Source organism: Lycium barbarum, chromosome 2 (genome assembly GCF_019175385.1).
Source record: "Lycium barbarum isolate Lr01 chromosome 2, ASM1917538v2, whole genome shotgun sequence".
Classification (NCBI taxonomy): Eukaryota; Viridiplantae; Streptophyta; class Magnoliopsida; order Solanales; family Solanaceae; genus Lycium; species Lycium barbarum.
In genome coordinates, this window is record NC_083338.1 from 20,122,500 (window position 1) to 20,191,006 (window position 68,507).

General features: G+C 36.3%; 11 protein-coding genes and 1 pseudogene across 12 annotated transcripts in view; 7 read left to right on the top strand and 5 right to left on the bottom strand.

The window, feature by feature from the left end:
* The window catches only part of LOC132629382 (double-stranded RNA-binding protein 1-like), a 3,923-nt gene extending 2,783 nt beyond the window's left edge, over positions 1–1,140 (top strand). Inside the window, exons 5-7 of the mRNA XM_060345047.1 lie at positions 5–224; positions 388–532; positions 594–1,140. Of these exons, the coding sequence (XP_060201030.1) occupies positions 5–224; positions 388–532; positions 594–891 (663 nt within the window). The 3' untranslated portion in view covers positions 892–1,140. The remainder of the gene's footprint in view (positions 1–4; positions 225–387; positions 533–593) is intronic.
* Positions 1,141–1,332: 192 nt separating this feature from the next.
* On the bottom strand, positions 1,333–3,223 carry LOC132628442 (inactive protein RESTRICTED TEV MOVEMENT 2-like). Its single transcript, XM_060344221.1, has 2 exons — positions 3,106–3,223; positions 1,333–2,136 (listed from the first exon to the last, which is right to left on the bottom strand). The coding sequence occupies exons 1-2, from the start codon at positions 3,221–3,223 to the stop codon at positions 1,511–1,513; spliced, it is 744 nt and encodes a 247-aa protein (XP_060200204.1). The 3' UTR covers positions 1,333–1,510.
* Positions 3,224–6,872: 3,649 nt separating this feature from the next.
* On the bottom strand, positions 6,873–7,974 carry LOC132629383 (inactive protein RESTRICTED TEV MOVEMENT 2-like). Its single transcript, XM_060345048.1, has 2 exons — positions 7,777–7,974; positions 6,873–7,171 (listed from the first exon to the last, which is right to left on the bottom strand). Exons 1-2 carry the CDS (start codon positions 7,898–7,900, stop codon positions 6,885–6,887), a joined length of 411 nt encoding a protein of 136 aa, XP_060201031.1. The 5' UTR covers positions 7,901–7,974; the 3' UTR covers positions 6,873–6,884.
* Positions 7,975–11,345: 3,371 nt separating this feature from the next.
* LOC132626307 (5-methyltetrahydropteroyltriglutamate--homocysteine methyltransferase-like) lies at positions 11,346–13,554 on the top strand. Its single transcript, XM_060341129.1, has 3 exons — positions 11,346–11,627; positions 11,904–12,105; positions 12,979–13,554. The coding sequence occupies exons 1-3, from the start codon at positions 11,371–11,373 to the stop codon at positions 13,345–13,347; spliced, it is 828 nt and encodes a 275-aa protein (XP_060197112.1). The 5' UTR covers positions 11,346–11,370; the 3' UTR covers positions 13,348–13,554.
* Positions 13,555–14,956: 1,402 nt separating this feature from the next.
* LOC132629384 (double-stranded RNA-binding protein 1-like) lies at positions 14,957–18,861 on the top strand. Its single transcript, XM_060345049.1, has 7 exons — positions 14,957–15,167; positions 16,067–16,162; positions 16,405–16,485; positions 17,046–17,284; positions 17,745–17,964; positions 18,128–18,272; positions 18,334–18,861. The coding sequence occupies exons 1-7, from the start codon at positions 14,957–14,959 to the stop codon at positions 18,704–18,706; spliced, it is 1,365 nt and encodes a 454-aa protein (XP_060201032.1). The 3' UTR covers positions 18,707–18,861.
* A 261-nt stretch (positions 18,862–19,122) lies between these two features.
* On the bottom strand, positions 19,123–22,840 carry LOC132629385 (inactive protein RESTRICTED TEV MOVEMENT 2-like). Its single transcript, XM_060345050.1, has 2 exons — positions 22,638–22,840; positions 19,123–19,919 (listed from the first exon to the last, which is right to left on the bottom strand). The coding sequence occupies exons 1-2, from the start codon at positions 22,759–22,761 to the stop codon at positions 19,294–19,296; spliced, it is 750 nt and encodes a 249-aa protein (XP_060201033.1). The 5' UTR covers positions 22,762–22,840; the 3' UTR covers positions 19,123–19,293.
* A 2,940-nt stretch (positions 22,841–25,780) lies between these two features.
* LOC132626309 (5-methyltetrahydropteroyltriglutamate--homocysteine methyltransferase-like) lies at positions 25,781–27,979 on the top strand. Its single transcript, XM_060341130.1, has 3 exons — positions 25,781–26,052; positions 26,329–26,530; positions 27,404–27,979. Exons 1-3 carry the CDS (start codon positions 25,796–25,798, stop codon positions 27,770–27,772), a joined length of 828 nt encoding a protein of 275 aa, XP_060197113.1. The 5' UTR covers positions 25,781–25,795; the 3' UTR covers positions 27,773–27,979.
* A 1,407-nt stretch (positions 27,980–29,386) lies between these two features.
* On the top strand, positions 29,387–33,292 carry LOC132626310 (double-stranded RNA-binding protein 1-like). Its single transcript, XM_060341131.1, has 7 exons — positions 29,387–29,597; positions 30,497–30,592; positions 30,833–30,913; positions 31,474–31,712; positions 32,173–32,392; positions 32,556–32,700; positions 32,762–33,292. Exons 1-7 carry the CDS (start codon positions 29,387–29,389, stop codon positions 33,132–33,134), a joined length of 1,365 nt encoding a protein of 454 aa, XP_060197114.1. The 3' UTR covers positions 33,135–33,292.
* A 279-nt stretch (positions 33,293–33,571) lies between these two features.
* On the bottom strand, positions 33,572–40,640 carry LOC132626311 (inactive protein RESTRICTED TEV MOVEMENT 2-like). Of its 2 annotated transcripts, none has more exons than XM_060341132.1 (2): positions 40,438–40,640; positions 33,572–34,347 (listed from the first exon to the last, which is right to left on the bottom strand). In XM_060341132.1, exons 1-2 carry the CDS (start codon positions 40,559–40,561, stop codon positions 33,722–33,724), a joined length of 750 nt encoding a protein of 249 aa, XP_060197115.1. In that variant the 5' UTR covers positions 40,562–40,640; the 3' UTR covers positions 33,572–33,721. The 2 variants fall into 2 exon arrangements, with proteins under 2 accessions (XP_060197115.1, XP_060197116.1); XM_060341133.1 differs by lacking the exon at positions 33,572–34,347 and adding an exon at positions 39,035–39,833.
* Positions 40,641–44,023: 3,383 nt separating this feature from the next.
* Positions 44,024–46,221, top strand: LOC132626312 (5-methyltetrahydropteroyltriglutamate--homocysteine methyltransferase-like; annotated as a pseudogene).
* A 1,415-nt stretch (positions 46,222–47,636) lies between these two features.
* Positions 47,637–50,264, top strand: LOC132628443 (double-stranded RNA-binding protein 1-like). Its single transcript, XM_060344222.1, has 5 exons — positions 47,637–47,847; positions 48,562–48,656; positions 49,117–49,336; positions 49,501–49,645; positions 49,707–50,264. Exons 1-5 carry the CDS (start codon positions 47,637–47,639, stop codon positions 50,077–50,079), a joined length of 1,044 nt encoding a protein of 347 aa, XP_060200205.1. The 3' UTR covers positions 50,080–50,264.
* Positions 50,265–50,578: 314 nt separating this feature from the next.
* Positions 50,579–52,096, bottom strand: LOC132629387 (inactive protein RESTRICTED TEV MOVEMENT 2-like). The gene is made up of 2 exons (XM_060345051.1): positions 51,899–52,096; positions 50,579–51,294 (listed from the first exon to the last, which is right to left on the bottom strand). The coding sequence occupies exons 1-2, from the start codon at positions 52,020–52,022 to the stop codon at positions 50,669–50,671; spliced, it is 750 nt and encodes a 249-aa protein (XP_060201034.1). The 5' UTR covers positions 52,023–52,096; the 3' UTR covers positions 50,579–50,668.
* Positions 52,097–68,507: the final 16,411 nt, after the last annotated feature.

The window sequence follows — 68,507 nt, forward strand, 5'->3', positions numbered from 1 at the left end:
CCAGAGTAATGCCAGCAGTTACAAGAGTTTCCTGCAAGAACTGGCACAACATGAAGAAATTTGCTTGCCTGAATATAGAACAACCGGGGTTGGTGAGCCTCACAATTTAACGTTCTTGTCAAGTGTGGAAATTGAAGGAGAAATATTTCGCGGAGATGGTGCAAAGTCCAAGAAACAGGCAGAAGAAAATGCTGCCAAGGTTGCTTATACTGCTTTGACAAAATGCAAGTATTTCTTCTGCCTTCTTTACACTTGAGCCAATCGGACATAAGTGAACTTTGTTCAGGCTAATAGCTGGTTGTCTTGAGATCAACTTAAAAATGACATTTTATTGCAATTGGAAGATTATTGATAATTTTACTTTTCTATATTTTTTTTCAATTTCAGGCAAATCCTTCTTTGCTGGTAATCCTTCAACTGTTTCCTCGGACTTTGAAGGTGAAATTGTCAAAACTGAACCTATCATGGATTCACTGTCCATTTCTATTGATCAAGAAAAATTCAGAGGTTTGTCTCATATTATAAGACTGTTGTAAATTCAGAGGTTTGTCTCATATTATAAGACTGTTGTTAATGTCTTATTATTACTGGAGTTCTGATGCAACTAAAGTATTCATGGCTTTGGCAGATGAAAAGGATATGGTTAATGCATCTTCGATTTCTCGGGACATGCAAGAGCTCAGTGTAAACGAGAAATCATGTTCTTCAGTGGAATCATCACACAATTTTCGTAGTAAAACTATATCATCAGCTGCAATGACACCATCCAAATCATCTACTCTCTCGAATGCAAATTCTAGTGCAAGGACGACTGCAGAAACCAAAAGTTACCTCCTTTCCCCAGGGGTACTATTGTGCTTCCTATTGCTGAAGATAAGTGGGCTGTTGTGAGCTTGGAATTCCCCAACGAGAAGTGTGGCTAATGAGGCATGTTAAGTACTTACGTTTATCGTCCTATTAAACACAGAGGCTTAACTGAATCAAGGATGATTATAGCTAGCATCTATTTAAAGTACTTGTATAAATGTTTTATTTTCTGAAACATTATAAGTGTTTTTGGAAGTTAAATGGTACTATTATGAACTTCTTCATATTCTTCTTTTCTATTTCCCGCCCCTTAGATGTTGTTGTTATTCTGTTTAGTTGTGGTTGCTGTTTTCTGCAGGATCAGGTGAAAAAAGTATAAATTTGTTCATGTCATTAATCTTTACACTCGTACTGCTTGATCATTCCATAATATGCTTGCATATAATCTTGGAATAGAAATCCAATGAAAAATGATAATCAGTAAATAATCTGGTAGGTAGCTGCTCAACCGTGCAAGTAGAGGCCGTTGCAGCCTATAGACAATGCGTTCAAATGATGCGGACCTTTAGTGAGCCATGAGATGAAGACCATTTCACCTCATTAGCACTTCTGATTTATTCAAATGATGGTTTAAGATTCATAACAAATTGACTGAGTACAGTTTAGAAATGAAGGGATAGTTCTTCAGTTATTCTATTCACAATCATAACTGGGGGGACTTCATCACATTGGCGACATAAAGGCTGATTCCAAGAACCAATAGAGCAACAAGACTCATTTTCATCACTTTCTTTGGCTTCTTCAGGTTTGCAGCCAAACAACTGGTATGTCCGGCTGTTTCATCATCTGTCTCGTCATCTGTCGATTCACATTCAGATTCAGTGTAAGAACTACTACTTGAACTACGTTCATGTGCTGGTAATTTTTTTTCTGGAGGACTTTTAGATTCTGTTTGCTCGGTGATTTTGGGACTATTGTTCTTTGGTTCTTCTTTTGCTGGCCTTTTAGCAGCGGTATTTTCAGTATTATCCTGCTTAGCAAATTCATCTCGTAAAGTGGTCTTCTGTCTTTTAGCTGAAGGTTTATTATTAGCTCCTGTGGCTGCTAAATCCTTATCCTTTTTCACTGATGAAGTTATCAGTTCTGGTTGTTTAACCTGAAGAATTCCATTTTCAAACTTTGCAGTGATTTTGCTTTTGTCACAATTTTCTGCAACAGGAAATTCCTTCTGAAACCTCTGCCACTTATTCTGACCAATTGGCCTTTGTCCGCTGATCTTCAGAATTCCTGTTATGGCCAGTTGAACCCTCAGCTGCTCCCTCTTGAAACCTGTGCTTTGTCAATGTTTATTAGTATGTAATTGTTAAAAGTGTGCCATATCGGTTGAGGGAATAAGAAGTTGTATCATTTCATAAGTTAACTTTTCAGGTTGAGTCACTACTAGAAATAGAGGCTTTTCCCACCGACATTCAGTGGGAAATTTGTGCTATAAAACATGATTTTTCCACCTCATTCCCACCAAACCACCTCAATGGAAAAATCCATGGTTGTAAACAGATTCCCATTGAAACACTGGGACCCTTCCTAATTTTTCCGAATGAAAACTCTATTGTTTAGGTTTTTCCCACCAATATTCAGTGGGAAATAGCCACTGGACATTTTTCAGTGGGAAAATAGAAATTTTTTTGGTAGTGAGTTAAGCTCAATATCCATTTTCTTTATAATTAATCGTACATGAAATCAATATGTTCCAGAAGACAGAAGATTATCTTTAAGGTTAGCTATGAAACTTATAAAGAACGTAACAACAATCATGCGTGGTGTGGATACATGACTTGTCAAATATCTCAGGTGACAAAAGGCATGAAAGTATGTAATTTATCATCATGTTGTAAGGTTAACATCACTGGTGGAGAATCCAACACATAACCACTAGTTGCATGTGCGCTAGATGCACTCATACTATATACTATATGTTTTATATAACATTTAAAGATTTTTTTTAAAGGTAAGTATAAATATTAAGAGGTGCGCTCACTGCCTTTTAATTCCTAACATCCAGAAAGAGCAAGTGTATGCATGCACCATTTTGGTTAGATGCAGTGGCGAATCCAAAATTTAGAGTCAGTGGGTTCTGATCTTTATATATGTGCCATTTTTCCTCGCACACGCACATATATAGTCCAAGTTAGATGCAACAGATTCTACCAAATCCGCATTTAGTCTAGATCCGTCACTAGTGGGAGGAGGAGGAGGAGGAGGATAACAGAAAATTAATGACAGGAAGAATAAAAGCACCTGGAAGATTTATGTGAAGGGTGTCAGAGTGTTCTTCCTCATGAACCAACTTTGATGATGGCTCAAAATCTTCATATACTTGAGTTGGTGTAGCAACTACAGCTCCCTTTGAATTCATATTCTGTGTTTCTTTTCTTTCTTTTGCTAATCTGAAATCCTTTCTTTTAGGCTTTCTTCTTGTTGATGGAATAAAGGGTTTAAGTTTGCAGTTTATATACACACCGAAAAATCCTCAAGAGAACTTTCTTGATAGGCTCTCTCTGTTTTCTTTCAAGATACATATTCCTTAACTAATTTCCATTACTTTGTTTATAAACCTTTCCTTTCAGCTATTCAGGGTTTTCTTGTAAATGAGAAGAACTCCTAACTAGGAAACCTGAAGTTCAGGAATAAAGTTTTCAAGAATTGCTAATTGGGGATATGGAAAGTCTATAATTTATAACGAGGGGATATAGGATCGGGGCAAGGAACTCTGTTTATGCTAGTGAATGCTTTCTCATCTGATACCCTCTATGCACGTAACATATAAAAGAAGGGAGAAAATAGAGGAATCCTTTTGAACTGTGATCTTTTTTTTTTTTCCTTCCAAAAAAGACATGAAACTTTAGGAGGGTCCTAACATCCCCATAAATCAGTTGAAAGTAAAATTAATAACCTTTTTATGCTTTTGTGGCATGGTAAATGTGTTTTACACTCCTAAGGAGCGTGGGTAAAAAAAAGACCAAATATTTATATTTTTAGCTTTTCTACTATAAGAAATATTTTCTTATATGTGGTGGGACGTCCTTGACGATGGGTGTATTGGTCGTCTGTCATGATACATCACATGAGCCAGTTATGAGGAGGATGAAGATTTTAGTGTCTAAAGGAACTCCGCACTCACTGTACTTTATGCTTAGTTATACTATGTTTCAGGCGTAAGGGCACATTTGCAGTTTTAATTTTAAGGTTAGATTTTTCATAACAGATCTTCATGATTTGTACCATTATTGCATTATTTTTAAAAAAAGTCTCATTCCAACCTTTTAGTCGGGGTCTATGATGCCCACTGAGTACCTACCATGAACTCAGACTTTACTTTGCTATATTGCCAGTTTACAGCTACAGGCACATTAGACGACGTTGCCATGAGTTTAGTGACTTCCCATTTCCAGTCTACACTTGGTGAGCCAACCACCACTCTAGAGGATTCTATTATACATTGTGGGAGGTTAGCTAGTTCATGAGTTTTTCTATTATTATGCACACATGCGGAGGCAGATCTTGAATTTGAAATTTACGAGTTCTGCTTCTAGCTCTTTTGAGTTACTGGGTACTAAATATTTTGTACTTTATGACAAATATAGGGTTCTTCTTGACCCCTACCTACTTGTGAGGACCCACAGCTGGGCGCTAACCATACTGTGAAACCCTTGGGCCTCGGCCCCATGAACATGCGTACATGACATGACATACTCAGGTATTGTGCGTGAGAGGGTGCTTAGCCAGTTCGATATACGCTGCAGCGGCTGGTATCGAACCCGCGACCTTGCAGTCACCTTTACATTCCCCTGAGGGAATCGACTCTTACCAATTGAGCTGCAGCTCAACTGGGAAGAGGCGCTCCTTCGGGGGACAAAAGTGACTGCAAGGTCGCGGGTTCGAGGCGCTGCAGCGTGTATTCTCGAGCTGGCTAAGCACCCTTTCACATACAATGGCCAAGTAGTCTTCACAGTATGGTTAGTGCCCAACTGTAGATCATATATGAGGGGGCAACCCGCAGCATGTATGGGTAACACCTGCGGATCCTCACAAAAAAGTCGCCTTTTTTTGTGAGGACCCACAGCTGGGCGCTAACCATACTGTGAAACCCCTGGGTATCTGACCCCATGAACATGCGTACATGACATGACATACTCAGGTATTGTGCGTGAGAGGGTGCTTAGCCAGTTCGATATACGCTGCAGCGGCTGGTATCGAACCTGCGACCTTGCAGTCACCTTTACATTCCCCTGAGGGAATCGACTCTTACCAATTGAGAGCTTCGATTCCCTCAGGGGAATGTAAAGGTGACTGCAAGGTCGCGGGTTCGATCCCAGCCGCTGCAGCGTATATCGAACTGGCTAAGCACTCTCTCACGCACAATACCTGAGTATGTCATGACATGTCAGCATGCATGGGCCACCAGGGCCAGGGTCCCACCAGGGGTCCCCACAAAAAAGACGACTTTTTGTCTGCGGATCCTCGACAAAAAGTCGCCTTTTTTGTGAGGACCCACAGCTGGGCGCTAACCATACTGCGAACCCCTGGGTATCTGACCCCATGAACATGCGTACATGACATGACATACTCAGGTATTGTGCGTGAGAGAGTGCTTAGCCAGTTCGATATACGCTGCAGCGGCTGGTATCGAACCCGCGACCTTGCAGTCACCTTTACATTCCCCTGAGGGAATCGACTCTTACCAATTGAGCTGCATTGGTAAGAGTCGATTCCCTCAGGGGAATGTAAAGGTGACTGCAAGGTCGCGGGTTCGATACCAGCCGCTACAGCGTATATCGAACTGGCTAAGCACCCTCTCACGCACAATACCTGAGTATGTCATGTCATGTACGCATGTTCATGGGGTTAGATACCCAGGGGTTTCACAGTATGGTCAGCGCCCAGCTGTGGGTCCTCACACTTCTACTCTACCTCCACCTCTGCACACATGTTGTAAGAATCATACTTTTGAGTGTACAAGATTATGATTTGGCTAATGAGCTACATGATACAGTTATTTCAAACATGAATATTTTCATAACGTTTAACATGCATTTTCATGGGTTAACTATATTAAATTGGTTCATGCAGTCAAAGTTAGAGGCATCGAATGTCGTGTCACGCCTCACCCCAAAATTTGGGGCGTGAAAAAACAATACTCAAGGAGCAATAGAATTTGTAGAACCAGTTTGTCCTTTTTCCAAAGCTTATAATGTAATGTAACTTGGGTTTGACATGGATATCCAGCTGAAATGAACTTTTAGCACCAAGAAATTATCAACATTGCATATGTAAAGTCAGTTGCTTCTTTTGTTTTGAGTTGAGTGTAGCTTGACCTCTCTAATTAATACGGACAGCTACATATGACAAGTATTTTATTCTTATTTGGTTGGTCTAAAGCTTCTGGTTACAGTTCTACATGCCTCAAGTTATTGTCATTACACTCAGGAACTATAGAGCATCGTATTACCATATTCAGGAAGAAGTTTAACTCCTTTATTTGGAAATTAAATGACCAGGAAAGTGATATTAATAAGTACTTAGAATGTTATGGCTTGAATTTGTATAGTAAGTTTGTAGATTCATAACAGATTGATTGATTACAGTTTAAAAATGAAAATGGGATCCTTTGCTAGTTATTCTATCTACAATCATAGCTGGGAGGAAATGCAAACCATCCCAACCAATTTTGTCTACAGAAAGACTATTCTCATTTTTCAGCTTCATTTGCAGACTTCATCACGTTGGCAACATAGAGCCCAATGCCAAGAACTGAAAGAGCAACAAGAGTCATTTTCATCACTTTCCTTGGCTTCTTCAGGCTTGCAGCCAAACAACTAGCATTTCCGATCGTTTCATCATCAATCGATTCGCTTTCAGATTCACTGCAAGAACTACTACTTGAACTACTTTCATCTGCTGGTAATTTTTTTCCTGCAAGATTTTTAGCTTCTGTTTGCTCACTGGTTTTAGTACTACTGTTCTTTAATTCTTCTTTAGCAGGTGTATTAATATCAGCATTTTCCTGCTTACTAAATTCATCTCTTAAAGAGGATCTTCTGTCTTTTAGCTGCAGGGCTATTCTCAGCTTCTGTGGCTGCCAATTCCTTATCTTTTTTCACTGATGAAGTTATCAGTTTTGGTTGTTTAATATAAAGTGTGCCATTTTCAAACTTTGCACTGATTTTGCTTTGGTCACAATTTTCTGCAACTGGAAATTCCTTCTGAAATCTCTGCCATTTATTCTGCCCAATTGGCCTTTGTCCACTGATCTTCAGAATTCCTGTTTTGGTCAGTTGAACCCTCATCTGTTCGTTCTTGAAACCTGTGGAATTTCAATGTACATATGAAATCAATACATTGCTGAAGATAGAAGACAATAATTGAGGTTAAAGTAAGAAAATTATGAAGCGGATACATGACTTGTCAGATATCTTAGGTGACATAAGGCATGAGAATGAGATATTGTGAGATTATGTGACATTCTCATCGGATTATGAACGTTTCATGTTTTTGTTGAATGTTATATAAGTAATAGTTGCACATGCACTAGATGGACTCATACAATGCATATATATGTAATAGCCCGTCCAGCTATCCCACTAGTGATATTGTCCGCTTTGGACCTAGGACTGCACAGCTATAAAGCACGTCACTAGGGACAGCGTCTCTTCTGTATTATGTCCTTGTGGGATTTTTTTTAGAGTGTCACATATTTGCCCTTTATGGACTCCAGCGGGGAAGGGCATATCTCAGGGGTGTATGTGACTCCCATGACGGAATGCAGGCTGATGAGGACGGGTCAAATAGAAGAACTTGGCAGCTAATTCGAGGCTCCCAAGCAAGTTGGAGTCGGCTATATGTATCCCCACTCCGCGTCACTTCAATATTTATATGATATAATCTATTTAATGATGGAAAATGACTTACCTGGAAGAGTAAGGTGAAGAGTGTCAGAATGTTCTTCCTTAACTAGCTTTGAAGATGGCACAAAATCTTCATATATTTGAGTGGGTGTAGCAACTTCAGCTCCCTTTGAATTCATCTTCTGCATTTTTTTCTTCTTTCTTTTGCTAATGTGTAATCTTGTTGCTTCAAGGCTTTTGTTCTTGTTGATGGAAAGGTTTTTAAGTTTGTAGTTTATATAAACACACAAAAATTCTCAAGAGAACTTTCTTGATATGCTTTCTCTGTTTTCTTTCCATATACATATTCCTTAACTAATTCATTACTTTGTTTATTAACCTTTTCTTTACTCTACATGGTTTCTTGTACAACAGAAAACACCTAAGAAGAACCCCTAAATAGGAAACTTGAAGAGTAGGAGCAAAGTTTTGAGGCTCAAATTTTGAAGAATTTCTAATTGGAGATAGAGAAATTTTATAATTTGTTACTCTTTCCGGCTCAATTTATGTGATATAGTTTGACTATGCAGACAGTTTAAGAAAGAACGGCGACTTTTAAACTTGCGGTCTAAAACAAGTCATAGATATTTGTGTGGTGGCAAATCATTTCATTAAGAGTAAAAGAAGAAGTCTCAAGTTAAATTATTTCTAAATATAGAAATGTATCATTCTTTTTGGGACAGATTAAAAAGGAAAATGTATCACATAAGTTGGGACATAGTGAGTACAAGGAAATAAATACACAGATAAGTTTTAGCTTAGAGCTTGGCCCTAGAAGACATTTTTTGACCAATAATGAATAGTTTATTGGTATGGTTATCGATTTAGCATGTTTACAAATTTGTAACCGATAAATCGAATCGATAGCATATAAAATCGAACTGAACTGACCGATTAGAAGTACTATTAGTGAATGCAATCCTTACTCTGATTTCTCCCATGCACATTTCTCCTTTTCCTTGTTCCTGATATTCCATTATTCCTGCTCCTCCTTTAGTATTTTCGAAAATGTAAGCATCAATTTTTCTTTTCAGGATTTCCAGTTTTCTATTGAACAATTTTCCTACAGAAGTTTCTTTGGGTCAATTTCTGTCTACTTAGACAAAGTGGTATTCTTCCTGCATGGAGAGAAGTTGGAATATTTCTCAATGTGGACTTTCTCATTTGTCCATATTTTTCTAAATTGTTCATTCTTTTTATTTTTATTTTTAATAATTCTACTTTATTCATTTTTCTTTATATATATCATCAAAAAGTGCTTTATTGTTGTGACCAAAAAATTAGCATGTGCCTGCGACAAGCATAACTGGCTAACCTGGACCAAACCTTATATTATGAACTATCAATAAAAAATCTTATCTCTTTCTCTGTGCTTTCTTATAGATCTACATCTATTGTTCAAGTTTTGATTATTTCCAATGATCTCGCAGATTTAGCATCTACTTTGATAATCTTGGAATTTTTTTGGAAAGAAAAAAAAAACCTTTTAACTCTCATGATCCGATTTTATATGACACTATTATTATTGTAGAGTCAAATACTTCTTTTACAACTATGTTTCAAAATTAATCCACGAGTGTAGTACTATTATTTTGTTTTTTTTTAATATACAAATTTTTGTTTTGAAAAGTTAGTAGACGATCATATACCCAAAATTATATGCATTTAAACTTCTACTTCAAACTCCACCGTTGCCTTTGGTACATAGGGCGTAATTCTTTTTGGTAGGGCGACACGAGGTAGATAAATTGGAAAAGTCTAGCAACAATCGATCATTAATTTGTACCCATCTAAAATGATATAATTTAAAAAAAAAAAAAATGAAATTACTTGTTTCGGTCCTTGTATTATTGCTTTATTCTGATTTTACTTTTTATGCATTTAACTGAACACTTTTAACCTTCAATTAAGCTAAATATGTAATTTTAATCAAATTATTGACAGAATTTTAACGGAGTTAACTACACCAAAGGATAATATTATGGGTATTTTAACATTCATCATCCTCATTCCTTCCTCTACCTAGTACATTCTACTGGCTGACAACTTGCTCAAAAATTGTAACAAAACAACTGAATAAGTGTATGCTAAATTAAATTGCGTAAGATGTAAAAGATAAAAGAAGTGGATAGCATCGAGCATTGCAAAATTAAATTGATCTACCTACGGGAAATGCCTCGGTCCGGTCTAGGGGGATAAAAACAAAAATGAATTAAGGAAGGAAAAATGATCAAATTTACCCTCCAAGAATGGTTTATAGATTAAATTTATCCTCCGTTAGAGTTAGGGGTCAAATTTGCCCCGTCCATTAATATACTTATTAAAATTGTCCTTATTATGATTGGAAGTATGACTAGGACTCCTGATCAGTCCGCAAAGGCGCCATGTGTGTGAATAGATTTGTTTTTCATTTAAATCTTAGTGTAAAAATCATACAAATTAAATTTTGTCATGTATTTTTATAAAAAAAAATACAATACCTAATATTCTTCTCCATCAAACCACCACTTCCCCTTCTTCTTCTTCTTCTTCTTCTTCTTCTTCTTCTTCTTCTTCTTCTTCTTCTTCTTCTTCTTCTTCTTCTTCTCCGCCACTCTCATCGCTGTCCACCGCCCTCCACCGTCGTCCGCCACCGCCAATTAATTTACTAAAAAATAACCCGTTACTTTCCAACGTTTTTACCCAAATCCCCCCCATTTGTCTCAAAACACCTGAGAAGAGAGCGAGAGAGATAGCCGAATACACACACGCTCACTTCTACACCAAGTCTTATCAACAACGAATTCCTCGAAAAATCGATAGTATTAGACCTGATGTATTATTGTGTTTAGTCTAAAACAAATCTTATATATTTATGTGACTATAAATTATTTTATTAAGGGTAAATGAGAAATTATTTCTAATTATAGAAAAATAACATTTTTTTAAGACAAATTAAAAACGGAAAGGAAAAGGGAGTAATAATTTGTAATATTAAATCCCTTTTTGTTAAAAAAAGAATCTTTCGTCATCTCATCTTCACCCCTTCAAAGTTCAAACCAAACAAACACTACTTCAATATTACAAATTGTGTTATTTTAACATTTCTCTGATCAATCTCTGGTGTCCCTTTCGGACCATCTAATAATAATTGAGGTGTATTTTGATAAATGATTTATTTAACTTAATCACAATCAAACTCTATTACTCCCTCCATCTCCAACAAAATTGTCGTAGTTTAATTTGATACAAAATTTATGAGATAAAGGAGGACTTATGAAGTATAAGTCCTAGATTTTTATATAACCGTAAATAATCTTATAAAGTTTAAGAAAAAATTTAAATATAAAAATGTATTAATTTTTTGAGGTAAAATAATAAAGAAATTAAGACAATCGTTATGCTGACGGAGGGCTATTATTTACGAATATTCAATTTCCCCCAAACATTTCAAGAGAATCTTCGTCATTTCACCTTCATTCCTTCAAACCAAACGGACACTACACTACTTCAAATTATACAAACTGTCAAACATTATTTTACATATTTTCTGATCAACTCATCAATCAAACTGGTGAAAGTTTAATTGTCTGTATGGTTATGCCGAAGAAACCGAGAACCCTAACGTTTCATCATCAAAATGCAGAGAAACGATATGGTTGAATATTTTGGGGAGCAATTATCTGGTTTTGCTTTTACAGCCAATGGATGGGTTCAATCTTATGGATCTCGCTGTGTTAAGCCACCAATAATCTATGGTGATGTCAGTCGCCCAAAACCAATGACTGTCTTCTGGTCTTCACTGGCACAGAGCATGAGCAAGCGCCCAATGAAGGGAATGCTTACCGGCCCTGTTACCATTTTAAACTGGTCTTTTGTTAGAGATGACCAACCGAGGTTAGAACTCTTAAGCTTGAACACAGTAGCATATTTTTCTTTGGGCATTTTTTGGCCCGTCTGCCCAAATTAATTACCGGCTCTAGCCAAGATATACAAAACCTATACACTGATTATGTATATTATATGTACACAATATGTATATTGTATGTATATTTAATACTTAATATAAACCTACACATTTGCTGGCTATTCTCTTGAGCGGTCCAAAAATGTAATTATGCCTTTTTCCTTCTCCACACACATCTGATTTAACTGATTTATTGTTGCTTTTAGATTTGAGACTTGCTACCAAATTGCTTTGGCTATTAAGGATGAGGTAGAAGATCTCGAGAAGGCTGGCATTAATGTCATTCAGATTGATGAAGCTGCTTTAAGAGAGGGTTTGCCTCTTAGAAAGTCCGAGGAAGCGTTCTACTTGAACTGGTCTGTACATTCATTCAGGATAACCAGCTGTGGTGTTCAAGACACTACCCAGGTCTGTATTTGTCTAGTTTTTCTTCTCTATATCAACTGACTATAATCATGTGGCTTATCTACTTCTTCAAAAGTTTCTCTTCCTACATCAATTCTATCTTGGATGGTCTATGTGTTTTTCTAATGAACTAGCTTTTGAAATTCATGCACCGAAACGCTTACAGAAGAGGGAGGGAATGGATAAGAATATAAATTAGAAAAGGTTAACGAACATAATGTATCTCCAACACCTAAGGGTGTGGTCTAGTAGTCAATGAAATGGATTGAGAATCATGAGGTCTCAGGTTCAAATTCCCCCGGAGGCCAAAAACATTAGGTGATTTCTTTTCATCTGTCCAAGTTTTGGTGGATAGATGCACCCTCTACTTGTGTTGGTGGGAGGTTGCAGGTATCCGTGGAATTAGTCGAAGTCGGTGCAAGTTGATTCAGGCACGACGGTTCTTAAAAAAATTATAAAAGTCTCCCCACATATCTGAAGGGAATTAAAGGATTCAGAAGCAACTCCATAGGTGTGAAATTCTTTTGGTAATAACTTCATGTGTGAAATTGGTGCTTTCTTTCTAGTAATTGTCCGGTAAATCTAAGAGCTGGGTAGAATTGGGAGGCATTTTGTGTTATTGGGGAAGTTTTACTTCTTCTTTGCCCTGGGGCTTTGGTTCAGTGGTAAGAGTATAAAACATGAGGTATGGGTTAGGCACACTTCACTAGTTCAGTCTGGATTTAAGCGGAGAAGAGTAGAGGATTATCCGTCGAGTTCCAAATCATCGCGTGCCACCTGGCTCTCAAGGATTTCTTGGTTCTAAAAAAGTACTACAGTAGTTTTTTTTTTCTTCTTTTACATAATTCTAATCATCTTTTCCATTTGTTGTGACAGATTCACACCCACATGTGTTATTCAAACTTCAACGACATCATCCATTCAATCATCGACATGGATGCTGACGTCATCACCATCGAGAACTCCAGGTCCGATGAGAAGCTTCTTTCTGTGTTCCGTGAGGGAGTGAAGTATGGTGCTGGTATTGGCCCTGGTGTATACGACATCCATTCGCCGAGGATTCCGTCAACTGAGGAAATCGCCGACAGAATCAGCAAGATGCTTGCGGTCCTTGACACCAACATCCTCTGGGTCAACCCCGACTGTGGCCTCAAGGCGCGCAAGTATCCTGAAGTTAAGCCTGCACTAAGCAACATGGTGGCAGCTGCTAACCTCCTCCGCGCACAATTGGCCAGCACCAAGTGAGCTTGAGTTACCATAATCGATCCAATGTGAAAATACCCTGGCTTTTTACTCTTATATGCAAGAATTAGGGAGAATACTTTTCTCCAAGAAATAAAATGTAGGTTTCTGAGTTCTGGCAAATTGTATGGTCTTTGAAAAATTGTTTATCAATCTTCTATACGATCCTAAAACTTTACATAAATATATATTTGATCAGTCAGTCAACTATTTCAGAGCTGTTTTTATTGCGGTTCATTTCATACGAACAGTTCAAATTATGGATCTCTAAAACTTGAGGTGAAGACTAACAAGTCTCCCAACCGAATCTCCATTAAATACGAGAGCTAATATAACTAAACCTTAATCTTAAATAACTATATGATCTATATGGACGTTGACTTCTATTTGTTCTTTTCTTATTAAAGTCTATAGGGATCCCAAGAGATTATAGGTACTTTGAGATCAGTTTTTTTCATATGATTTTTGATTTATTTCATTCCTTTTTAATAGTTAATACATTTAATCACAACACAGATTGAAGCACTTGAAGTAATTTGGGCATAAACATAATTGAAAAGGGTAACATACACAAAAAGCTACGACATCTTTGGGGTAGCCTGATGGATGATGATCCAACTTTCAGTTTATTATATCACAGTCGCAAAACAAATTTTTGGTAATGGAAAATAAGTCAACTATTCTTATAAATCAGTATAATGCTAAATCACGTTTTGGAAAACAAATTAGGTTGCCACAAATATAAAATTGTCACGTAGGTATAGTCACATCATCAACTCACCTTATATAATATTCACGTGACATCACTTAAAAACCAAAATTCATATTTTGATAAGTTCTAATATCTGATGTCTTTTACCATGTGGAGCATGAGTTTTATTTAAGTAGGTCGAGAAACGATTTTTTTTTCTCAATTTTATTTTTTGAAGTGTTGCAACGTGAATATTATGTAAGACGGGTATTAAAGTGGCAGCCTATGTGTGTTTTCGAGACAAAATTTGGCATATCACCGGGTTTTTCTTGTGATATATAGGTAGAGTTTAGTTATAGTTTCGTTACAAAAATTAAATTTTATGATTTTGAAACTGTAAATAGAAGTGGATGACAATTATAAAATTAACTCTATCTTCGACATTGACGATGCTCCATAAAACATTATTGACATATTACTTTTTGAGCAATTTCACATAGCTCAATTACTTTAATGCCACAAATAATAATTTTGAACTTTAGTATTACAATGTGTATAATGTAATGACTAGACGAGAAATTAACACATGTTAAAAGTGAAGACGTTGCCAAATGCTACAAGCACAAAGCATCCTAGTACATTCACCATATCAGCTTTGCAATAGTACTTTTTCCTCCTCCTCTGTAGGTAGTACTGAAACATGCAGAAAGGAGGGGGGGGTGTGTGTGTGTGTGTTCAAGACTCTATATACTCAATGCATGAACCATAAAGGAAACTTGTTATTTTGTGTGTGTGGCAGTATTGGGGTGGGGGGGTGGGGATCTTATGACTGTGTAATATAATACTACTATATATATGGAAAGACAGAAAAAATACTTTTGAATCAGAGGAAATAACAGTAGCCAAAAGCAGAGAAACAAAATGTACAAGTCAAAGCTGCAAGAAGTGTGTCAAAACAAGAAGTGGGCACTACCTAAATACTGTTGTATGAAAGATGGAGAAGACCACGACCCAAAATTCAAAGCATCTGTGGTTGTCAATGGCATTAATTTTGACTCTCCAACTTTGTGCAAATCATCTAAGGAAGCCCATAATGAAGCTGCTAAGTTTGCTTTCCTTCACTTTACTTCTGGTATACATGAACTTTATATATCTCTTAATGACCATGTCTTGAAGTGTTTGTTTGATTATGTATGAGTAGTATATAATGATGTTTCACATGTGAGCTCTGATTTTAGACTTCCCCTTGAGTTATTTTCTTGAATTTGTGAACTCAAATACTCAAATCTGGTCTGATGTTTTTTTATTTCAAGTTTGTTATAGACAAATCATTTTTTTGCTCTTTTTACTTTTCCCTCATTTTCACATCTGAAGTTTGTTTATATCCGTGTATGTGCATTTAAGACATAGTAGGTCCGAAGTCCGGATAAAGGAGAGGGGTTATGTTCTCAACATAAAATAATTTAACTATGATGAATCCTTTGAATATTGAATTTATTAGGAGAGCCGAATGAATTTATTTGGTTGCTTGATATTTGACACTTAGCTTGAAGTTTGCTTTGATATGCTCGAATTTCCCCTTCTTGTATTGTTTCAAGAAAATGACGATGCTTTCTTAATGCGTAAAACTAAGTATGAATATCAGGTGTTAGAAATGTCTAGTCCATAAACTAAGAATGAATGATTGGCTCGTTAACATTTCATTCCTTGCGTTTCTTTCTTCGTGCTTGTCTAGGATTATTGACACATTATTGTTAGGAGTTCTAGAATAGATAGCAAGCTTTATGCTTTAAGCTTGTCCAATGTTCAGATAGAAAAATAGCTTCTGCCATTGATTGAACAAAAGAAATTACCAGCATTGTATATGTAAAATATATTACTCGTACTAATTCTTTTTGAAATTAATTGGCCAGAGAAGTGAAATGGAATAAGTAGAATAATATGGCTTGAAGTTGCATAGTAAACTTTTCGCAAGGAGTACCTGAGCAAATTTTAAGCGTAAATCACATGTTTCTCTACTTATATTATTAAGCGGTTCAATTCCAACTACAGAAGCTATTGGACTGACAATAGTTGAGGGAGAATGCCAAAGTCTGCAGGATAAACGTACTTCTGAGGTCAAGCAAGGTGATAAGTTTAAGAAGGTTTTTCTGTTGCATTTGATTATACTTGAGGTTTTCTTTTTTTGGGGGGGAGATTTTGGTGTCATTAGTTATTACCTTTGTGGACACTGTTTATTCATCCAAGATTTTTCTTTATCCTTTTTTGTTTTTTTCCCCTTCTGTTGTAAAACCATGCTGCAAGCAGATTCATGCACCAGATGCTTAACTTGTAATATTTTAAAGTAGATATTTTTCTCTACTTAGTAGGTGGTTCACTTCCAACTGTAGAAGGTAGTGGAATAACGAAAACTGAGGAAGCATGCCAATTTCCTTTTGAGATCAAGCAAGGTGAAGAGTTTAAGATGGTTTGATATTCCATTTGATAAAAAATACACTTCAATTAACTTTTATTTTAGATTTTGGTAATAATCTTTGCTATTGCTTCTTATATTCATCGAATAATCCTTCATTCTAAAGATAATTTTTTTCGTCTGTTGTAATACCTTGCTGCAAGCAGTTGATGCACTAGATGCTTCGGTTGTTATTTTCTGTATTAGCATCAGCAAACAACAAACACTTAAATATCTTGTGGATGCTGTTGCTGCTTGAGCATTTGTTGAATGTATGCAGTTTGATCTTTCTTGTATCCAGAAAGCTTTTTCTACTTTTTGTGATCTCTAGTTACACGACCTTTTTTTTTTTTTTTTCCAACTAAACTAGTTGAAGCACACTTAGGAATATGAGATTCCTAGTTGCTACTTAAACCAAAAGGTTGTACTTTACAAATTCTTTTTTTGAGTAAAACGTTATCCCCCATGTTGTGTATGAAGTAATTTCTGCAACTTTATCTTCTACACCGTGTAGTTCTGCTTCCCCTTGAATGTCTAAATAAGGTTCTTTTGTTACAGAAGATTCTCACTACCAGTACAAGACAAAGCTGCAGATTTATGCAAAAAGAAAAAATCTTGGTGTACCTGTGTACCAAAGCAAATGGAAGAGTTCATCTCGAGATTTTTATTTCGAGGCAACTGTGACACTGGCTGGTGAATTGTTCAAAAGTCCCAGAGTATACAAGTCTGCAGGGGAAGCAGAAGATTCTGTTGCACAGCTTGCATTAATGACACTGGTAACCGTTTCCTTTGAAAAGGTAATAGCCTCTTGTTATCTATCTGAGTTTATGTTCTAAGATGTAAAAAGTATTCACACAATCAGGTCACTGACAAGGTAATTAAAAGTAAATCTCTATGATAAGCATGAAAAGGTAACCAGGTAGAAACGACAAATCTCTATGATAAGTATTACTTAGTAACCTGATGTAAATGGTAAATCTCTATGACAAGCATTACTTGGTCACCTGATAGAACTAGTAATTAACCTACCACAATAGGTTAAACTACACTAATGGTTTAAAATTGTTTCCTCTGTCAGTGTAACTTAAATTCTACCTAAGTAGTCAACCTGTCTTGTTTGCTTCTAGTGTTTTCGGTTTCATTTTGGTGATCGGCAGGGAAACTGACAATTGATAATGTCATTCATGCATCACTCTTATGTTTTCTGTACTGCTAATAAGTGACCTTACTGTTTTTTTAAAATTCTTTTTGGCCCAGAGTAATGCCAGCAGTTACAAGAGTTTCCTGCAAGAACTGGCACAACATGAAGAAATTTGCTTGCCTGAATATAGAACAACCGGGGTTGGTGAGCCTCACAATTTAACGTTCTTGTCAAGTGTGGAAATTGAAGGAGAAATATTTCGCGGAGATGGTGCAAAGTCCAAGAAACAGGCAGAAGAAAATGCTGCCAAGGTTGCTTATACTGCTTTGACAAAATGCAAGTATTTCTTCTGCCTTCTTTACACTTGAGCCAATCGGACATAAGTGAACTTTGTTCAGGCTAATAGCTGGTTGTCTTGAGATCAACTTAAAAATGACATTTTATTGCAGTTGGAAGATTATTGATAATTTTACTTTTCTATATTTTTTTTCAATTTCAGGCAAATCCTTCTTTGCTGGTAATCCTTCAACTGTTTCCTCGGACTTTGAAGGTGAAATTGTCAAAACTGAACCTATCATGGATTCACTGTCCATTTCTATTGATCAAGAAAAATTCAGAGGTTTGTCTCATATTATAAGACTGTTGTAAATTCAGAGGTTTGTCTCATATTATAAGATTGTTGTTAATGTCTTATTATTACTGGAGTTCTGATGCAACTAAAGTATTCATGGCTTTGGCAGATGAAAAGGATATGGTTAATGCATCTTCGATTTCTCGGGACATGCAAGAGCTCAGTGTAAACGAGAAATCATGTTCTTCAGTGGAATCATCACACAATTTTCGTAGTAAAACTATATCATCAGCTGCAATGACACCATCCAAATCATCTTCTCTCTCGAATGCAAATTCTAGTGCAAGGACGACTGCAGAAACCAAAAGTTACCTCCTTTCCAACAGGGTCAGAGTGTACAAATACATTCCAGATGAGGTGTTCCCCAGGGGTACTATTGTGCTTCCTATTGCTGAAGATAAGTGGGCTGTTGTGAGCTTGGAATTCCCCAACGAGAAGTGTGGCTAATGAGGCATGTTAAGTACTTACGTTTATCGTCCTATTAAACACAGAGGCTTAACTGAATCAAGGATGATTACAGCTAGCATCTATTTAAAGTACTTGTATAAATGTTTTATTTCCTGAAACATTATAAGTGTTTGTGGAAGTTAAATGGTACTATTATGAACTTCTTCATATTCTTCTTTTCTATTTCCCACCCCTTAGATGTTGTTGTTATTCTGTTTAGTTGTGGTTGCTGTTTTCTGCAGGATCAGGTGAAAAAAGTATAAATTTGTTCATGTCATTAATCTTTACACTCGTACTGCTTGATCATTCCATAATATGCTTGCATATAATCTTGGAATAGAAATCCAATGAAAAATGATAATCAGTAAATAATCTGGTAGGTAGCTGCTCAACCGTGCAAGTAGAGGCCGTTGCAGCCTATAGACAATGCGTTCAAATGATGCGGACCTTTAGTGAGCCATGAGATGAAGACCATTTCACCTCATTAGCACTTCTGATTTATTCAAATGATGGTTTAAGATTCATAACAAATTGACTGAGTACAGTTTAGAAATGAAGGGATAGTTCTTCAGTTATTCTATTCACAATCATAACTGGGGGGACTTCATCACATTGGCGACATAAAGGCTGATTCCAAGAACCAATAGAGCAACAAGACTCATTTTAATCACTTTCTTTGGCTTCTTCAGGTTTGCAGCCAAACAACTGGTATGTCCGGCTGTTTCATCATCTGTCTCGTCATCTGTCGATTCACATTCAGATTCAGTGTAAGAACTACTACTTGAACTACGTTCATGTGATGGTAATTTTTTTTCTGTAGGACTTTTAGATTCTGTTTGCTCGGTGATTTTGGGACTATTGTTCTTTGGTTCTTCTTTTGCTGGCCTTTTAGCAGCGGTATTTTCAGTATTATCCTGCTTAGCAAATTCATCTCGTAAAGTGGTCTTCTGTCTTTTAGCTGAAGGTTTATTATCAGCTCCTGTGGCTGCTAAATCCTTATCCTTTTTCACTGATGAAGTTATCAGTTCTGGTTGTTTAACATGAAGAATTCCATTTTCAAACTTTGCAGTGATTTTGCTTTTGTCACAATTTTCTGCAACAGGAAATTCCTTCTGAAACCTCTGCCACTTATTCTGACCAATTGGCCTTTGTCCGCTGATCTTCAGAATTCCTGTTATGGCCAGTTGAACCCTCAGCTGCTCCTTCTTGAAACCTGTGCTTTGTCAATGTTTATTAGTATGTAATTGTTAAGAGTGTGCCATATCGGTTGAGGGAATAAGAAGTTGTATCATTTCATAAGTTAACTTTTTAGGTTGAGTCACTACTAGAAATAGAGGCTTTTCCCACCGACATTCAGTGGGAAATTTGTGCTATAAAACATGATTTTTCCACCTCATTCCCACCAAACCACCTCAATGGAAAAATCCATGGTTGTAAACAGATTCCCATTGAAACACTGGGACCCTTCCTAATTTTTCCGAATGAAAACTCTATTGTTTAGGTTTTTCCCACCAATATTCAGTGGGAAATAGCCACTGGACATTTTTCAGTGGGAAAATAGAAATTTTTTTGGTAGTGAGTTAAGCTCAATATCCATTTTCTTTATAATTAATCGTACATGAAATCAATATGTTCCAGAAGACAGAAGATTATCTTTAAGGTTAGCTATGAAACTTATAAAGAACGTAACAACAATCATGCGTGGTGTGGATACATGACTTGTCAAATATCTCAGGTGACAAAAGGCATGAAAGTATGTAATTTATCATCATGTTGTAAGGTTAACATCACTGGTGGAGAATCCAACACATAACCACTAGTTGCATGTGCGCTAGATGCACTCATACTATATACTATATGTTTTATATAACATTTAAAGATTTTTTTTAAAGGTAAGTATAAATATTAAGAGGTGCGCTCACTGCCTTTTAATTCCTAACATCCAGAAAGAGCAAGTGTATGCATGCACCATTTTGGTTAGATGCAGTGGCGAATCCAAAATTTAGAGTCAGTGGGTTCTGATCTTTATATATGTGCCATTTTTCCTCGCACACGCACATATATAGTCCAAGTTAGATGCAACAGATTCTACCAAATCCGCATTTAGTCTAGATCCGTCACTAGTGGGAGGAGGAGGAGGAGGAGGATAACAGAAAATTAATGACAGGAAGAATAAAAGCACCTGGAAGATTTATGTGAAGGGTGTCAGAGTGTTCTTCCTCATGAACCAGCTTTGATGATGGCTCAAAATCTTCATATACTTGAGTTGGTGTAGCAACTACAACTCCCTTTGAATTCATATTCTGAGTTTCTTTTCTTTCTTTTGCTAATCTGAAATCCTTTCTTTTAGGCTTTCTTCTTGTTGATGGAATAAAGGGTTTAAGTTTGTAGTTTATATACACACCGAAAAATCCTCAAGAGAACTTTCTTGATAGGCTCTCTCTGTTTTCTTTCAAGATACATATTCCTTAACTAATTTCCATTACTTTGTTTATAAACCTTTCCTTTCAGCTATTCAGGGTTTTCTTGTAAATGAGAAGAACTCCTAACTAGGAAACCTGAAGTTCAGGAATAAAGTTTTCAAGAATTGCTAATTGGGGATATGGAAAGTCTATAATTTATAACGAGGGGATATAGGATCGGGGCAAGGAACTCTGTTTATGCTAGTGAATGCTTTCTCATCTGATACCCTCTATGCACGTAACATATAAAAGAAGGGAGAAAATAGAGGAATCCTTTTGAACTGTGATCTTTTTTTTTTTCCTTCCAAGAACTGAAAGAGCAACAAGAGTCATTTTCATCACTTTCCTTGGCTTCTTCAGGCTTGCAGCCAAACAACTAGCATTTCCGGTCGTTTCATCATCAGTCGATTCGCTTTCAGATTCACTGCAAGAACTACTACTTGAACTACTTTCATCTGCTGGTAATTTTTTTCCTGCAAGATTTTTAGCTTCTGTTTGCTCACTGGTTTTAGTACTACTGTTCTTTAATTCTTCTTTAGCAGGTGTATTAATATCAGCATTTTCCTGCTTACTAAATTCATCTCTTAAAGAGGATCTTCTGTCTTTTAGCTGCAGGGCTATTCTCAGCTTCTGTGGCTGCCAATTCCTTATCTTTTTTCACTGATGAAGTTATCAGTTTTGGTTGTTTAATATAAAGTGTGCCATTTTCAAACTTTGCACTGATTTTGCTTTGGTCACAATTTTCTGCAACTGGAAATTCCTTCTGAAATCTCTGCCATTTATTCTGCCCAATTGGCCTTTGTCCACTGATCTTCAGAATTCCTGTTTTGGTCAGTTGAACCCTCATCTGTTCGTTCTTGAAACCTGTGGAATTTCAATGTACATATGAAATCAATACATTGCTGAAGATAGAAGACAATAATTGAGGTTAAAGTAAGAAAATTATGAAGCGGATACATGACTTGTCAGATATCTTAGGTGACATAAGGCATGAGAATGAGATATTGTGAGATTATGTGACATTCTCATCGGATTATGAACGTTTCATGTTTTTGTTGAATGTTATATAAGTAATAGTTGCACATGCACTAGATGGACTCATACAATGCATATATATGTAATAGCCCGTCCAGCTATCCCACTAGTGATATTGTCCGCTTTGGACCTAGGACTGCACAGCTATAAAGCACGTCACTAGGGACAGCGTCTCTTCTGTATTATGTCCTTGTGGGATTTTTTTTAGAGTGTCACATATTTGCCCTTTATGGACTCCAGCGGGGAAGGGCATATCTCAGGGGTGTATGTGACTCCCATGACGGAATGCAGGCTGATGAGGACGGGTCAAATAGAAGAACTTGGCAGCTAATTCGAGGCTCCCAAGCAAGTTGGAGTCGGCTATATGTATCCCCACTCCGCGTCACTTCAATATTTATATGATATAATCTATTTAATGATGGAAAATGACTTACCTGGAAGAGTAAGGTGAAGAGTGTCAGAATGTTCTTCCTTAACTAGCTTTGAAGATGGCACAAAATCTTCATATATTTGAGTGGGTGTAGCAACTTCAGCTCCCTTTGAATTCATCTTCTGCATTTTTTTCTTCTTTCTTTTGCTAATGTGTAATCTTGTTGCTTCAAGGCTTTTGTTCTTGTTGATGGAAAGGTTTTTAAGTTTGTAGTTTATATAAACACACAAAAATTCTCAAGAGAACTTTCTTGATATGCTTTCTCTGTTTTCTTTCCATATACATATTCCTTAACTAATTCATTACTTTGTTTATTAACCTTTTCTTTACTCTACATGGTTTCTTGTACAACAGAAAACACCTAAGAAGAACCCCTAAATAGGAAACTTGAAGAGTAGGAGCAAAGTTTTGAGGCTCAAATTTTGAAGAATTTCTAATTGGAGATAGAGAAATTTTATAATTTGTTACTCTTTCCGGCTCAATTTATGTGATATAGTTTGACTATGCAGACAGTTTAAGAAAGAACGACGACTTTTAAACTTGCGGTCTAAAACAAGTCATAGATATTTGTGTGGTGGCAAATCATTTCATTAAGAGTAAAAGAAGAAGTCTCAAGTTAAATTATTTCTAAATATAGAAATGTATCATTCTTTTTGGGACAGATTAAAAAGGAAAATGTATCACATAAGTTGGGACATAGTGAGTACAAGGAAATAAATACACAGATAAGTTTTAGCTTAGAGCTTGGCCCTAGAAGACATTTTTTGACCAATAATGAATAGTTTATTGGTATGGTTATCGATTTAGCATGTTTACAAATTTGTAACCGATAAATCGAATCGATAGCATATAAAATCGAACTGAACTGACCGATTAGAAGTACTATTAGTGAATGCAATCCTTACTCTGATTTCTCCCATGCACATTTCTCCTTTTCCTTGTTCCTGATATTCCATTATTCCTGCTCCTCCTTTAGTATTTTCGAAAATGTAAGCATCAATTTTTGGAAAGAAAAAAAAAACCTTTTAACTCTCATGATCCGATTTTATATGACACTATTATTATTGTAGAGTCAAATACTTCTTTTACAACTATGTTTCAAAATTAATCCACGAGTGTAGTACTATTATTTTGTTTTTTTTTTAATATACAAATTTTTGTTTTGAAAAGTTAGTAGACGATCATATACCCAAAATTATATGCATTTAAACTTCTACTTCAAACTCCACCGTTGCCTTTGGTACATAGGGCGTAATTCTTTTTGGTAGGGCGACACGAGGTAGATAAATTGGAAAAGTCTAGGAACAATCGATCATTAATTTGTACCCATCTAAAATGATATAATTTAAAAAAAAAAAAATGAAATTACTTGTTTCGTTCCTTGTATTATTGCTTTATTCTGATTTTACTTTTTATGCATTTAACTGAACACGTTTAACCTTCAATTAAGCTAAATATGTAGTTTTAATCAAATTATTGACAGAATTTTAACGGAGTTAACTACACCAAAGGATAATATTATGGGTATTTTAACATTCATCATCCTCATTCCTTCCTCTACCTAGTACATTCTACTGGCTGACAACTTGCTCAAAAATTGTAACAAAACAACTGAATAAGTGTATGCTAAATTAAATTGCGTAAGATGTAAAAGATAAAAGAAGTGGATAGCATCGAGCATTGCAAAATTAAATTGATCTACCTACGGGAAATGCCTCGGTCCGGTCTAGGGGGATAAAAACAAAAATGAATTAAGGAAGGAAAAATGATCAAATTTACCCTCCAAAAATGATTTATAGATTAAATTTATCCTCCGTTAGAGTTAGGGGTCAAATTTGCCCCGTCCATTAATATACTTATTAAAATTGTCCTTATTATGGATGGAAGTATGATTAGGACTCCTGATCAGTCCGCAAAGGCGCCATGTGTGTGAATAGATTTGTTTTTCATTTAAATCTTAGTGTAAAAATCATACAAATTAAATTTTGTCATGTATTTTTATAAAAAAAAATACAATACCTAATATTCTTCTCCATCAAACCACCACTTCCCCTTCTTCTTCTTCTTCTTCTTCTTCTTCTTCTTCTTCTTCTTCTTCTTCTTCTTCTTCTTCTTCTTCTTCTTATTCTCCGCCACTCTCATCGCCGTCCACCGCCCTCCACCGTCGTCCGCCACCGCCAATTAATTTACTAAAAAATAACCCGTTACTTTCCAACTTTTTTACCCAAATCCCCCCCATTTGTCTCAAAACACCTGAGAAGAGAGCGAGAGAGATAGCCGAATACACACACGCTCACTTCTACACCAAGTCTTATCAACAACGAATTCCTCGAAAAATCGATAGTATTAGACCTGATGTATTATTGTGTTTAGTCTAAAACAAATCTTATATATTTATGTGACTATAAATTATTTTATTAAGGGTAAATGAGAAATTATTTCTAATTATAAAAAAATAACATTCTTTTTAAGACAAATTAAAAACGGAAAGGAAAAGGGAGTAATAATTTGTAATATTAAATCCCTTTTTGTTAAAAAAAGAATCTTTCGTCATCTCATCTTCACCCCTTCAAAGTTCAAACCAAACAAACACTACTTCAATATTACAAATTGTGTTATTTTAACATTTCTCTGATCAATCTCTGGTGTCCCTTTCGGTCCATCTAATAATAATTGAGGTGTATTTTGATAAATGATTTATTTAACTTAATCACAATCAAACTCTATTACTCCCTCCATCTCCAACAAAATTGTGTTAGTTTAATTTGATACAAAATTTAAGAGATAAAGGAGGACTTATGAAGTATAAGTCCTAAATTTTTATATGACCGTAAATAATCTTATAAAGTTTAAGAAAAAATTTAAATATAAAAATGTATTAATTTTTTGAGGTAAAATAATAAAGAAATTAAGACAATCGTTATGCTGACGGAGGGCTATTATTTACGAATATTCAATTTCCCCCAAACATTTCAAGAGAATCTTCGTCATTTCACCTTCATTCCTTCAAACCAAACAGACAGTACACTACTTCAAATTATACAAACTGTCAAACATTATTTTACATATTTTCTGATCAACTCATCAATCAAACTGGTGAAAGTTTAATTGTCTGTATGGTTATGCCGAAGAAACCGAGAACCCTAACGTTTCATCATCAAAATGCAGAGAAACGATATGGTTGAATATTTTAGGGAGCAATTATCTGGTTTTGCTTTTACAGCCAATGGATGGGTTCAATCTTATGGATCTCGCTGTGTTAAGCCACCAATAATCTATGGTGATGTCAGTCGCCCAAAACCAATGACTGTCTTCTGGTCTTCACTGGCACAGAGCATGAGCAAGCGCCCAATGAAGGGAATGCTTACCGGCCCTGTTACCATTTTAAACTGGTCTTTTGTTAGAGATGACCAACCGAGGTTAGAACTCTTAAGCTTGAACACAGTAGCATATTTTTCTTTGGGCATTTTTTGGCCCGTCTGCCCAAATTAATTACCGGCTCTAGCCAAGATATACAAAACCTATACACTGATTATGTATATTATATGTACACAATATGTATATTGTATGTATATTTAATACTTAATATAAACCTACACATTTGCTGGCTATTCTCTTGAGCGGTCCAAAAATGTAATTATGCCTTTTTCCTTCTCCACACACATCTGATTTAACTGATTTATTGTTGCTTTTAGATTTGAGACTTGCTACCAAATTGCTTTGGCTATTAAGGATGAGGTAGAAGATCTCGAGAAGGCTGGCATTAATGTCATTCAGATTGATGAAGCTGCTTTAAGAGAGGGTTTGCCTCTTAGAAAGTCCGAGGAAGCGTTCTACTTGAACTGGTCTGTACATTCATTCAGGATAACCAGCTGTGGTGTTCAAGACACTACCCAGGTCTGTATTTGTCTAGTTTTTCTTCTCTATATCAACTGACTATAATCATGTGGCTTATCTACTTCTTCAAAAGTTTCTCTTCCTACATCAATTCTATCTTGGATGGTCTATGTGTTTTTCTAATGAACTAGCTTTTGAAATTCATGCACCGAAACGCTTACAGAAGAGGGAGGGAATGGATAAGAATATAAATTAGAAAAGGTTAACGAACATAATGTATCTCCAACACCTAAGGGTGTGGTCTAGTAGTCAATGAAATGGATTGAGAATCATGAGGTCTCAGGTTCAAATTCCCCCGGAGGCCAAAAACATTAGGTGATTTCTTTTCATCTGTCCAAGTTTTGGTGGATAGATGCACCCTCTACTTGTGTTGGTGGGAGGTTGCAGGTATCCGTGGAATTAGTCGAAGTCGGTGCAAGTTGATTCAGGCACGACGGTTCTTAAAAAAATTATAAAAGTCTCCCCACATATCTGAAGGGAATTAAAGGATTCAGAAGCAACTCCATAGGTGTGAAATTCTTTTGGTAATAACTTCATGTGTGAAATTGGTGCTTTCTTTCTAGTAATTGTCCGGTAAATCTAAGAGCTGGGTAGAATTGGGAGGCATTTTGTGTTATTGGGGAAGTTTTACTTCTTCTTTGCCCTGGGGCTTTGGTTCAGTGGTAAGAGTATAAAACATGAGGTATGGGTTAGGCACACTTCACTAGTTCAGTCTGGATTTAAGCGGAGAAGAGTAGAGGATTATCCGTCGAGTTCCAAATCATCGCGTGCCACCTGGCTCTCAAGGATTTCTTGGTTCTAAAAAAGTACTACAGTAGTTTTTTTTTTCTTCTTTTACATAATTCTAATCATCTTTTCCATTTGTTGTGACAGATTCACACCCACATGTGTTATTCAAACTTCAACGACATCATCCATTCAATCATCGACATGGATGCTGACGTCATCACCATCGAGAACTCCAGGTCCGATGAGAAGCTTCTTTCTGTGTTCCGTGAGGGAGTGAAGTATGGTGCTGGTATTGGCCCTGGTGTATACGACATCCATTCGCCGAGGATTCCGTCAACTGAGGAAATCGCCGACAGAATCAGCAAGATGCTTGCGGTCCTTGACACCAACATCCTCTGGGTCAACCCCGACTGTGGCCTCAAGACGCGCAAGTATCCTGAAGTTAAGCCTGCACTAAGCAACATGGTGGCAGCTGCTAAGCTCCTCCGCGCACAATTGGCCAGCACCAAGTGAGCTTGAGTTACCATAATCGATCCAATGTGAAAATACCCTGGCTTTTTACTCTTATATGCAAGAATTAGGGAGAATACTTTTCTCCAAGAAATAAAATGTAGGTTTCTGAGTTCTGGCAAATTGTATGGTCTTTGAAAAATTGTTTATCAATCTTCTATACGATCCTAAAACTTTACATAAATATATATTTGATCAGTCAGTCAACTATTTCAGAGCTGTTTTTATTGCGGTTCATTTCATACGAACAGTTCAAATTATGGATCTCTAAAACTTGAGGTGAAGACTAACAAGTCTCCCAACCGAATCTCCATTAAATACGAGAGCTAATATAACTAAACCTTAATCTTAAATAACTATATGATCTATATGGACGTTGACTTCTATTTGTTCTTTTCTTATTAAAGTCTATAGGGATCCCAAGAGATTATAGGTACTTTGAGATCAGTTTTTTTCATATGATTTTTGATTTATTTCATTCCTTTTTAATAGTTAATACATTTAATCACAACACAGATTGAAGCACTTGAAGTAATTTGGGCATAAACATAATTGAAAAGGGTAACATACACAAAAAGCTACGACATCTTTGGGGTAGCCTGATGGATGATGATCCAACTTTCAGTTTATTATATCACAGTCGCAAAACAAATTTTTGGTAATGGAAAATAAGTCAACTATTCTTATAAATCAGTATAATGCTAAATCACGTTTTGGAAAACAAATTAGGTTGCCACAAATATAAAATTGTCACGTAGGTATAGTCACATCATCAACTCACCTTATATAATATTCACGTGACATCACTTAAAAACCAAAATTCATATTTTGATAAGTTCTAATATCTGATGTCTTTTACCATGTGGAGCATGAGTTTTATTTAAGTAGGTCGAGAAACGATTTTTTTTCTCAATTTTATTTTTTGAAGTGTTGCAACGTGAATATTATGTAAGACGGGTATTAAAGTGGCAGCCTATGTGTGTTTTCGAGACAAAATTTGGCATATCACCGGGTTTTTCTTGTGATATATAGGTAGAGTTTAGTTATAGTTTCGTTACAAAAATTAAATTTTATGATTTTGAAACTGTAAATAGAAGTGGATGACAATTATAAAATTAACTCTATCTTCGACATTGACGATGCTCCATAAAACATTATTGACATATTACTTTTTGAGCAATTTCACATAGCTCAATTACTTTAATGCCACAAATAATAATTTTGAACTTTAGTATTACAATGTGTATAATGTAATGACTAGACGAGAAATTAACACATGTTAAAAGTGAAGACGTTGCCAAATGCTACAAGCACAAAGCATCCTAGTACATTCACCATATCAGCTTTGCAATAGTACTTTTTCCTCCTCCTCTGTAGGTAGTACTGAAACATGCAGAAAGGAGGGGGGGGGGGGGGTGTGTGTGTGTGTGTTCAAGACTCTATATACTCAATGCATGAACCATAAAGGAAACTTGTTATTTTGTGTGTGCGGCAGTATTGGGGTGGGGGGGTGGGGATCTTATGACTGTGTAATATAATACTACTATATATATGGAAAGACAGAAAAAATACTTTTGAATCAGAGGAAATAACAGTAGCCAAAAGCAGAGAAACAAAATGTACAAGTCAAAGCTGCAAGAAGTGTGTCAAAACAAGAAATGGGCACTACCTAAATACTGTTGTATGAAAGATGGAGAAGACCACGACCCAAAATTCAAAGCATCTGTGGTTGTCAATGGCATTAATTTTGACTCTCCAACTTTGTGCAAATCATCTAAGGAAGCCCATAATGAAGCTGCTAAGTTTGCTTTCCTTCACTTTACTTCTGGTATACATGAACTTTATATATCTCTTAATGACCATGTCTTGAAGTGTTTGTTTGATTATGTATGAGTAGTATATAATGATGTTTCACATGTGAGCTCTGATTTTAGACTTCCCCTTGAGTTATTTTCTTGAATTTGTGAACTCAAATACTCAAATCTGGTCTGATGTTTTTTTATTTCAAGTTTGTTATAGACAAATCATTTTTTTGCTCTTTTTACTTTTCCCTCATTTTCACATCTGAAGTTTGTTTATATCCGTGTATGTGCATTTAAGACATAGTAGATCCGAAGTCCGGATAAAGGAGAGGGGTTATGTTCTCAACATAAAATAATTTAACTATGATGAATCCTTTGAATATTGAATTTATTAGGAGAGCCGAATGAATTTATTTGGTTGCTTGATATTTGACACTTAGCTTGAAGTTTGCTTTGATATGCTCGAATTTCCCCTTCTTGTATTGTTTCAAGAAAATGACGATGCTTTCTTAATGCGTAAAACTAAGTATGAATATCAGGTGTTAGAAATGTCTAGTCCATAAACTAAGAATGAATGATTGGCTCGTTAACATTTCATTCCTTGCGTTTCTTTCTTCGTGCTTGTCTAGGATTATTGACACATTATTGTTAGGAGTTCTAGAATAGATAGCAAGCTTTATGCTTTAAGCTTGTCCAATGTTCAGATAGAAAAATAGCTTCTGCCATTGATTGAACAAAAGAAATTACCAGCATTGTATATGTAAAATATATTACTCGTACTAATTCTTTTTGAAATTAATTGGCCAGAGAAGTGAAATGGAATAAGTAGAATAATATGGCTTGAAGTTGCATAGTAAACTTTTCGCAAGGAGTACTTGAGCAAATTTTAAGCGTAAATCACATGTTTCTCTACTTATATTATTAAGCGGTTCAATTCCAACTACAGAAGCTATTGGACTGACAAAAGTTGAGGGAGAATGCCAAAGTCTGCAGGATAAACGTACTTCTGAGGTCAAGCAAGGTGATAAGTTTAAGAAGGTTTTTCTGTTGCATTTGATTATACTTGCGGTTTTTTTTTTGGGGGGGAGATTTTGGTGTCATTAGTTATTACCTTTGTGGACACTGTTTATTCATCCAAGATTTTTCTATATCCTTTTTTGTTTTTTTCCCCTTCTGTTGTAAAACCATGCTGCAAGCAGATTCATGCACCAGATGCTTAACTTGTAATATTTTAAAGTAGATATTTTTCTCTACTTAGTAGGTGGTTCACTTCCAACTGTAGAAGGTAGTGGAATAACGAAAACTGAGGAAGCATGCCAATTTCCTTTTGAGATCAAGCAAGGTGAAGAGTTTAAGATGGTTTGATATTCCATTTGATAAAAAATACACTTCAATTTTCTTTTATTTTAGATTTTGGTAATAATCTTTGCTATTGCTTCTTATATTCATCTAATAATCCTTCATTCTAAAGATAATTTTTTTCGTCTGTTGTAATACCTTGCTGCAAGCAGTTGATGCACTAGATGCTTCGGTTGTTATTTTCTGTATTAGCATCAGCAAACAACAAACACTTAAATATCTTGTGGATGCTGTTGCTGCTTGAGCATTTGTTGAATGTATGCAGTTTGATCTTTCTTGTATCCAGAAAGCTTTTTCTACTTTTTGTGATCTCTAGTTACACGACCTTTTTTTTTTTTTTTTCCAACTAAACTAGTTGAAGCACACTTAGGAATATGAGATTCCTAGTTGCTACTTAAACCAAAAGGTTGTACTTTACAAATTCTTTTTTTGAGTAAAAAGTTATCCCCCATGTTGTGTATGAAGTACTTTCTGCAACTTTATCTTCTACACCGTGTAGTTCTGCTTCCCCTTGAATGTCTAAATAAGGTTCTTTTGTTACAGAAGATTCTCACTACCAGTACAAGACAAAGCTGCAGATTTATGCAAAAAGAAAAAATCTTGGTGTACCTGTGTACCAAAGCAAAAGGAAGAGTTCATCTCGAGATCTTTATTTCGAGGCAACTGTGACACTGGCTGGTGAATTGTTCAAAAGTCCCAGAGCATACAAGTCTGCAGGGGAAGCAGAAGATTCTGTTGCACAACTTGCATTAATGACACTGGTAACCGTTTCCTTTGAAAAGGTAATAGCCTATTGTTATCTATCTGAGTTTATGTTCTAAGATGTAAAAAGTATTCACACAATCAGGTCACTGACAAGGTAATTAAAAGTAAATCTCTATGATAAGCATGAAAAGGTAACCAGGTAGAAACGGCAAATCTCTATGATAAGTATTACTTAGTAACCTGATGTAAATGGTAAATCTCTATGACAAGCATTACTTGGTCACCTGATAGAACTAGTAATTAACCTACCACAATAGGTTAAACTACACTAATGATTTAAAATTGTTTCCTCTGTCAGTGTAACTTAAATTCTACCTAAGTAGTCAACCTGTCTTGTTTGCTTCTAGTGTTTTCGGTTTCATTTTGGTGATCGGCAGGGAAACTGACAATTGATAATGTCATTCATGCATCACTCTTATGTTTTCTGTACTGCTAATAAGTGACCTTACTGTTTTTTTAAAATTCTTTTTGGCCCAGAATAATGCCAGCAGTTACAAGAGTTTCCTGCAAGAACTGGCACAACATGAAGAAATTTGCTTGCCTGAATATAGAACAACCGGGGTTGGTGAGCCTCACAATTTAACGTTCTTGTCAAGTGTGGAAATTGAAGGAGAAATATTTCGCGGAGATGGTGCAAAGTATAAGAAACAGGCAGAAGAAAATGCTGCCAAGGTTGCTTATACCGCTTTGACAAAATGCAAGTATTTCTTCTGCCTTCTTTACACTTGAGCCAATCGGACATAAGTGAACTTTGTTCAGGCTAATAGCTGGTTGTCTTGAGATCAACTTAAAAATGACATTTTATTGCAGTTGGAAGATTATTGATAATTTTACTTTTCTATATTTTTTTTCAATTTCAGGCAAATCCTTCTTTGCTGGTAATCCTTCAACTGTTTCCTCGGACTTTGAAGGTGAAATTGTCAAAACTGAACCTATCATGGATTCACTGTCCATTTCTATTGATCAAGAAAAATTCAGAGGTTTGTCTCATATTATAAGACTGTTGTAAATTCAGAGGTTTGTCTCATATTATAAGATTGTTGTTAATGTCTTATTATTACTGGAGTTCTGATGCAACTAAAGTATTCATGGCTTTGGCAGATGAAAAGGATATGGTTAATGCATCTTCGATTTCTCGGGACATGCAAGAGCTCAGTGTAAACGAGAAATCATGTTCTTCAGTGGAATCATCACACAATTTTCGTAGTAAAACTATATCATCAGCTGCAATGACACCATCCAAATCATCTACTCTCTCGAATGCAAATTCTAGTGCAAGGACGACTGCAGAAACCAAAAGTTACCTCCTTTCCAACAGGGTCAGAGTGTACAAATACATTCCAGATGAGGTGTTCCCCAGGGGTATTATTGTGCTTCCTATTGCTGAAGATAAGTCGGCTGTTGTGAGCTTGGAATTCCCCAACGAGAAGTGTGGCTAATGAGGCATGTTAAGTACTTACGTTTATCGTCCTATTAAACACAGAGGCTTAACTGAATCAAGGATGATTACAGCTAGCATCTATTTAAAGTACTTGTATAAATGTTTTATTTTCTGAAACATTATAAGTGTTTGTGGAAGTTAAATGGTACTATTATGAACTTCTTCATATTCTTCTTTTCTATTTCCCGCCCCTTAGATGTTGTTGTTATTCTGTTTAGTTGTGGTTGCTGTTTTCTGCAGGATCAGGTGAAAAAAGTATAAATTTGTTCATGTCATTAATCTTTACACTCGTACTGCTTGATCATTCCATAATATGCTTGCATATAATCTTGGAATAGAAATCCAATGAAAAATGATAATCAGTAAATAATCTGGTAGGTAGCTGCTCAACCGTGCAAGTAGAGGCCGTTGCAGCCTATAGACAATGCATTCAAATGATGCGGACCTTTAGTGAGCCATGAGATGAAGACCATTTCACCTCATTAGCACTTCTGATTTATTCAAATGATGGTTTAAGATTCATAACAAATTGACTGAGTACAGTTTAGAAATGAAGGGATAGTTCTTCAGTTATTCTATTCACAATCATAACTGGGGGGACTTCATCACATTGGCGACATAAAGGCTGATTCCAAGAACCAATAGAGCAACAAGACTCATTTTCATCACTTTCTTTGGCTTCTTCAGGTTTGCAGCCAAACAACTGGTATGTCCGGCTGTTTCATCATCTGTCTCGTCATCTGTCGATTCACATTCAGATTCAGTGTAAGAACTACTACTTGAACTACGTTCATGTGCTGGTAATTTTTTTTCTGGAGGACTTTTAGATTCTGTTTGCTCGGTGATTTTGGGACTATTGTTCTTTGGTTCTTCTTTTGCTGGCCTTTTAGCAGCGGTATTTTCAGTATTATCCTGCTTAGCAAATTCATCTCGTAAAGTGGTCTTCTGTCTTTTAGCTGAAGGTTTATTATCAGCTCCTGTGGCTGCTAAATCCTTATCCTTTTTCACTGATGAAGTTATCAGTTCTGGTTGTTTAACATGAAGAATTCCATTTTCAAACTTTGCAGTGATTTTGCTTTTGTCACAATTTTCTGCAACAGGAAATTCCTTCTGAAACCTCTGCCACTTATTCTGACCAATTGGCCTTTGTCCGCTGATCTTCAGAATTCCTGTTATGGCCAGTTGAACCCTCAGCTGCTCCTTCTTGAAACCTGTGCTTTGTCAATGTTTATTAGTATGTAATTGTTAAGAGTGTGCCATATCGGTTGAGGGAATAAGAAGTTGTATCATTTCATAAGTTAACTTTTCAGGTTGAGTCACTACTAGAAATAGAGGCTTTTCCCACCGACATTCAGTGGGAAATTTGTGCTATAAAACATGATTTTTCCACCTCATTCCCACCAAACCACCTCAATGGAAAAATCCATGGTTGTAAACAGATTCCCATTGAAACACTGGGACCCTTCCTAATTTTTCCGAATGAAAACTCTATTGTTTAGGTTTTTCCCACCAATATTCAGTGGGAAATAGCCACTGGACATTTTTCAGTGGGAAAATAGAAATTTTTTTGGTAGTGAGTTAAGCTCAATATCCATTTTCTTTATAATTAATCGTACATGAAATCAATATGTTCCAGAAGACAGAAGATTATCTTTAAGGTTAGCTATGAAACTTATAAAGAACGTAACAACAATCATGCGTGGTGTGGATACATGACTTGTCAAATATCTCAGGTGACAAAAGGCATGAAAGTATGTAATTTATCATCATGTTGTAAGGTTAACATCACTGGTGGAGAATCCAACACATAACCACTAGTTGCATGTGCGCTAGATGCACTCATACTATATACTATATGTTTTATATAACATTTAAAGATTTTTTTTAAAGGTAAGTATAAATATTAAGAGGTGCGCTCACTGCCTTTTAATTCCTAACATCCAGAAAGAGCAAGTGTATGCATGCACCATTTTGGTTAGATGCAGTGGCGAATCCAAAATTTAGAGTCAGTGGGTTCTGATCTTTATATATGTGCCATTTTTCCTCGCACACGCACATATATAGTCCAAGTTAGATGCAACAGATTCTACCAAATCCGCATTTAGTCTAGATCCGTCACTAGTGGGAGGAGGAGGAGGAGGAGGATAACAGAAAATTAATGACAGGAAGAATAAAAGCACCTGGAAGATTTATATGAAGGGTGTCAGAGTGTTCTTCCTCATGAACCAGCTTTGATGATGGCTCAAAATCTTCATATACTTGAGTTGGTGTAGCAACTACAGCTCCCTTTGAATTCATATTCTGTGTTTCTTTTCTTTCTTTTGCTAATCTGAAATCCTTTCTTTTAGGCTTTCTTCTTGTTGATGGAATAAAGGGTTTAAGTTTGTAGTTTATATACACACCGAAAAATCCTCAAGAGAACTTTCTTGATAGGCTCTCTCTGTTTTCTTTCAAGATACATATTCCTTAACTAATTTCCATTACTTTGTTTATAAACCTTTCCTTTCAGCTATTCAGGGTTTTCTTGTAAATGAGAAGAACTCCTAACTAGGAAACCTGAAGTTCAGGAATAAAGTTTTCAAGAATTGCTAATTGGGGATATGGAAAGTCTATAATTTATAACGAGGGGATATAGGATCGGGGCAAGGAACTCTGTTTATGCTAGTGAATGCTTTCTCATCTGATACCCTCTATGCACGTAACATATAAAAGAAGGGAGAAAATAGAGGAATCCTTTTGAACTGTGATCTTTTTTTGTTTTCCTTCCAAAAAAGACATGAAACTTTAGGAGGGTCCTAACATCCCCATAAATCAGTTGAAAGTAAAATTAATAACCTTTTTATGCTTTTGTGGCATGGTAAATGTGTTTTACACTCCTAAGGAGCGTGGGTAAAAAAAAGACCAAATATTTATATTTTTAGCTTTTCTACTATAAGAAATATTTTCTTATATGTGGTGGGACGTCCTTGACGATGGGTGTATTGGTCGTCTGTCATGATACATCACATGAGCCAGTTATGAGGAGGATGAATATTTTAGTGTCTAAAGGAACTCCGCACTCACTGTACTTTATGCTTAGTTATACTATGTTTCAGGCGTAAGGGCACATTTGCAGGTTTAATTTTAAGGTTAGATTTTTCATAACAGATCTTCATGATTTGTACCATTATTGCATTATTTTTAAAAAAAGTCTCATTCCAACCTTTTAGTCGGGGTCTATGATGCCCACTGAGTACCTACCATGAACTCAGACTTTACTTTGCTATATTGCCAGTTTACAGCTACAGGCACATTAGACGACGTTGCCATGAGTTTAGTGACTTCCCATTTCCAGTCTACACTTGGTGAGCCAACCACCACTCTAGAGGATTCTATTATACATTGTGGGAGGTTAGCTAGTTCATGAGTTTTTCTATTATTATGCACACATGCGGAGGTAGATCTTGAATTTGAAATTTACGAGTTCTGCTTCTAGCTCTTTTGAGTTACTGGGTACTAAATATTTTGTACTTTATGACAAATATAGGGTTCTTCTTGACCCCTACCTTCTTGTGAGGACCCACAGCTGGGCGCTAACCATACTATGAAACCCTTGGGCCTCGGCCCCATGAACATGCGTACATGACATGACATACTCAGGTATTGTGCGTGAGAGGGTGCTTAGCCAGTTCGATATACGCTGCAGCGGCTGGTATCGAACCCGCGACCTTGCAGTCACCTTTACATTCCCCTGAGGGAATCGACTCTTACCAATTGAGCTGCAGCTCAACTGGTAAGAGGCGCTCCTTCGGGGGACAAAAGTGACTCCAAGGTCGCGGGTTCGAGGCGCTGCAGCGTGTATTCTCGAGCTGGCTAAGCACCCTTTCACATACAATGGCCAAGTAGTCTTCACAGTATGGTTAGTGCCCAACTGTAGATCATATATGAGGGGGCAACCCGCAGCATGTATGGGTAACACCTGCGGATCCTCACAAAAAAGTTGCCTTTTTTTGTGAGGACCCACAGCTGGGCGCTAACCATACTGTGAAACCCCTGGGTATCTGACCCCATGAACATGCGTACATGACATGACATACTCAGGTATTGTGCGTGAGAGGGTGCTTAGCCAGTTCGATATACGCTGCAGCGGCTGGTATCGAACCTGCGACCTTGCAGTCACCTTTACATTCCCCTGAGGGAATCGACTCTTACCAATTGAGAGCTTCGATTCCCTCAGGGGAATGTAAAGGTGACTGCAAGGTCGCGGGTTCGATACCAGCCGCTGCAGCGTATATCGAACTGGCTAAGCACCCTCTCACGCACAATACCTGAGTATGTCATGTCATGTACGCATGTTCATGGGGTCAGATACCCAGGGGTTTCACAGTATGGTTAGCGCCCAGCTGTGGGTCCTCACAAAAATGGCGACTTTTTGTCGAGGATCCGACCCCCTTGCAAGTCGGGTTGCCCTCTCATGACATGACATGCGGCACATGGGCCCATGGACTACTAAGTATTGTATGACTTGGATCAACAGACGGATCGCACAGGGACTTGCCTCCATTTAATCCCTCTTCACGCTGCAGCGCTACGGGAGTATCGAACCCGTGACCTCAAGCCCTTTGTCCCCCGAAGGAGCGCCTCTTACCAATTGAGCTGCAGCTCAATTGGTAAGAGTCGATTCCCTCAGGGGAATGTAAAGGTGACTGCAAGGTCGCGGGTTCGATCCCAGCCGCTGCAGCGTATATCGAACTGGCTAAGCACCCTCTCACGCACAATACCTGAGTATGTCATGACATGTCAGCATGCATGGGCCACCAGGGCCAGGGTCCCACCAGGGGTCCCCACAAAAAGGCGACTTTTTGTCTGCGGATCCTCGACAAAAAGTCGCCTTTTTTGTGAGGACCCACAACTGGGCGCTAACCATACTGCGAACCCCTGGGTATCTGACCCCATGAACATGCGTACATGACATGACATACTCAGGTATTGTGCGTGAGAGGGTGCTTAGACAGTTCGATATACGCTGCAGCGGCTGGTATCTAACCCGCGACCTTGCAGTCACCTTTACATTCCCCTGAGGGAATCGACTCTTACCAATTGAGCTGCATTGGTAAGAGTCGATTCCCTCAGGGGAATGTAAAGGTGACTGCAAGGTCGCGGGTTCGATACCAGCCGCTGCAACGTATATCGAACTGGCTAAGCACCCTCTCACGCACAATACCTGAGTATGTCATGTCATGTACGCATGTTCATGGGGTCAGATACCCAGGGGTTTCACAGTATGGTTAGCGCCCAGCTGTGGGTCCTCACACTTCTACTCTACCTCCACCTCTGCACACATGTTGTAAGAATCATACTTTTGAGTGTACAAGATTATGATTTGGCTAATGAGCTACATGATACAGTTATTTCAAACATGAATATTTTCATAACGTTTAACATGCATTTTCATGGGTTAACTATATTAAATTGGTTCATGCAGTCAAAGTTAGAGGCATCGAATGTCGTGTCACGCCTCACCCCAAAATTTGGGGCGTGAAAAAACAATACTCAAGGAGCAATAGAATTTGTAGAACCAGTTTGTCCTTTTTCCAAAGCTTATAATGTAATGTAACTTGGGTTTGACATGGATATCCAGCTGAAATGAACTTTTAGCACCAAGAAATTATCAACATTGCATATGTAAAGTCAGTTGCTTCTTTTGTTTTGAGTTGAGTGTAGCTTGACCTCTCTAATTAATACGGACAGCTACATATGACAAGTATTTTATTCTTATTTGGTTGGTCTAAAGCTTCTGGTTACAGTTCTACATGCCTCAAGTTATTGTCATTACACTCAGGAACTATAGAGCATCGTATTACCATATTCAGGAAGAAGTTTAACTCCTTTATTTGGAAATTAAATGACCAGGAAAGTGATATTAATAAGTACTTAGAATGTTATGGCTTGAATTTGTATAGTAAATTTGTAGATTCATAACAGATTGATTGATTACAGTTTAAAAATGAAAATGGGATCCTTTGCTAGTTATTCTATCTACAATCATAGCTGGGAGGAAATGCAAACCATCCCAACCAATTTTGTCTACAGAAAGACTATTCTCATTTTTCAGCTTCATTTGCAGACTTCATCACGTTGGCAACATAGAGCCCAATGCCAAGAACTGAAAGAGCAACAAGAGTCATTTTCATCACTTTCCTTGGCTTCTTCAGGCTTGCAGCCAAACAACTAGCATTTCCGGTCGTTTCATCATCAGTCGATTCGCTTTCAGATTCACTGCAAGAACTACTACTTGAACTACTTTCATCTGCTGGTAATTTTTTTCCTGCAAGATTTTTAGCTTCTGTTTGCTCACTGGTTTTAGTACTACTGTTCTTTAATTCTTCTTTAGCAGGTGTATTAATATCAGCATTTTCCTGCTTACTAAATTCATCTCTTAAAGAGGTCTTCTGTCTTTTAGCTGCAGGGCTATTCTCAGCTTCTGTGGCTGCCAATTCCTTATCTTTTTTCACTGATGAAGTTATCAGTTTTGGTTGTTTAATATAAAGTGTGCCATTTTCAAACTTTGCACTGATTTTGCTTTGGTCACAATTTTCTGCAACTGGAAATTCCTTCTGAAATCTCTGCCATTTATTCTGCCCAATTGGCCTTTGTCCACTGATCTTCAGAATTCCTGTTTTGGTCAGTTGAACCCTCATCTGTTCGTTCTTGAAACCTGTGGAATTTCAATGTACATATGAAATCAATACATTGCTGAAGATAGAAGACAATATTTGAGGTTAAAGTAAGAAAATTATGAAGCGGATACATGACTTGTCAGATATCTTAGGTGACATAAGGCATGAGAATGAGATATTGTGAGATTATGTGACATTCTCATCGGATTATGAACGTTTCATGTTTTTGTTGAATGTTATATAAGTAATAGTTGCACATGCACTAGATGGACTCATACAATGCATATATATGTAATAGCCCGTCCAGCTATCCCACTAGTGATATTGTCCGCTTTGGACCTAGGACTGCACAGCTATAAAGCACGTCACTAGGGACAGCGTCTCTTCTGTATTATGTCCTTGTGGGATTTTTTTAGAGTGTCACATATTTGCCCTTTATGGACTCCAGCGGGGAAGGGCATATCTCAGGGGTGTATGTGACTCCCATGACGGAATGCAGGCTGATGAGGACGGGTCAAATAGAAGAACTTGGCAGCTAATTCGAGGCTCCCAAGCAAGTTGGAGTCGGCTATATGTATCCCCACTCCGCGTCACTTCAATATTTATATGATATAATCTATTTAATGATGGAAAATGACTTACCTGGAAGAGTAAGGTGAAGAGTGTCAGAATGTTCTTCCTTAACTAGCTTTGAAGATGGCACAAAATCTTCATATATTTGAGTGGGTGTAGCAACTTCAGCTCCCTTTGAATTCATCTTCTGCATTTTTTTCTTCTTTCTTTTGCTAATGTGTAATCTTGTTGCTTCAAGGCTTTTGTTCTTGTTGATGGAAAGGTTTTTAAGTTTGTAGTTTATATAAACACACAAAAATTCTCAAGAGAACTTTCTTGATATGCTTTCTCTGTTTTCTTTCCATATACATATTCCTTAACTAATTCATTACTTTGTTTATTAACCTTTTCTTTACTCTACATGGTTTCTTGTACAACAGAAAACACCTAAGAAGAACCCCTAAATAGGAAACTTGAAGAGTAGGAGCAAAGTTTTGAGGCTCAAATTTTGAAGAATTTCTAATTGGAGATAGAGAAATTTTATAATTTGTTACTCTTTCCGGCTCAATTTATGTGATATAGTTTGACTATGCAGACAGTTTAAGAAAGAACGACGACTTTTAAACTTGCGGTCTAAAACAAGTCATAGATATTTGTGTGGTGGTAAATCATTTCATTAAGAGTAAAAGAAGAAGTCTCAAGTTAAATTATTTCTAAATATAGAAATGTATCATTCTTTTTGGGACAGATTAAAAAGGAAAATGTATCACATAAGTTGGGACATAGTGAGTACAAGGAAATAAATACACAGATAAGTTTTAGCTTAGAGCTTGGCCCTAGAAGACATTTTTTGACCAATAATGAATAGTTTATTGGTATGGTTATCGATTTAGCATGTTTACAAATTTGTAACCGATAAATCGAATCGATAGCATATAAAATCGAACTGAACTGACCGATTAGAAGTACTATTAGTGAATGCAATCCTTACTCTGATTTCTCCCATGCACATTTCTCCTTTTCCTTGTTCCTGATATTCCATTATTCCTGCTCCTCCTTTAGTATTTTCGAAAATGTAAGCATCAATTTTTCTTTTCAGGATTTCCAGTTTTCTATTGAACAATTTTCCTACAGAAGTTTCTTTGGGTCAATTTCTGTCTACTTAGACAAAGTGGTATTCTTCCTGCATGGAGAGAAGTTGGAATATTTCTCAATGTGGACTTTCTCATTTGTCCATATTTTTCTAAATTGTTCATTCTTTTTATTTTTATTTTTAATAATTCTACTTTATTCATTTTTCTTTATATATATCATCAAAAAGTGCTTTATTGTTGTGACCAAAAAATTAGCATGTGCCTGCGACAAGCATAACTGGCTAACCTGGACCAAACCTTATATTATGAACTATCAATAAAAAATCTTATCTCTTTCTCTGTGCTTTCTTATAGATCTACATCTATTGTTCAAGTTTTGATTATTTCCAATGATCTCGCAGATTTAGCATCTACTTTGATAATCTAGGAATTTTTTTGGAAAGAAAAAAAAAACCTTTTAACTCTCATGATCCGATTTTATATGACACTATTATTATTGTAGAGTCAAATACTTCTTTTACAACTATGTTTCAAAATTAATCCACGAGTGTAGTACTATTATTTTGTTTTTTTTTAATATACAAATTTTTGTTTTGAAAAGTTAGTAGACGATCATATACCCAAAATTATATGCATTTAAACTTCTACTTCAAACTCCACCGTTGCCTTTGGTACATAGGGCGTAATTCTTTTTGGTAGGGCGACACGAGGTAGATAAATTGGAAAAGTCTAGCAACAATCGATCATTAATTTGTACCCATCTAAAATGATATAATTTAAAAAAAAAAATGAAATTACTTGTTTCGGTCCTTGTATTATTGTTTTATTCTGATTTTACTTTTTATGCATTTAACTGAACACTTTTAACCTTCAATTAAGCTAAATATGTAATTTTAATCAAATTATTGACAGAATTTTAACGGAGTTAACTACACCAAAGGATAATATTATGGGTATTTTAACATTCATCATCCTCATTCCTTCCTCTACCTAGTACATTCTACTGGCTGACAACTTGCTCAAAAATTGTAACAAAACAACTGAATAAGTGTATGCTAAATTAAATTGCGTAAGATGTAAAAGATAAAAGAAGTGGATAGCATCGAGCATTGCAAAATTAAATTGATCTACCTACGGGAAATGCCTCGGTCCGGTCTAGGGGGATAAAAACAAAAATGAATTACGGAAGGAAAAATGATCAAATTTACCCTCCAAGAATGGTTTATAGATTAAATTTATCCTCCGTTAGAGTTAGGGGTCAAATTTGCCCCGTCCATTAATATACTTATTAAAATTGTCCTTATTATGGATGAAAGTATGACTAGGACTCCTGATCAGTCCGCATAGGCGCCATGTGTGTGAATAGAATTGTTTTTCATTTAAATCTTAGTGTAAAAATCATACAAATTAAATTTTGTCATGTATTTTTATAAAAAAAAATACAATACCTAATATTCTTCTCCATCAAACCACCACTTCCCCTTCTTCTTCTTCTTCTTCTTCTTCTTCTTCTTCTTCTTCTTCTTCTTCTTCTTCTTCTTCTTCTTCTTCTTCTTCTTATTCTCCGCCACTCTCATCGCCGTCCACCGCCCTCCACCGTCGTCCGCCACCGCCAATTAATTTACTAAAAAATAACCCGTTACTTTCCAACTTTTTTACCCAAATCCCCCCCATTTGTCTCAAAACACCTGAGAAGAGAGCGAGAGAGATAGCCGAATACACACACGCTCACTTCTACACCAAGTCTTATCAACAACGAATTCCTTGAAAAATCGATAGTATTAGACCTGATGTATTATTGTGTTTAGTCTAAAACAAATCTTATATATTTATGTGACTATAAATTATTTTATTAAGGGTAAATGAGAAATTATTTCTAATTATAAAAAAATAACATTCTTTTTAAGACAAATTAAAAACGGAAAGGAAAAGGGAGTAATAATTTGTAATATTAAATCCCTTTTTGTTAAAAAAAGAATCTTTCGTCATCTCATCTTCACCCCTTCAAAGTTCAAACCAAACAAACACTACTTCAATATTACAAATTGTGTTATTTTAACATTTCTCTGATCAATCTCTGGTGTCCCTTTCGGTCCATCTAATAATAATTGAGGTGTATTTTGATAAATGATTTATTTAACATAATCACAATCAAACTCTATTACTCCCTCCATCTCCAACAAAATTGTCTTAGTTTAATTTGATACAAAATTTAAGAGATAAAGGAGGACTTATGAAGTATAAGTCCTAAATTTTTATATGACCGTAAATAATCTTATAAAGTTTAAGAAAAAATTTAAATATAAAAATGTATTAATTTTTTGAGGTAAAATAATAAAGAAATTAAGACAATCGTTATGCTGACGGAGGGCTATTATTTACGAATATTCAATTTCCCCCAAACATTTCAAGAGAATCTTCGTCATTTCACCTTCATTCCTTCAAACCAAACAGACACTACACTACTTCAAATTATACAAACTGTCAAACATTATTTTACATATTTTCTGATCAACTCATCAATCAAACTGGTGAAAGTTTAATTGTCTGTATGGTTATGCCGAAGAAACCGAGAACCCTAACGTTTCATCATCAAAATGCAGAGAAACGATATGGTTGAATATTTTGGGGAGCAATTATCTGGTTTTGCTTTTACAACCAATGGATGGGTTCAATCTTATGGATCTCGCTGTGTTAAGCCACCAATAATCTATGGTGATGTCAGTCGTCCAAAACCAATGACTGTCTTCTAGTCTTCACTGGCACCGAGCATGAGCAAGCGCCCAATGAAGGGAATGCTTACCGGCCCTGTTACCATTTTAAACTGGTCTTTTGTTAGAGATGACCAACCGAGGTTAGAACTCTTAAGCTTGAACACAGTAGCATATTTTTCTTTGGGCATTTTTTGGCCCGTCTGCCCAAATTAATTACCGGCTCTAGCCAAGATATACAAAACCTATACACTGATTATGTATATTATATGTACACAATATGTATATTGTATGTATATTTAATACTTAATATAAACCTACACATTTGCTGGCTATTCTCTTGAGCGGTCCAAAAATGTAATTATGCCTTTTTCTTTATCCACACACATCTGATTTAACTGATTTATTGTTGCTTTTAGATTTGAGACTTGCTACCAAATTGCTTTGGCTATTAAGGATGAGGTAGAAGATCTCGAGAAGGCTGGCATTAATGTCATTCAGATTGATGAAGCTGCTTTAAGAGAGGGTTTGCCTCTTAGAAAGTCCGAGGAAGCGTTCTACTTGAACTGGTCTGTACATTCATTCAGGATAACCAGCTGTGGTGTTCAAGACACTACCCAGGTCTGTATTTGTCTAGTTTTTCTTCTCTATATCAACTGACTATAATCATGTGGCTTATCTACTTCTTCAAAAGTTTCTCTTCCTACATCAATTCTATCTTGGATGGTCTATGTGTTTTTCTAATGAACTAGCTTTTGAAATTCATGCACCGAAACGCTTACAGAAGAGGGAGGAAATGGATAAGAATATAAATTAGAAAAGGTTAAGGAACATAATGTATCTCCAACACCTAAGGGTGTGGTCTAGTAGTCAATGAAATGGATTGAGAATCATGAGGTCTCAGGTTCAAATTCCCCCGGAGGCCAAAAACATTAGGTGATTTCTTTTCATCTGTCCAAGTTTTGGTGGATAGATGCACCCTCTACTTGTGTTGGTGGGAGGTTGCAGGTATCCGTGGAATTAGTCGAAGTCGGTGCAAGTTGATTCAGGCACGACGGTTCTTAAAAAAATTATAAAAGTCTCCCCACATATCTGAAGGGAATTAAAGGATTCAGAAGCAACTCCATAGGTGTGAAATTCTTTTGGTAATAACTTCATGTGTGAAATTGGTGCTTTCTTTCTAGTAATTGTCCGGTAAATCTAAGAGCTGGGTAGAATTGGGAGGTATTTTGTGTTATTGGGGAAATTTTTCTTCTTCTTTGCCCTGGGGCTTTGGTTCAGTGGTAAGAGTATAAAACATGAGGTATGGGTTAGGCACACTTCACTAGTTCAGTCTGGATTTAAGCGGAGAAGAATAGAGGATTATCCGTCGAGTTCCAAATCATCGCGTGCCACCTGGCTCTCAAGGATTTCTTGGTTCTAAAAAAGTACTACAGTAGTTTTTTTTTCTTCTTTTACATAATTCTAATCATCTTTTCCATTTGTTGTGACAGATTCACACCCACATGTGTTATTCAAACTTCAACGACATCATCCATTCAATCATCGACATGGATGTTGACGTCATCACCATCGAGAACTCCAGGTCCGATGAGAAGCTTCTTTCTGTGTTCCGTGAGGGAGTGAAGTATGGTGCTGGTATTGGCCCTGGTGTATACGACATCCATTCGCCGAGGATTCCGTCAACTGAGGAAATCGCCGACAGAATCAGCAAGATGCTTGCGGTCCTTGACACCAACATCCTCTGGGTCAACCCCGACTGTGGCCTCAAGACGCGCAAGTATCCTGAAGTTAAGCCTGCACTAAGCAACATGGTGGCAGCTGCTAAGCTCCTCCGCGCACAATTGGCCAGCACCAAGTGAGCTTGAGTTACCATAATCGATCCAATGTGAAAATACCCTGGCTTTTTACTCTTATATGCAAGAATTAGGGAGAATACTTTTCTCCAAGAAATAAAATGTAGGTTTCTGAGTTCTGGCAAATTGTATGGTCTTTGAAAAATTGTTTATCAATCTTCTATACGATCCTAAAACTTTACATAAATATATATTTGATCAGTCAGTCAACTATTTCAGAGCTGTTTTTATTGCGGTTCATTTCATACGAACAGTTCAAATTATGGATCTCTAAAACTTGAGGTGAAGACTAACAAGTCTCCCAACCGAATCTCCATTAAATACGAGAGCTAATATAACTAAACCTTAATCTTAAATAACTATATGATCTATATGGACGTTGACTTCTATTTGTTCTTTTCTTATTAAAGTCTATAGGGATCCCAAGAGATTATAGGTACTTTGAGATCAGTTTTTTTCATATGATTTTTGATTTATTTCATTCCTTTTTAATAGTTAATACATTTAATCACAACACAGATTGAAGCACTTGAAGTAATTTGGGCATAAACATAATTGAAAAGGGTAACATACACAAAAAGCTACGACATCTTTGGGGTAGCCTGATGGATGATGATCCAACTTTCAGTTTATTATATCACAGTCGCAAAACAAATTTTTGGTAATGGAAAATAAGTCAACTATTCTTATAAATCAGTATAATGCTAAATCACGTTTTGGAAAACAAATTATGGTTGCCACAAATATAAAATTGTCACGTAGGTATAGTCACATCATCAACTCACCTTATATAATATTCACGTGACATCACTTAAAAACCAAAATTCATATTTTGATAAGTTCTAATATCTGATGTCTTTTACCATGTGGAGCATGAGTTTTATTTAAGTAGGTCGAGAAACGATTTTTTTTCTCAATTTTATTTTTTGAAGTGTTGCAACGTGAATATTATGTAAGACGGGTATTAAAGTGGCAGCCTATGTGTGTTTTCGAGACAAAATTTGGCATATCCCCGGGTTTTTCTTGTGATATATAGGTAGAGTTTAGTTATAGTTTCGTTACAAAAATTAAATTTTATGATTTTGAAACTGTAAATAGAAGTGGATGACAATTATAAAATTAACTCTATCTTCGACATTGACGATGCTCCATAAAACATTATTGACATATTACTTTTTGAGCAATTTCACATAGCTCAATTACTTTAATGCCACAAATAATAATTTTGAACTTTAGTATTACAATGTGTATAATGTAATGACTAGACCAGAAATTAACACATGTTAAAAGTGAAGATGTTGCCAAATGCTACAAGCACAAAGCATCCTAGTACATTCACCATATCAGCTTTGCAATAGTACTTTTTCCTCCTCCTCTGTAGGTAGTACTGAAACATGCAGAAAGGAGGGGGGGGGGGGGGGGGGTGTGTGTGTGTGTTCAAGTCTCTATATACTCAATGCATGAACCATAAAGGAAACTTATTATTTTGTGTGTGTGGCAGTATTGGGGTGGGGGGGGGGGGTGGGGATCTTATGACTGTGTAATATAATACTACTATATATATGGAAAGACAGAAAAAATACTTTTGAATCAGAGGAAATAACAGTAGCCAAAAGCAGAGAAACAAAATGTACAAGTCAAAGCTGCAAGAAGTGTGTCAAAACAAGAAATGGGCACTACCTAAATACTGTTGTATGAAAGATGGAGAAGACCACGACCCAAAATTCAAAGCATCTGTGGTTGTCAATGGCATTAATTTTGACTCTCCAACTTTGTGCAAATCATCTAAGGAAGCCCATAATGAAGCTGCTAAGTTTGCTTTCCTTCACTTTACTTCTGGTATACATGAACTTTATATATCTCTTAATGATCATGTCTTGAAGTGTTTGTTTGATTATGTATGAGTAGTATATAATGATGTTTCACATGTGAGCTCTGATTTTAGACTTCCCCTTGAGTTAGTTTCTTGAATTTGTGAACTCAAATACTCAAATCTGGTCTGATGTTTTTTTATTTCAAGTTTGTTATAGACAAATCATTTTTTTGCTCTTTTTACTTTTCCCTCATTTTCACATCTGAAGTTTGTTTATATCCGTGTATGTGCATTTAAGACATAGTAGGTCCTAAGTCCGGATAAAGGAGAGGGGTTATGTTCTCAACATAAAATAATTTAACTATGATGAATCCTTTGAATATTGAATTTATTAGGAGAGCCGAATGAATTTATTTGGTTGCTTGATATTTGACACTTAGCTTGAAGTTTGCTTTGATATGCTCGAATTTCCCCTTCTTGTATTGTTTCAAGAAAATGACGATGCTTTCTTAATGCGTAAAACTAAGTATGAATATCAGGTGTTTGAAATGTCTAGTCCATAAACTAAGAATGAATGATTGGCTCGTTAACATTTCATTCCTTGCGTTTGTTTCTTCGTGCTTGTCTAGGATTATTGACACATTATTGTTAGGAGTTCTAGAATAGATAGCAAGATTTATGCTTTAAGCTTGTCCAATGTTCAGATAGAAAAATAGCTTCTGCCATTGATTGAACAAAAGAAATTACCAGCATTGTATATGTAAAATATATTACTCGTACTAATTCTGTTGCACAGCTTGCATTAATGACACTGGTAACCGTTTCCTTTGAAAAGGTAGTAGCCTCTTCGTTATCTATCTGAGTTTATGTTCTAAGATGTAAAAAGTATTCACACAATCAGGTCGCTGACAAGGTAATTAGAGGTAAATCTCTATGATAAGCATGAAAAGGTAACCAGGTAGAAACGACAAATCTCTATGATAAGTATTACTTAGTAACCTGATGTAAATGGTAAATCTCTATGACAAGCATTACTTGGTCACCTGATAGAAATAATAATTAACCTACCACAATAGGTTAAACTACACTAATGGTTTAAAATTGTTTCCTCTGTCAGTGTAACTTAAATTCTACCTAAGTAGTCAACCTGTCTTGTTTGCCTCTAGTGTTCTCGGTTTCATTTTGGCGATTGGCAGGGAAACTGACAATTGATAATGTCATTCATGCATCACTCTTATGTTTTCTGTACTGCTAATAAGTGACCTTACGGTTTTTTAAAAGTCTTTTTGGTCCAGAGTAATGCCAGCAGTTACAAGAGTTTCCTGCAAGAACTGGCACAACATGAAGAAATTTGCTTGCCTGAATATAGAACAACCGGGGTTGGTGAGCCTCACAATTTAACGTTCTTGTCAAATGTGGAAATTGAAGGAGAAATATTTCGCGGAGATGGTGCAAAGTCCAAGAAACAGGCAGAAGAAAATGCCGCCAAGGTTGCTTATACCGCTTTGACAAAATGCAAGTATTTCTTCTGCCTTCTTTACACTTGAGCCAATCGGACATAAGTGAACTTTGTTCAGGCTAATAGCTGGTTGTCTTGAGATCAACTTAAAAATGACATTTTATTGCAGTTGGAAGATTATTGATAATTTTACTTTTCTATATTTTTTTTTCAATTTCAGGCAAATCTTTCTTTGCTGGTAATCCTTCAATTGTTTCCTCGGACTTTGAATGTGAAATTGTCAAAACTGAACCTATCATGGATTCACTGTCCATTTCTATTGATCAAGAAAAATTCAGAGGTTTGTCTCATATTATAAGACTGTTGTAAATTCAGAGGTTTGTCTCATATTATAAGACTGTTGTTAATGTCTTATTATTACTGGAGTTCTGATGCAACTAAAGTATTCATGGCTTTGGCAGATGAAAAGGATATGGTTAATGCATCTTCGATTTCTCTGGGCATGCAAGAGCTCAGTGTAAATGAGAAATCATGTTCTTCAGTGGAATCATCATGCAATTTTCGTAGTAAAACTATATCATCAGCTGCAATGACACCATCCAAATCATCTACTCTCTCGAATGCAAATTCTAGTGCAAGGACGACTGCAGAAACCAAAAGTTACCTCCTTTCCAATAGGGTCAGAGTGTACAAATACATTCCAGATGAGGTGTTCCCCAGGGGTACTATTGTGCTTCCTATTGCTGAAGATAAGTGGGCTGTTGTGAGCTTGGAATTCCCCAACGAGAAGTGTGGCTAATGAGGCATGTTAAGTACTTACGTTTATCGTCCTATTAAATACAGAGGCTTAACTGAATCAAGGATGATTATAGCTAGCATCTATTTAAATTACTTGTATAAATGTTTTATTTCCTGAAACATTATAAGTGTTTGTGGAAGTTAAATGATACTATTATGAACTTAGCTTCATATTCTTCTTTTCTATTTCCCGCCCCTTAGATGTTGTTGTTATTCTGTTTAGTTGTGGTTGCTGTTTTCTGCAGGATCAAGTGAAAAAAGTATAAATTTGTTCATGTCATTAATCTTTACACTCGTACTGGTTGATCATTCCATAACATGCTTGCATATAATCTTGGAATAGAAATCCAATGAAAAATGATAATCAGTAAATAATCTGGTAGGTAGTTGCTTAACCGTGCAAGTAGAGGCCGTTGCAGCCTATAGACAATGCGTTCAAATGATGCGGACCTTTAGTGAGCCATGAGATGAAGACCATTTCACCTCATTAGCACTTCTGATTTATTCAAATGATGGTTTAAGATTCATAACAAATTGACTGAGTACAGTTTAGAAATGAAGGGATAGTTCTTCAGTTATTCTATTCACAATCATAACTGGGGGGACTTCATCACATAGGCGACATAAAGGCTGATTCCAACAACCAATAGAGCAACAAGACTCATTTTCATCACTTTCTTTGGCTTCTTCAGGTTTGCAGCCAAACAACTGGTATGTCCGGCTGTTTCATCATCTGTCTCGTCATCTGTCGATTCACATTCAGATTCAGTGTAAGAACTACTACTTGAACTACGTTCATGTGCTGGTAATTTGTTTTCTGGAGGACTTTTAGATTCTGTTTGCTCGGTGATTTTGGGACTATTGTTCTTTGGTTCTTCTTTTGCTGGCCTTTTAGCAGCGATATTTTCAGTATTATCCTGCTTAGCAAATTCATCTCGTAAAGTGGTCTTCTGTCTTTTAGCTGCAGGGCTATTCTCAGCTTCTGTGGCTGCCAATTCCTTATCTTTTTTCACTGATGAAGTTATCAGTTTTGGTTGTTTAATATAAAGTGTGCCATTTTCAAACTTTGCACTGATTTTGCTTTGGTCACAATTTTCTGCAACTGGAAATTCCTTCTGAAATCTCTGCCATTTATTCTGCCCAATTGGCCTTTGTCCACTGATCTTCAGAATTCCTGTTTTGGTCAGTTGAACCCTCATCTGTTCGTTCTTGAAACCTGTGGAATTTCAATGTACATATGAAATCAATACATTGCTGAAGATAGAAGACAATATTTGAGGTTAAAGTAAGAAAATTATGAAGCGGATACATGACTTGTCAGATATCTTAGGTGACATAAGGCATGAGAATGAGATATTGTGAGATTATGTGACATTCTCATCGGATTATGAACGTTTCATGTTTTTGTTGAATGTTATATAAGTAATAGTTGCACATGCACTAGATGGACTCATACAATGCATATATATGTAATAGCCCGTCCAGCTATCCCACTAGTGATATTGTCCGCTTTGGACCTAGGACTGCACAGCTATAAAGCACGTCACTAGGGATAGTGTCTCTTCCGTATTATGTCCTTGTGGGATTTGTTTAGAGTGTCACATATTTGCCCTTTATGGACTCGAGCGGGGAAGGGCATATCTCAGGGGTGTATGTGACTCCCATGACGGAATGCAAGCTGATGAGGACGGGTCAAATAGAAGAACTTGGCAGCTAATTCGAGGCTCCCAAGCAAGTTGGAGTTGGCTATATGTATCCCCATTCCGCGTCACTTCAATATTTATATGATATAATCTATTTAATGATGGAAAATGACTTACCTGGAAGAGTAAGGTGAAGAGTGTCAGAATGTTCTTCCTTAACCAGCTTTGAAGATGGCACAAAATCTTCATATATTTGAGTGGGTGTAGCAACTTCAGCTCCCTTTGAATTCATCTTCTGCATTTTTTTCTTCTTTCTTTTGCTAATGTGTAATCTTGTTGCTTCAAGGCTTTTGTTCTTGTTGATGGAAAGGTTTTTAAGTTTGTAGTTTATATATACACACAAAAATTCTCAAGAGAACTTTCTTGATATGCTTTCTGTGTTTTCTTTCCATATACATATTCCTTAACTAATTCATTACTTTGTTTATTAACCTTTTCTTTACTCTACGTGGTTTTCTTGTACAACAGAAAACACCTAAGAAGAACCCCTAAATAGGAAACTTGAAGAGTAGGAGCAAAGTTTCGAGGCTCAAATTTTGAATAATTTCTAATTGGAGATAGAGAAATTTTATAATTTGTTACTCTTTCCGGCTCAATTTATGTGATATAGTTTGACTATGCAGATAGTTTAAGAAAGAACGACGACTTTTAAACTTGCGGTCTAAAACAAATCATAGATATTTGTGTTGTGGTAAATCATTTCATTAAGAGTAAAAGAAGAAGTCTCAAGTTAAATTATTTTTAAATATAGAAATGTATCATTCTTTCTGGGACAGATTAAAAAGAAAAGTGTATCACATAAGTTGGAACATAGTGAGTACAAGGAAATAAATACACAGATAAGTTTTAGCTTAGAGCTTGGCCCTAGAAGACTTTGACCAATAATGAATATTTTATTGGTATGGTTATCGGTTTAGCATGTTTACAAATTCATAACTCGTAAATCGAATCGATAGCATATAAAATCGAATTGAACCGACCGATTAGAAGTACTATTAGTGAATGCAATCCTTACTCTGATTTCTCCCATGCACATTTCTCCTTTTCCTTGTTCCTGATATTCCATTATTCCAGCTCCTCCTTTAGTATTTTCGAAAATGTAAGCATCATTTTTTCTTTTCAGAATTTCCAGTTTTCTATTGAACAATTTTCCTACAGAAGTTTCTTTGGGTCAATTTCTGTCTACTTAGACAAAGTGATATTCTTCCTGCATGAAGAGAAGTTGAAATATTTCTCAATGTGGACTTTCTCATTTGTCCATATTTTTCTAAATTGTTTATTCTTTTTATTTTTATTTTTAATAATTCTACTTTATTCATTTTTCTTTATATATATCATCAAAAAGTGTTTTATTGTTGTGACCAAAAAATTAGCATGTGCCTGCGACAAGCATAACTGGCTAACCTGGACCAAACCTTATATTATGAACTATCGATAAAAAATCTTATCTCTTTCTCTGTGCTTTCTTATAGATCTACATCTATTGTTCAAGTTTTGATTATTTCCAATGTTCTCGCAGATTTAGCATCTACTTTGATAATGTAGGAAGTTTTTTGGAAAGAAAAAAAAAACCTTTTTAACTCTCATGATCCGATTTTATATGACACTATTATTATTGTAGAGTCAAATACTTCTTTTACAACTATGTTTCAAATTAATCCACGAGTTTAGTACTATTATTTTGTTTTTTTAATATACAAATTTTTATTTTGAAAAGTTAGTAGACGATCATATACCCAAAATTATATGCATTTAAACTTCTACTTCAAACTCCACCGTTGCCTTTGGTACATAGGACGTAATTCTTTTTGGTAGGGCAACACGAGGTAGATAAATTGGAAAAGTCTAGCAACAACCGATCATTAATTTGTACCCATCTAAAATGATATAATTTAAAAAAAAAAGAAAAGGAAATTACTCGTTTCGGTCCTTGTATTATGGCTTTATTCTGATTTTACTTTTTATGCATTTAACTGAACACTTTTAACCTTCAATTAAGCTAAATATGTAATTTTAGTCAAATTATCGACAGAATTTTAACGGAGTTAACTACACCAAAGGATAATATTATGGGTATTTTAACATTCACCATCCTCATTCCTTCCTCTACCTAGTAGATTCTACTGGCTGACAACTTGCGCAAAAATTGTAAAAAAACAACTGAATAAGTGTATGCTAAATTAAATTGCGTAAGATGTAAAAGATAAAAGAAGTAGATAGCATCGAGCATTGCAAAATTAAATTGATCTACCTATTGGAAATGCCTAAGGTCCGGTCTAGGGGGATGGAAACAAAAATGAACTAAGGAAGGAAAAATATCAAATTTACCCTCCAAGTATGATTTATAGATTAAATTTGTCCTTCGTTAAAATTAGGGTCAAATTTGCCCCTTCCGTTAATATACTTATTAAAATCGGAAAAGGGCCAAAATTACCCCTGAACTTTGAAAAATAGTTCATTCATACCCTTCGTTATACTTTAGGGCCAATTATACCCTTACAGTTATACTATGGGGTCAATTATACCCTTATGTCTAACGACTGCCACGTGGCATCATCTCAGCCCTTTAAAATTATTTTATCCTCAAATAATTTTTTACCAACTAAAATAACTCAAAACGACCCGATTTTTTTTTCCAGCAAAAATAATACGGAATTATTTTTATATTTTTTCTGGAAAAATAATTCCGTATTATTTTTGCTGGAAAAAAAAAATCGGGTCGTTTTGAGTTATTTTAGTGGGTAAAAAATTATTTGAGGATAAAATAATTTTGAAGGGCTGAGATGATGCCACGTGACAGCCGTTAGACATAAGGGTATAATTGACCCCATAGTATAACTGTAAGGGTATAATTGGCCCTAAAGTATAACGAAGGGTATGGATGAACTATTTTTCAAAGTTCAGGGGTAATTTTGGCCCTTTTTCGTATTAAAATTGTCCTTAATATGAATGAAGCATGACTAGGACTCCTGATCAGTTCGCATAAGCGCCATGTGTGTAAATAGATCTGTTTTTCATTTAAATCTTAGTGTAAAAATTATATCAATTAAATTTTATCATGTATTTTTTTATTAAAAAAAGAAATACAATACCTAATATTCTTCTCCATAAAACCATCACTTTCCCTCCTTCTTCTTCTTCTCCGCCACTCTCATCGCCGTCCACCGCCCTCCACCATTGTCCGCCACCGCCAATTAATTTACTAAAAAATAATCCGTTACTTCCCAACTTTTTTACCCAAATCCCCCCCATTTGTCTCAAAACATCTGAGAAGAGAGCGAGAGAGATAGCAACTGCAGCTAGCGAGGGTCCTCAAGTCTCGACTGAAGAGCTACGGGCATGATGCTTGTTAGTACTTAGTAGCCGCCTCATGCTCAGGTCTCTATCTCTTGCGTCATTACCCTCAAGCCCTACAATTGCCTCTAACCACCCTGCAGGTCCGTAAATGAGCAATATGTGCCTGTGCCTTATACAATTGTTGCTTCTAATAATGTGATTAAATAAATAGGTGTTGCAAAAGTAGTGCGTAAAAAGGGCAAGACACAACTATTTAAGGATGGAAGTCCGACGGTTTACAGTGGTATTGTCGATAGAGTAATTAGTAGACCAACACCCATCACTGGGGATATTGTCCTCGGTGCTATCAGCACCGAGGAGCCAATTGGCTGGGGTTTTTACAATTTTGTGGTGGTAAAAAAGTTGGGAAGTAACGGGTTATTTTTTAGTAAATTAATCGACAGCGGCAGGCGATGGTGGAGGCGGTGGACGGCAATAGCAGTGACGGAGAAGAAGAAGGGGAAGTGATGGTTTTTACAATAAGATTTAAAGGAAAAACAAATTTATTTACACACATGGAGGTTATGTAAACTGATAAGGAGTTCTAGTCATACTTGCATCCATAATAAGCGCAAGTTTAACAAGTATATTAACGGAAGGGGCAAATTTGACCCATAACTCTAATGGAGGGCAAATTTAATCTATAGACCATACTTGGAGGGTAAATTTGACCCTTTTCCCATTAAGGAAAGAAGTGATGTAATTCAACATATGACGAGGAAGAAAAGTGATGATGCTAACGGATTGTGTGTTAAAATTATCAATTGCATTAACAATTTCTTACAAAATTACTTGTGGAGTCTTGTAATTTTTTCACAATAAACACCTATTTTAACCTCAAGGTCATCACTCTTAACTTGTGGTGTCTAGAATGATCTCAAGTCACTTCCTTTTATAAGTGATCAATGTGACTTGTAACTCTACTTCATCTCCGAGGAAGAGTCGAAATAGAATAACTTGAATTCGGAACCGTCACAATCTTAGTGAGAGACTCAATTTCTTATCTCATGTTTGTTAAATTTTTTGTAAAAAAATGCCAATTGAAGTGGAGAGTTTCTTCCCAAAAAAAAAAAAAAAAGGTGCTTGGGTCAACTATTCAATAGAATGATATTGAGCATCTTTCCTTCAAGAATTTCATGACTTAGATGGACACATATCCTCACTCTGATATCAATGAAGGAAAAACATGGAGATTTATGTGGAATTAAGTATACATTCTTGTAGGATCCATTGTGTTTTACCACTACCAATTGCATTAACAATTTCTTACAAGATCACTTATAAAGTCCCGTGAGTCTATCACTATAAATATTTGATTTAACCTAAAATAAATTAACTCTCAACTTGTAGCATGTAGAATTATCTCAAGTTATTTTATATTACAGGTGAACAACGTGATTTCTAAAATCACTTCATTCAATAGTTTCATAACTCTTCTTTCTTTAATGTGACTTAGCTCCACTTCATTCAAGAATGTCATAATCTGCTAAGAATATAACCTGACTCTCGTACCAAAATAAAATACTTGGAGATTCGTGCTTAACTATACATTTCTTCTTCTAAGATCGATTGTGTGTTATCATTAATTACCAGTTGCATTCTTGGTTTCTCAAGATCATTTGTGGAATTTATCAATTTTCTGTAACACACTTTTATACTTAACGATTTCTACTCTCTACTTGTGATGTCTAGATTGTTATTGGGTCGCTCCTTTTTATAGGTGAACAATGTGACTTCTAACTTCACTTCATTCAAGAGTTTTATGACGTTTCTTCTCTTAATGTGACTTAACTCTCACTTCAACAGAGAGTTTAATAACTTAGATAAACACGTAAGTTCGTTTTGGTATCATTGTAGGAAAAAATTAGGAGATTATGTGAAATTCAACATACCTTCTTTTAGGATAGATTGTATGTTACCACTAATTGCAACAAACAAAAACAACTTACCCAGTGAAATCCCACAAAGAGGGGTCTGAGGAGGGTTGAGTGTACGCAGACCTTACCTCTACTTTGGGAGGTAGAGAGGCTAATTTCGGTAGACCTTCAGCACAAGAACCAACAATTCAAAGCAGTACAAAAGGCATGACAAAATACTATAGGAAGCAAGATAAAGCTGACTGAACGGAAAAGAGTCGTAACTACCACAGAATAATATGCTATTCGAAGTACAAGCAATAACAAATAGTAACAGAAATCAAACGACAAGAAACTACAAGAATAATACTATAACTATTAGTATGAAATGATAAGTAGGACAACACTCAACTACTTGTTACTCCTCTACCCTAATCTGTGTCCTTCATAACCTCCTATCTAAAGTCATGTCCTCGGTAAGCTGGACCTACGCCATGTCCTGTCTAATCACCTATCTACAATACTTCTTCGGCCTACCTCTGTCTGTCCTGAAACATTCATAGCTAACCTCCCACACCTTTGCACTGGGGCATCTGTGCATGTCTTCTGCACATGCCTGAACCATCTTAACCTCGCTTCCCACATCTTATCCTCCACCGAAGCCACTCCCACCTTGTCTGTAATGACCCATTTGGTCGTTTAGGATTTTTGATCCTTTTACCCCTGTTGACCCTTTCCCTAGTTTTGTTAGAATAATTTTGACCCGCAGGGATGGGTGGTATAATTCCTAAGGAAGTCGGAAGAGTAGTAATGAAAATTAAGGATTTTAGAAGCCCTTAAGTTGAAATAGTGATAAATAGTTGACCAAAAGTTGACTTTTGTGTATACGAACCTTTTTGGGAATTTCGTCGGTTCCATGAGGTTCATAAAGTCGATTATAACTTGGTAAGATGGTTGGTTCAGAGAAGCGTTTTAGTTACTTGGTTGGAAACTTGTTTTTTGGGATTGTGGGGGTGAACCGGGTCAAGATGATCTCCGTTGGGAATTTCGAGGGCACGGGTGACTTTGTAGCATGTTTTTACATCGATATGCATATTTAGTTTGTATTTAGGAAGTCTCAGATGGATGTCCAGTTTCGGGCTGGACTTATGCGGGCTCACCTACACAGGACTTGGCCCGAAGACGCGAGAGGGTGAGGTGTTAAGTGGCTCCGTATATGCGAGAGCCACTTCGTGTAGGCGAGTCGCATCTGCGTAAAAGGTGTTTGTGGATGCAAAAATCGCTAAACAAAATTCCCAATTTCGAACCCATTCTTTCCATTCACCTAAATCTTAACCCAGAGAGTGTTGTGGATGAATTTGGAGAGCTTGTGGGTGATTTCATCTTGGGGAAAGCTCATTTGTACTTCTTTGTGATTTGTTTATGGCTTAGATTGAAATCCATGATAGCTTTCATCTTTTAAGTTAGGGAAGATACGTTAAAACCCTAAAGTGTTTTATGATTCTTTTTCAGTTCTAATGAGTTTTGTAGGAATGTCTATTGATTCTAAGTTTCTAATCATTGGGGAATTTAGTTACTAAGTTGAATCTCTCCTTAATTCTAGGGTGTTGAATATGGAAAATTGGGGTTTTCTCTAAATTTGGGGTTTTTCATTAATGATGAAATTAATGCTAATGGGGGACTAGTTGGTGTTGATGATTAGTATTTGGAGTTCTTGAGCTTAGGGTCAACCTTTTTCAACTTGAAATTTCTCATTTTACTCTTGTGGGCCCAAGGTCACTTTTTAGGGTTATTTTTGTGGTTTTTTCGAAAGCATTGCAATATGTATATCATTAGATTCATAATATAATGCAGATCAATTATTTGTTAGACTTTGAGCGTTTGGAGGCAATCCGGAAGGGAAAGGCTCAGGTTTGAAGAGTTAGAGGTTCGTGTTCGGCTTTGAGGTAGGTTATGACTTACCTTTCTTAGACTTTGATTAGTGAATCACATGTGTTATGTAGTTAATTACGGGGAAAACATGATATGCCTTCGAGCATGGTTGTGGTGTTAAATCCTTTGGTTTGGTATGATTTCTAATTATTTGGGCTTGCTGCCATATTTTATACAATTATTGACATGTGTTGTACTTAAAACGTGGTTGTGGTTATGTGGGCTGTGCTAGTTCTATTTGTTATGATTGGGATTAAGTATCTGATATGTTCCCATGATAGTCTTGATAATCCGTGCAAGGGTTGAATTGTTATTGTGGTGCTTATGAATTCCATCTAATATTAACTGGCATTGGTCGCATGTGATTTCTCATTTCTTGAATTCATACATTAATACATGATGAAAGAGTTCTGGGAGCAGATTTTGAAATGGAAAGAAAGAGAAAAAGGAAAGTAACAGTCTTATTGCTATAGTCTGAGGTCTGTACCAGATGTTGCTTATAGCATGTGTGTACAGGTTCGAGCTACTGATCATTATATCTCATCTGCATTGCACTTCTTATCTTCGCATCGCATACTACCTCATTGGATTCTTATTGATGTTGCACTTGTGTTATTGAGTGTTTTATTAGAAAATTGGTAGACTTGTGGGTTAGAAGCTTAAACCTTGGCTATGACTGGTGAATATTGAGACATACTGTGACTGTTGATTGTTATTAAGTGAGTTATTTGTTCTACTAGTTGATTTATGTGTTTCATATGTGTTAACTAATCTTAGTTGGCCTATGATGCTTACCAGTACTAGTGTTGTACTGATACTACTCTTGCTACACTCCTTTTGGAGTGTTGATTTTGATCCAGGTTGTGTTCTAGACCTCGCTAGCGATCTGAGGCCTTTGATAGAGACTCCAGGGTGAGCTACTGCTAGACCTACATCTTGGAGATTCTTCATTTTACATATCTGTCTCTTCTTTTTATATTCATGAGCCATTAGTTTTGCTAATGAGATCTGTAGTACTCTTTTCAGACTATGTATTATTTGGTAGCTCTTGTACTAGCTTCAGACTAGATCCTTGGGGTGTAATATTTCTCATCCCGCACCTACATTATTATTTTATATATCTATTGAGACTTAGTATATTTCTATTTTCACTTTCGCGTTGATTTAATGTTTGGTTATGAGGGAAAGATTCGCCCACTCGGGGGGTTAGAGCGGGTGCCCGCACGATTCACTAGTTGGGTCGTGACAATTTGGTATCCGAGCCCTAGGTTCACCGATCTCACCAGTACCAGAGCAATGTCTAGTTGAATTTTGCAGATTGGTATGAAGAGCTCTGCACTCATCCTCGAGAGGCTATTGGGCATTTAGGAAACTTTCATTCGTTCACTCCTTTCGTTTTACTTTAATCAAATTGGTATCTAGAAGATTCAAATTAGTATCTAAACGATTCAAATTGGTATCCAGACGATTCAAATTGGTATCTGACTTCACTTTCTATTCTCTCACAGATGGTGAGAACACGTTCTTGAATTCATAAACGGGTGGTTGACATGACATGGCACGGTATGGTTCGAGATGTGCCATTCTGATATGGTGGCGTGACCAAGTACAGTCTTTACCTATAATCGAGACTTTTGGGTTCGGTATGAGAAAGTGGAGTGATGATACAGAGGACCGCATGATCTTTATGTCTTCAGCGATTAGTTGCTCAGAAGACGCAGAAGTGCAATTATGGTTTATCCAGAACGATTTGTTTGTGATTGGTTGGGGGAAGTTCAGCATCGTCAAGGTTAGTATGATAGTTTTGTTGGCACAAGTGTATCAATGGCAAGTCAATGATTCGGTAGTGATGGAGTATAGATGTTAATATATGGAAACAAGTGTAAGCTTGGGGAGTACCATCAGAATTGACAAATGGATAGTAATCGTGTTAAGACATTGAATAGAAGTTGAGGATAAGGAATGGAAAGGCTACTTGAGTGATAAGGCGTGAGGAAGTAAGATTTCTCGGGGTACAATTGTAAGATCACTTCGTTGTTCTATGGGACAGGCGCACAAGGAAGAGAACTTAAATAGATCAATCTCCGCAATATGAAGAAAACAATTGGTATATGAAGTTCTTGTCAGGATATGGTTGCAAGATGTGCAAGGGTGGACGTCGTATAAGCGTATGAAAAGTTAAGTTGGGCTTCGTGATGACAGAATTATAGTGGTGGAGTAATGATTAATGGTTTGGGGGTTCCTGCAAGAATTGGCTATCCATTTCAGGTCAGGTTGCAAGGATACTTGTGACGTGTAAACTTAAGGAAATAGACAACGGTGATTCTTCAATAGAAGGTGTGTTTGTATGGTCGTGGTGTTTCGAGGTTAGAGAAAAAGGGGTTCATTTGAACTAAGAGCTTATTGATTTGAGAATTTTGTTGCGGTTTTTCGATGTAGAGTGGATGTAAGGGTTCATAGATGAGTGGTATGTTCGATTAAGTCATAGGCTAATGTGGAGAGCTTGAGCACTAGACAGGGGTAAAGTTTTTATTTCTAAGGAATTATCAGGTGTTGCATCTAGTCTTGGATAAGATTTGTGGGCATATTATATAAAGGTTAATGCATGAAAAGTTCTACAATTACTGGTGTCATGACTTTTTGGAGTTGACCGAATGAGAGGAATAATTGCACTATTGTTAGAGGTGTTCGGGTTCAGCAAAGTAAGGCAAGGGGCAAGTATCGTTCAAGGACCCTTGAGTGAGGAGTCGGTCAGTAAGGACATTTTATAGATCAATGATGGTTTTGAGCCAATTCTAGTTGCGAAGAGCATTTCAGAAATTAAGTTAAGGATCAACGGTATCGGTTGGTACAAGGAAAGACGAGTTCACTATTGAATGTTCGGTATCGATGTTGGGTTTGTAAACTCATGAACCAAGTTAAAAGAAGGGTTCTTCAGTTAATAGATTTTGGCAAAGGTACTTTGATGAAGCTATATGAGGACGTTAGAGGATTATGTCTACGGTAATTAAGGATTTTAGATTAATTCAGTGGTGGTTTGAGGTATTGCATCGATAATGATGGATTCTTGTTTGGATAGCTAGAGCTGGTTGGTATTTTTCTAGTAGAGAGGCTTCATGAAGAATTATATATATGGTGTGACGAGTTTTGAGGAGAAATCAGTTTTGAAGTTAGGTGAGATAAGGGAACTCTCGGTTGTTCGGGTATGTGGCATACTACTATCTTCAGGATTGACTCAACTATTTTGCAAGACTTATGATATTGCGAAACAATCTTGAGTCGGTTTGAGTGACGTTCAGTCGGTAACAGTGATTGTAACTTTGAAATGGAATACGGAAAGTGAGGAATTAAGGTAAAGCATAGGTGATCTTGAACCGGAGGAAGCAAGGTACATCTTCAGAAAAGGAAAGAACTCGAACTTATATCAGCGTGACTACTTGAATCATGTACGGATTATGGCGACCTTATATTATATCTTTTAGATAGGGTGTAAAAGTGATAAGTATGATTGAGGAAAGAAGTCTATGGACAATTCGACATGGGGTATGGAAAGTGCTATAGGACCTTCAGACGATTATGGAAGAGCTGCATATCTTGGATGACGTGTGTGGCAGATGAGGAGGTGAATTGTACGGTACCAAGATGGGTAATTTCAGGGCATCCTTGGATAGATGAGCTAAAGTTGACTGATAAGAAGAAATCTCTACGATGGAAAGTTGAGCATATAATTCGAGGCAGGACCATGTCAGTGGTATTGGATTGTGTCGAAATTACGATTACATAGTATAGTTGAGTATTTCGAATACGAATGACTTGAGAGTAATTGGGCGTGGTAAGAGACATGGATTATATAAATTGATGATTTTGAATTTTGCTAAAAGTATAATATGGTTGTGAAGGATGATGTTCGGGACCATAGGCCTTACATTGGAATGTTAGGGGTTACGAATGAGTTTAATAAATGTTCAAGGAGGAGAGTTCAATGTAATTAGATTCCATGGAGTTTATAGTAATTGGGTGGCTAGTGCGAGTCGAGGAATATGAAGGTTTTAAGTCATAAGATAAAGTTCATCAGTACTCGGTTGACGACTCGGGAAAAATCCAACTTTTAAGGTTGGGAACTACACCACGAGGGTGAGTATCCAAGAATAACGGATTAGACTAGGTCACCACAGACTGATGGAAGACTTACTGTCCAGTTTATGAAGATTTCAAAACAGTTCGGGTGATTATTATGGATATTTAGAGAAAGGTGCATTATAAATGGATCGGGTCTGCACAATTAATGTCAGGTAGTTTACGGATATATTACTAGGAACTTTATGGCTATTTGAGTAACCCATATCTAAGATTTGACGAATTTCGATTCGGGATAGAGTTATGGCAGATTTACCGGGTGTTATCGGAGTTTGAAGAGAGGTTTGATAATATTTTGTTGATGACAGTCTTACGGGAATTTCAAATAGTCTGCGTGGATACTGGTGATGTTTCGAGGAGGTACAAATGGATATGAGAAGTCTTTAGAGTGATCAGTTGATTTTCTACTGATTTGGGCGGCAAGGTAATCAATAGGTATGCTTATAGTATGGTGATTTGGAGATTTGAGAAGAATTGGGCAATGGGTTATGACTAAGTGATTTCAACTTTGCGATATAGAACTAACGAAATTGAAATTAGCACAATCGGCCTTGGATAAAAACAATTTTTGGATGGAATCGCTTTAGAATTTTCTCCGGTAAACTAAGGATTCTTTTCTGGTGAAAGGAAGTCATGATTTGGGCTTACGATGTGTGTCTATGTGGTTCTAAGGAATCTTGGTGCGAAGGACGGCTTGAGATGGTGAGAGAGAAAGATTGGCAGAATCAGAATATTTTATTGATACGGGTTGGACAGCGGTTGGTGGCTACAACTAAGGGATGGTGGTGATCAAGGTGATATTTGTGGATTCAATTGAACAAGTATAAAGGTATGGTTATAATCAATTTGGAATTCAAGTGGAGCTAGTTCTTACACTCAAGGATCAGTTGTGAAAGAAAGTGGGGTACGAAGAAATGGAAATTTGGATCGTTGAGCTAAGTTAAAGGTAGTTTGACTGATAAAGTGAACAAGCAGTACTATCGGCATACTTCTTGCCTGTGGAGGCTTCCATGAGGTTTTAATGGAGGTTCTTGGGTTTCTCGTCAATATTTGTACTCTTCATTCCTTTCCCGTTCGAGGACGAACGATTATTTAATTAGTATTTAATGTAGTGACTCGTTTAGTTGTTTAGGATTGTTGACCCTTTTACCCCTACTGACCCTTTCCTTAGCTCCCTTAGAATAATTTTGACCCGTGGGGATGGGTGGTACGGTTCCCGAGGGAGTCAGAAGAGTCGTAATGAAAATTGGGGATTTTAGAAGCCCTTAAGTTGAAATCGTGAAAAATGATTGACCAAAAGTTGACTTTTGTGTATACAAATTTGGGAATTTCATCGGTTCCATGAGGTCCGGAGAGTCGATTATAACTTGGTAGGGTGGTTAGTTCAGTTCCCGAGGCGCTCGGGAGCATTTTCGTCACTTGGTTGGAAACTTGATTTTTGAGGTTGTGGGGGTTGACCGGGTCAAGATGATATCCATTGGGAATTCCAAGGGCACGAGTGAGTTTGTAGCATGTTTTTACGTCAATATGCATATTCGGTTTGTATTCAGCTGGTGTCGCATGGATGTCGGGTTTCAGGCTGGACTTCGAGAAAAAACAGATTTTGCTGGTTTCTAGTGTCCCGCTTCCGTGGGTGTGCGCTCTCTTCTGCCGGCCCTCCTACGCGGGAGTTAGCCTACTGACGCGAGAGGGTAAGGTGTTAAGTGGCTTCGCATATGCGAAAACCACTTCGCTGAGGCGAGTCTGCATCTGCGGACAAGGTGTTCGCGGATGCGAAAATCGCTGAGTAGAATTCCCATTTAATTCCCAATTTCAAACCCATTCTTTCCACTCATCAAAATCTTAACCTAGAGAGTGTTGTGGAAGAATTTGGAAAGCTTGTGGGTGATTTCATCTTGGGGTAAGTTACTTTGTACTTCCTTGTGATTTATTTTTCGCTTAGATTGAAATCCATGATAGCGTTCATCTTTTAGACTTCACGAGCCACACTGGGTTGTGCTACCGAGATGTTGATATTTCCGTCCGGAGTACATGTGTGCACGGCATTTGCATGGCATTGCATTGCATTCATACATTATTGCATTGTATTGCATTATGGATCGACTTTGAGAGGTTTTGGTGTTGCATTTGTGATTATTGGATTCGGACTTGATTCATTTGGACTTGGCACATTTGGGATTAGATGCTTCACTTAGGCGACGATGTGTACTTGGATTCGATTACATTTGATTTATACTTGTTGGTTTGTCTGCTTATCTGCTTCATTATCTGGATTGTGTTAGCTATGCTTAGTCAGCCGATGATGACTACTAGTACTATTGTTTTGTAATGACCTGCACTTGCTGCATTCCTTTATGAATGCAGAGTATCAGGTTGGATCCGCTTCTGTTACACGTGGCTGATAGTCGCTTCGAGTCTCCAGGGTGAGCATGGTCGTTCGTTGCCTTGAAGACTTCTCTATCGTTATGTCCTATTCTATTCAGAGACATAGACACTTTATGTATTATTATTCCAGACTTGTATCATTTCCCTTTTAGATGCTCTTGTATTATTCAGACTAGACCCTATGGGTATTGTTATTATTCCGCACTATTCTACTATATATATATATATATATATCGTGAGACTTATGTAATTATTCTATTCCTTTGCTTGATTTAATTATTTACGTCTTAATTATCATTGGGTTAAGGGTTAGCTTATCGAGGTGGGAGAGGTAAGTGCCCGCACGGCTTATGCCAAAATAGGTCGTGACATAATGTGAATCCATTTATATCAGGCAACGTGAATTAACATTAGTGGATGTTTCATTACTGCCAATTAAAGGGAAAGTAAATAAGAAAAACAACAAAGACTTTTAATGTGTTAAATTCAACAAATAAAGAAATAAATACAGATAGTTAAACTTGCAAAACAAAATCAGTCACATTCTAAACAAGGATGGCATGTTGTTTTGCGTTCTATGTTTTCTCCTTTTGTTTTTATTTTTGCCTTTTTTACTTTTGTTTACAAGTATGTTTAAATACAATTTCAAATATTTAAATTCTTTTCCCTTCCCCTATCTAATAATTATGTCTTTAATTTGGAAGAGATGTTGAACAAACAAGCCTAGAATCAAGACTTACACTCTGTTAATTAATTATGAACATATGTTATACAAGTTGGGAAGATGAGATGATCCTCCAATGCATGAACCAGTAATTATACTTTATGCCCATTTAAATGTGTTGTGATAATTATTCTTTAATTAGGAGATTCCCGTAACCGTTTCATTCCTAAACAACAACGAAAAGGCTCTCATTTTCATTTCACATATTGTATATAAGGAGCACATTCCAATCTTTTTCTATCAAAAGTAAGATTTTATCATCTTTTTTAGTATTTTCTGTATACATGTGCTTTCTTTGTTTCATTTTCTAGATAAATCACACTTTGACGTTCTCTCCGTCTCTTTTTCCGTTTTCATTTTCGGCATGAGTTTTCAGTAAAAAGTATTTCTCCTTTATTGATCTTCTTCCGCGCCATTGCTTGCTCTAATGGGGCGTACAAGGCAGTCTCTAATGAAATTTGAAAGGCATTATGTTATGAAACATGAAATATAGTTCGATATGGCTTGATTTAACACAGGTATGGCCGCATAATTGGGAACACAAAGATCTATTCATTCCACATATGTGTTAGATGAGCTTTATTTTCATGTACCATATAACATCTTTAATTTGTATCTAATAACGTCGAACTAGATCATTGTCTTAATTTGACTTGGCACAGAATTTAAGAAATAAAGGAAGACTTTTGAAATGTGTGGTCCAAAACAAGTCTTGAATATTTGTGTGACTGTAAATCATCTCATAAAGTTAAAGTGTTTCTAAATATAAAAAAAGTGCCAATCTTTTTGGGACAGACTAAAAAGAAAAGAAAGACAATCTTTTTGGAACAGAGGGAGTACCTAATAGCATCGACATAAATCTCATTACACGTCTTACCTATGTAATTAAATATAGTATTTCGCTCTTTGCAGGTTCAAACAATATCTAACTGCATGCATATTTTACAAATATTTGTGTCGTTCTAAGAATTTGTACTTATTGAACTGGGATAGTTTGTACCTATTGACATGGGATACACGTGCAATGCACGTGTGCAAAAACAAGTAAAATTTAAAGATATAAATTTATTTTATGCATGGTATTTTCTTTTATCACCCGACTCTGATAAGAAAAAACTTGCACATATACGTGTAATTAAACATACATTTTTCTAATAGCAGTTGTGTTTTACCATCACTACTTGCCTTTATTGCAAGATCACTTTTTAAATATTGTGATATTTCCAAACTATGAATTCTTTTTTTTTTTTTTTTGTATAAAGATTTTCGCTCTGAACTTGTGATATCTAGATTGATCTCAAGTGAATCTCTTTTCCAAATACGATTTCTAGCTCCAATTCATAAAAGGGTTTTATAACTCTTCTTCCTTTAATGTCCGATTCGCCTTGGGTGCATAAAACAATTTTTCTATTTTAATTTGAGATCTATGGGAAACCATAAACTTCAAATGGTATCTGGAATGATCTCTAGTCACTACCTTTTATAGGTTAACAATGTGATTTCTAACTCCACTTTATTAAAGAGTTCCACAACTTCTTTTATTTAGGGAGTTACGTGGTGGAGTTCATGAAGGTTTGTTGTGGGTTTCGTCATCATGGGTGTACCAAGATTTTCTCTATTCTAAGGTTGAAAATGAGACCGTTAAATCTCGTTACCCTTTATCATAATGATAATACTGATTTCATACAGAGCAAGACCGTATTTTGTATGAACTTATGCTCATATATGTTCAAATAGTCTTTTGATAGTGGTGGAAAAGGATGATGTTAAACTAGTGAACTTAACCTATATATCTTCGCGAAGCAGCATTAGTAGAATCAGTAATATATTTTGGCTTTAAGTGTATTCCAAGCTGAAATGAAATGTTGCACAAGGCATACAACATGCAGATATAAAATAAGACAAGTTGCGGGCATGAGATCCTTTATCATAGACTTTTCTAGAGATAATATCTCAAATAGTCACTCTTATAAGGATAGTTCTCTTAGAAAGTCACTTAATATTGAAATTTCACATACAAAGTCACTCAATGTTTAAGTAATTTAAATTTTGCTGACATGAAATTCTTATTTAAAGTTATTTTTTTAAGAATTAAAAAGATACTCATTTTAACCATTTTATTGACACACCTCACTTGACCCAACCCACTAAAAATATGAATAAGACCCTCTTATTTTACCCCCATTCTCTCCTAATTAGATTTTCTTAAGTTAAGGTTGTAGAAAGAAAAGGATTTGAAGTACGAAGATACTGAAAGAGAAAAGAAATTTCTTGACAACTATTCCAATTCAGAAGTGCTATGACATCATTTATTAATTTAAAATCTGTGACCAGACCAGATAATGAGGGTAAAATA

Bases quoted from the DNA above. Each gene is read 5' to 3' on its own strand.
- LOC132626307 (XM_060341129.1), top strand. From the start codon at position 11,371: ATGCAGAGAAACGATATGGTTGAATATTTTGGGGAGCAATTATCTGGT. The intron at 11,628-11,903 runs GTTAGAACTCTT...TGTTGCTTTTAG, and splicing joins GTTAGAGATGACCAACCGAG to ATTTGAGACTTGCTACCAAA. The intron at 12,106-12,978 runs GTCTGTATTTGT...TTGTTGTGACAG, and splicing joins GTGTTCAAGACACTACCCAG to ATTCACACCCACATGTGTTA.
- LOC132629387 (XM_060345051.1), bottom strand. From the start codon at position 52,022: ATGCAGAAGATGAATTCAAAGGGAGCTGAAGTTGCTACACCCACTCAA. The intron at 51,295-51,898 runs GTAAGTCATTTT...GAAATTCCACAG, and splicing joins TCTTCACCTTACTCTTCCAG to GTTTCAAGAACGAACAGATG.
- LOC132626311 (XM_060341132.1), bottom strand. From the start codon at position 40,561: ATGCAGAAGATGAATTCAAAGGGAGCTGAAGTTGCTACACCCACTCAA. The intron at 34,348-40,437 runs GTAAGTCATTTT...GACAAAGCACAG, and splicing joins TCTTCACCTTACTCTTCCAG to GTTTCAAGAAGGAGCAGCTG.
- LOC132626309 (XM_060341130.1), top strand. From the start codon at position 25,796: ATGCAGAGAAACGATATGGTTGAATATTTTAGGGAGCAATTATCTGGT. The intron at 26,053-26,328 runs GTTAGAACTCTT...TGTTGCTTTTAG, and splicing joins GTTAGAGATGACCAACCGAG to ATTTGAGACTTGCTACCAAA. The intron at 26,531-27,403 runs GTCTGTATTTGT...TTGTTGTGACAG, and splicing joins GTGTTCAAGACACTACCCAG to ATTCACACCCACATGTGTTA.
- LOC132628443 (XM_060344222.1), top strand. From the start codon at position 47,637: ATGTACAAGTCAAAGCTGCAAGAAGTGTGTCAAAACAAGAAATGGGCA. The intron at 47,848-48,561 runs GTATACATGAAC...ATTGAACAAAAG, and splicing joins TTTCCTTCACTTTACTTCTG to AAATTACCAGCATTGTATAT. The intron at 49,646-49,706 runs GTAAATTCAGAG...TTATTACTGGAG, and splicing joins TCTCATATTATAAGACTGTT to TTCTGATGCAACTAAAGTAT.
- LOC132628442 (XM_060344221.1), bottom strand. From the start codon at position 3,223: ATGAATTCAAAGGGAGCTGTAGTTGCTACACCAACTCAAGTATATGAA. The intron at 2,137-3,105 runs GTGCTTTTATTC...GACAAAGCACAG, and splicing joins CCTTCACATAAATCTTCCAG to GTTTCAAGAGGGAGCAGCTG.
- LOC132629385 (XM_060345050.1), bottom strand. From the start codon at position 22,761: ATGCAGAAGATGAATTCAAAGGGAGCTGAAGTTGCTACACCCACTCAA. The intron at 19,920-22,637 runs GTAAGTCATTTT...GACAAAGCACAG, and splicing joins TCTTCACCTTACTCTTCCAG to GTTTCAAGAAGGAGCAGCTG.
- LOC132629383 (XM_060345048.1), bottom strand. From the start codon at position 7,900: ATGCAGAAGATGAATTCAAAGGGAGCTGAAGTTGCTACACCCACTCAA. The intron at 7,172-7,776 runs GTAAGTCATTTT...GAAATTCCACAG, and splicing joins TCTTCACCTTACTCTTCCAG to GTTTCAAGAACGAACAGATG.
- LOC132626310 (XM_060341131.1), top strand. From the start codon at position 29,387: ATGTACAAGTCAAAGCTGCAAGAAGTGTGTCAAAACAAGAAATGGGCA. The intron at 30,914-31,473 runs GTGAAGAGTTTA...CTTTTGTTACAG, and splicing joins TCCTTTTGAGATCAAGCAAG to AAGATTCTCACTACCAGTAC. The intron at 31,713-32,172 runs GTAATAGCCTAT...TTTTTGGCCCAG, and splicing joins TAACCGTTTCCTTTGAAAAG to AATAATGCCAGCAGTTACAA.
- LOC132629384 (XM_060345049.1), top strand. From the start codon at position 14,957: ATGTACAAGTCAAAGCTGCAAGAAGTGTGTCAAAACAAGAAGTGGGCA. The intron at 16,486-17,045 runs GTGAAGAGTTTA...CTTTTGTTACAG, and splicing joins TCCTTTTGAGATCAAGCAAG to AAGATTCTCACTACCAGTAC. The intron at 17,965-18,127 runs GCAAGTATTTCT...TTTCAATTTCAG, and splicing joins TTATACTGCTTTGACAAAAT to GCAAATCCTTCTTTGCTGGT.